Here is a 72,089-nt window from a genome sequence, read left to right as displayed (position 1 = left end):
GAACCAGAAGCCATATATACATGAACCAGAAGCCATATATACATGAACCAGAAGCAATATATACATGAACCAGAAGCAATATACACATGAACCAGAAGCCATATATACATGAACCAGAAGCCATATATACATGAACCAGAAGCAATATACACATGAACCAGAAGCCATATATACATGAACCAGAACCCATATATACATGATCCAGAAGCCATATATACATGACCCAGAAGCCATATATACATGAACCAGAAGCCATATATACATGAACCAGAAGCCATATATACATGGACCAGAAGCCATATATACATGAATCAAAAGCCATATATACATGATCCGGAAGCTATATATACATGAACCAGAAGCTATATATACATGACCCAGAAGCCATATACATGATCCAGAAGCCATATATACATGATCCAGAAGCCATATATACATGAACCAGAAGCCATATATACATGAACCAGAAGCCATATATACATGATCCAGAAGCCATATATACATGAACCAGCAGCCATATATACATGAACCAGAAGCCATATATACAGGAACCAGAAGGCATATATACATGAACCAGAAGGCATATATACATGAAGCAAAAGCCATATATACATGAACCAGAAGCCATATATACATGAACCAGAAGCCATATATACATGAACCAGAACCCATATATACATGATCCAGAAGCCATATATACATGACCCAGAAGCCATATATACATGAACCAGAAGCCATATATACATGAACCAGAAGCCATATATACATGAACCAGAAGCCATATATACATGAACCAGAAGCCATATATACATGAATCAAAAGCCATATATACATGATCCGGAAGCTATATATACATGAACCAGAAGCCATATATACATGACCCAGAAGCCATATATACATGATCCAGAAGCCATATATACATGATCCAGAAGCAATATATACATGAACCAGAAGCTATATATACATGAACCAGAAGCCATATATACATGAACCAGAAGCCATATATACATGATCCAGAAGCCATATATACATGAACCAGCAGCCATATATACATGAACCAGAAGCCATATAAACAGGAACCAGAAGCCATATATACATGAACCAGAAGGCATATATACATGAAGCAAAAGCCATATATACATGAACCAGAAGCCATATATACATGAACCAGAAGCCATATACACATGAACCAGAAGCCATATATACATGAACCAGAAGCAATATATACATGAACCAGAAGCAATATACACATGAACCAGAAGCCATATATCCATGAATCAGAAGCCATATATACATGAACCAGAAGCAATATACACATGAACCAGAAGCCATATATACATGAATCAAAAGCCATATATACATGATCCGGAAGCTATATATACATGAACCAGAAGCCATATATACATGACCCAGAAGCCATATATACATGATCCAGAAGCCATATATACATGATCCAGAAGCAATATATACATGAACCAGAAGCCATATATACATGAACCAGAAGCCATATATACATGAACCAGAAGCCATATATACATGATCCAGAAGCCATATATACATGAACCAGCAGCCATATATACATGAACCAGAAGCCATATAAACAGGAACCAGAAGCCATATATACATGAACCAGAAGGCATATATACATGAAGCAAAAGCCATATATACATGAACCAGAAGCCATATATACATGAACCAGAAGCCATATACACATGAACCAGAAGCCATATATACATGAACCAGAAGCAATATATACATGATCCAGAAGCCATATACACATGAACCAGAAGCCATATATACATGAACCAGAAGCCATATATACATGATCCAAAAGCCATATATACATGACCCAGGAAGCCATATATACATGAATCAGAAGCCATATATACATGAACCAGAAGCCATATATACATGAACCAGAAGCAATATACACATGAACCGGAAGCCATATATACATGAAACAGAAGCCATATATACATGAACCAGAACCCATATATACATGATCCAGAAGCCATATATACATGACCCAGAAGCCATATATACATGAACCAGAACCCATATATACATGAACCAGAAGCCATATATACATGAACCAGAAGCTATATATACATGAACCAGAAGCCATATATACATCAACCAGAAGCCATATATACAAGGACCAGAAGCCATATATACATGAATCAAAAGCCATATATACATGATCCGGAAGCTATATATACATGAACCAGAAGCCATATATACATGACCCAGAAGCCATATACATGATCCAGAAGCCATATATACATGATCCAGAAGCAATATATACATGAACCAGAAGCCATATATACATGATCCAGAAGCCATATATACATGAACCAGCAGCCATATATACATGAACCAGAAGCCATATATACATGAACCAGAAGCAATATATACATGAATCAGAAGCAATATACACATGAACCGGAAGCCATATATACATGAAACAGAAGCCATATATACATCAACCAGAAGCCATATATACATGAACCAGAAGCCATATATACATGAACCAGAAGCCATATATACATGGACCAGAAGCCATATATACATGAATCAAAAGCCATATACACATGAACCGGAAGCCATATATACATGAACCAGAAGCCATATATACATGAACCAGAACCCATATATACATGATCCAGAAGCAATATATACATGAACCAGAAGCCATATATACATGATCCAGAAGCAATATATACATGAACCAGAAGCCATATATACATGATCCAGAAGCCATATATACATGAACCAGCAGCCATATATACATGAACCAGCAGCCATATATACATGAACCAGCAGCCATATATACAGGAACCAGAAGGCATATATACATTAACCAGAAGGCATATATACATGAAGCAAAAGCCATATATACATGAACCAGAAGCCATATATACATGAACCTGAAGCCATATATCCATGAATCAGAAGCCATATATACATGAACCAGAAGCCATATATACATGAACCAGAAGCCATATATACATGAACCAGAAGTAATATACACATGAACCAGAAGCCATATATACATGAACCAGAACCCATATATACATGATCCAGAAGCCATATATACATGATCCAGAAGCCATATATGCATGACCCAGAAGCCATATATACATGAATCAGAAGCCATATATACATGAACCAGAAGCCATATATACATGAACCAGAAGCAATATACACATGAACCGGAAGCCATATATACATGAAACAGAAGCCATATATACATGAACCAGAACCCATATATACATGACCCAGAACCCATATATACATAACCCAGAAGCCATATATACATGATCCAGAAGCCATATATACATGATCCAGAAGCAATATATACATGAACCAGAAGCCATATATACATGAACCAGAAGCCATATATACATGAACCAGAAGCCATATATACATGATCCAGAAGGCATATATACATGAAGCAAAAGCCATATATACATGAACCAGAAGCCATATATACATGAACCAGAAGCCATATACACATGAACCAGAAGCCATATATACATGAACCAGAAGCAATATATACATGAACCAGAAGCAATATACACATGAACCAGAAGCCATATATACATGAACCAGAAGCCATATATACATGAACCAGAAGCCATATATCCATGAATCAGAAGCCATATATACATGAACCAGAAGCCATATATACATGAACCAGAAGCCATATATACATGAACCAGAAGCAATATACACATGAACCAGAACCCATATATACATGATCCAGAAGCCATATATACATGACCCAGAAGCCATATATACATGACCCAGAAGCCATATATACATGAATCAGAAGCCATATATACATGAACCAGAAGCCATATATACATGAACCAGAAGCAATATACACATGAACCGGAAGCCATATATACATGAAACAGAAGCCATATATACATGAACCAGAACCCATATATACATGATCCAGAAGCCATATATACATGACCCAGAAGCCATATATACATGAACCAGAAGCCATATATACATGAACCAGAAGCCATATATACATGAACCAGAAGCTATATATACATGAACCAGAAGCCATATATACATCAACCAGAAGCCATATATACATGAACCAGAAGCCATATATACATGAACCAGAAGCCATATATACATGGACCAAAAGCCATATATACATGAATCAAAAGCCATATATACATGATCCGGAAGCTATATATACATGAACCAGAAGCCATATATACATGACCCAGAAGCCATATACATGATCCAGAAGCCATATATACATGACCCAGAAGCCATATATACATGAACCAGAAGCCATATATACATGAACCAGAACCCATATATACATGATCCAGAAGCCGTATATACATGATCCAGAAGCCATATATACATGACCCAGAAGCCATATATACATGAATCAGAAGCCATATATACATGAACCAGAAGCCATATATACATGAACCAGAAGCAATATACACATGAACCGGAAGCCATATATACATGAAACAGAAGCCATATATACATGAACCAGAACCCATATATACATGACCCAGAAGCCATATATACATGACCCAGAAGCCAAATACATGATCCAGAAGCCATATATACATGATCCAGAAGCAATATATACATGAACCAGAAGCCATATATACATGAACCAGAAGCCATATATACATGATCCAGAAGCCATATATACATGAACCAGCAGCCATATATACATGAACCAGAAGCCATATATACAGGAACCAGAAGGCATATATACATGAACCAGAAGGCATATTTACATGAAGCAAAAGCCATATATACATGAACCAGAAGCCATATATACATGAACCAGAAGCCATATATCCATGAACCAGAAGCCATATATACATGAACCAGAAGCCATATATACATGAACCAGAAGCCATATATACATGATCCAGAAGCCATATATACATGACCCAGAAGCCATATATACATGAATCAGAAGCCATATATACATGAATAAGAAGCCATATATACATGAACCAGAAGCCATATATACATGAACCAGAAGCAATATACACATGAACCAGAAGCCATATATACATGAACCAGAAGCCATATATACATGATCCAGAAGCCATATATACATGACCCAGAAGCCATATATACATGAATCAGAAGCCATATATACATGAATAAGAAGCCATATATACATGAACCAGAAGCCATATATACATGAACCAGAACCCATATATACATGATCCAGAAGCCGTATATACATGATCCAGAAGCCATATATACATGACCCAGAAGCCATATATACATGAATCAGAAGCCATATATACATGAACCAGAAGCCATATATACATGAACCAGAAGCAATATACACATGAACCGGAAGCCATATATACATGAAACAGAAGCCATATATACATGAACCAGAACCCATATATACATGACCCAGAAGCCATATATACATGACCCAGAAGCAAATACATGATCCAGAAGCCATATATACATGATCCAGAAGCAATATATACATGAACCAGAAGCCATATATACATGAACCAGAAGCCATATATACATGATCCAGAAGCCATATATACATGAACCAGCAGCCATATATACATGAACCAGAAGCCATATATACAGGAACCAGAAGGCATATATACATGAACCAGAAGGCATATTTACATGAAGCAAAAGCCATATATACATGAACCAGAAGCCATATATACATGAACCAGAAGCCATATATCCATGAACCAGAAGCCATATATACATGAACCAGAAGCCATATATACATGAACCAGAAGCCATATATACATGATCCAGAAGCCATATATACATGACCCAGAAGCCATATATACATGAATCAGAAGCCATATATACATGAATAAGAAGCCATATATATATGAACCAGAAGCCATATATACATGAACCAGAAGCAATATACACATGAACCAGAAGCCATATATACATGAACCAGAAGCCATATATACATGATCCAGAAGCCATATATACATGACCCAGAAGCCATATATACATGAATCAGAAGCCATATATACATGAATAAGAAGCCATATATACATGAACCAGAAGCCATATATACATGAACCAGAAGCAATATACACATGAATCAGAAGCCATATATACATGAACCAGAACCCATATATACATGACCCAGAAGCCATATATACATGAACCAGAAGCCATATATACATGAACCAGAAGCCATATATACATGAACCAGAAGCAATATACAAATGAACCGGAAGCCATATATACATGAAACAGAAGCCATATATACATGAACCAGAACCCATATATACATGATCCAGAAGCAATATATACATGAACCAGAAGCCATATATACATGAACCAGAAGCCATATATACATGAACCAGAAGCCATATATACATGATCCAGAAGCCATATATACATGAACCAGCAGCCATATAGACATGAACCAGAAGCCATATATACAGGAACCAGAAGGCATATATACATGAACCAGAAGGCATATATACATGAAGCAAAAGCCATATATACATGAACCAGAAGCCATATATACATGAACCAGAAGCCATATACACATGAACCAGAAGCCATATATACATGAACCAGAAGCAATATATACATGAACCAGAAGCAATATATACATGAACCAGAAGCAATATACACATGAACCAGAAGCCATATATACATGAAACAGAAGCCATATATACATGAACCAGAACCCATATATACATGATCCAAAAGCCATATATACATTACCCAGAAGCCATATATGCATGAACCAGAAGCCATATATGCATGAACCAGAAGCTATATATACATGACCCAGAAGCCATATATACATGAACCAGAAGCCATATATACATGAACCAGAAGCCATATATACATGAACCAGAAGCAATATACACATGAACCAGAAGCCATATATACATGAACCAGAACCCATATATACATGATCCAGAAGCCATATATACATGAACCAGAAGCCATATATACATGAACCAGAAGCCATATATACATGAACCAGAAGCCATATATACATGAACCAGAAGCCATATATACATGGACCAGAAGCCATATATACATGAATCAAAAGCCATATATACATGATCCGGAAGCTATATATACATGAACCAGAAGCCATATATACATGACCCAGAAGCCATATACATGATCCAGAAGCCATATATACATGATCCAGAAGCAATATATACATGAACCAGAAGCCATATATACATGAACCAGAAGCCATATATACATGAACCAGAAGCCATATATACATGATCCAGAAGCCATATATACATGAACCAGCAGCCATATATACATGATCCAGAAGCCATATATACAGGAACCAGAAGGCATATATACATGAACCAGAAGGCATATATACATGAAGCAAAAGCCATATATACATGAACCAGAAGCCATATATACATGAACCAGAAGCCATATACACATGAACCAGAAGCCATATATACATGAACCAGAAGCCATATATACATGAACCAGAAGCAATATATACATGAACCAGAAGCAATATATACATGAACCAGAAGCAATATACACATGAATCAGAAGCCATATATACATGAAACAGAAGCCATATATACATGAACCAGAACCCATATATACATGATCCAGAAGCCATATATATATTACCCAGAAGCCATATATGCATGAACCAGAAGCCATATATGCATGAACCAGAAGCCATATATACATGAACCAGAAGCTATATATACATGACCCAGAAGCCATATATACATGACCCAGAAGCCATATATACATGAACCAGAAGCCATATATACATGAAACAGAAGCCATATATACATGAACCAGAACCCATATATACATGATCCAGAAGCCATATATACATGACCCAGAAGCCATATATACATGAACCAGAAGCCATATATACATGAACCAGAAGCCATATATACATGAACCAGAAGCCATATATACATGGACCAGAAGCCATATATACATGAATCAAAAGCCATATATACATGATCCGGAAGCTATATATACATGAACCAGAAGCTATATATACATGAACCAGAAGCCATATATACATGACCCAGAAGCCATATACATGATCCAGAAGCCATATATACATGAACCAGAAGCCATATAAAAATGAACAAGAAGCCATATATACATGAACCAGAAGCCATATATACATGATCCAGAAGCCATATATACATGAACCAGCAGCCATATATACATGAACCAGAAGCCATATATACATGAACCAGAAGCCATATATACATCAACCAGAAGCCATATATACATGAACCAGAAGCCATATATACATGAACCAGAAGCCATATATACATGGACCAGAAGCCATATATACATGAATCAAAAGCCATATATACATGATCCGGAAGCTATATATACATGAACCAGAAGCCATATATACATGAACCAGAAGCCATATATACATGAACCAGAAGCCATATATACATGATCCAGAAGCCATATATACATGAACCAGAAGCCATATATACATGAACCAGAAGCCATATATACATGAACCAGAAGCCATATATACATGATCCAGAAGCCATATATACATGATCCAGAAGCCATATATACATGAACCAGCAGCCATATATACATGAACCAGAAGCCATATATACATGAACCAGAAGCCATATATACATGAACCAGAAGCCATATATACATGATCCAGAAGCCATATATACATGATCCAGAAGCCATATATACATGAACCAGCAGCCATATATACATGAACCAGAAGCCATATATACAGGAACCAGAAGCCATATATACATGAACCAGAAGCCATATATACATGAACCAGAAGCCATATATACATGAACCAGAAGCCATATATACATCAACCAGAAGCCATATATACATGAATCAGAAGCCATATATACATGAACCAGAAGCCATATATACATGAACCAGAAGCAATATACACATGAACCAGAAGCCATATATACATGAAACAGAAGCCATATATACATGAACCAGAAGCCATATATACATGATCCAGAAGCCATATATACATGACCCAAAAGCCATATATACATGAACCAGAAGCCATATATACATGAACCAGAAGCCATATATACATGAACCAGAAGCCATATATACATGGACCAGAAGCCATATATACGTGAATCAAAAGCCATATATACATGATCCGGAAGCTATATATACATGAACCAGAACCCATATATACATGATCCAGAAGCCATATATACATGACCCAGAAGCCATATATACATGAACCAGAAGCCATATATACATGAACCAGAAGCCATATATACATGAACTAGAAGCCATATATACATGGACCAGAAGCCATATATACATGAATCAAAAGCCATATATACATGATCCGGAAGCTATATATACATGAACCAGAAGCCATATATACATGACCCAGAAGCCATATACATGATCCAGAAGCCATATATACATGATCCAGAAGCAATATATACATGAACCAGAAGCCATATATACATGAACCAGAAGCCATATATACATGAACCAGAAGCCATATATACATGATCCAGAAGCCATATATACATGAACCAGCAGCCATATATACATGAACCAGAAGCCATATATACAGGAACCAGAAGGCATATATACATGAACCAGAAGGCATATATACATGAAGCAAAAGCCATATATACATGATCCAGAAGCCATATATACATGACCCAGAAGCCATATATACATGACCCAGAAGCCATATATACATGAATCAGAAGCCATATATACATGATCCGGAAGCTATATATACATGAACCAGAAGCCATATATACATGAACCAGAAGCCATATATACATGAACCAGAAGCCATATATACATGATCCAGAAGCCATATATACATGAACCAGAAGCCATATATACATGAACCAGAAGCCATATATACATGAACCAGAAGCCATATATACATGATCCAGAAGCCATATATACATGATCCAGAAGCCATATATACATGAACCAGCAGCCATATATACATGAACCAGAAGCCATATATACATGAACCAGAAGCCATATATACATGAACCAGAAGCCATATATACATGATCCAGAAGCCATATATACATGATCCAGAAGCCATATATACATGAACCAGCAGCCATATATACATGAACCAGAAGCCATATATACAGGAACCAGAAGCCATATATACATGAACCAGAAGCCATATATACATGAACCAGAAGCCATATATACATGAACCAGAAGCCATATATACATCAACCAGAAGCCATATATACATGAATCAGAAGCCATATATACATGAACCAGAAGCCATATATACATGAACCAGAAGCAATATACACATGAACCAGAAGCCATATATACATGAAACAGAAGCCATATATACATGAACCAGAAGCCATATATACATGATCCAGAAGCCATATATACATGACCCAAAAGCCATATATACATGAACCAGAAGCCATATATACATGAACCAGAAGCCATATATACATGAACCAGAAGCCATATATACATGGACCAGAAGCCATATATACGTGAATCAAAAGCCATATATACATGATCCGGAAGCTATATATACATGAACCAGAACCCATATATACATGATCCAGAAGCCATATATACATGACCCAGAAGCCATATATACATGAACCAGAAGCCATATATACATGAACCAGAAGCCATATATACATGAACTAGAAGCCATATATACATGGACCAGAAGCCATATATACATGAATCAAAAGCCATATATACATGATCCGGAAGCTATATATACATGAACCAGAAGCCATATATACATGACCCAGAAGCCATATACATGATCCAGAAGCCATATATACATGATCCAGAAGCAATATATACATGAACCAGAAGCCATATATACATGAACCAGAAGCCATATATACATGAACCAGAAGCCATATATACATGATCCAGAAGCCATATATACATGAACCAGCAGCCATATATACATGAACCAGAAGCCATATATACAGGAACCAGAAGGCATATATACATGAACCAGAAGGCATATATACATGAAGCAAAAGCCATATATACATGAACCAGAAGCCATATATACATGAACCAGAAGCCATATACACATGAACCAGAAGCCATATATACATGAACCAGAAGCAATATATACATGAACCAGAAGCAATATATACATGAACCAGAAGCAATATACACATGAATCAGAAGCCATATATACATGAAACAGAAGCCATATATACATGAACCAGAACCCATATATACATGATCCAGAAGCCATATATATATTACCCAGAAGCCATATATGCATGAACCAGAAGCCATATATGCATGAACCAGAAGCCATATATACATGAACCAGAAGCTATATATACATGACCCAGAAGCCATATATACATGACCCAGAAGCCATATATACATGAACCAGAAGCCATATATACATGAAACAGAAGCCATATATACATGAACCAGAACCCATATATACATGATCCAGAAGCCATATATACATGACCCAGAATCCATATATACATGAACCAGAAGCCATATATACATGAACCAGAAGCCATATATACATGAACCAGAAGCCATATATACATGGACCAGAAGCCATATATACATGAATCAAAAGCCATATATACATGATCCGGAAGCTATATATACATGAACCAGAAGCCATATATACATGAACCAGAAGCCATATATACATGACCCAGAAGCCATATACATGATCCAGAAGCAATATATACATGAACCAGAAGCCATATATACATGAACCAGAAGCCATATATACATGAACCAGAAGCCATATATACATGATCCAGAAGCCATATATACATGAACCAGCAGCCATATATACATGAACCAGAAGCCATATATACATGAACCAGAAGCCATATATACATGAACCAGAAGCCATATATACATGAACCAGAAGCCATATATACATGGACCAGAAGCCATATATACATGAATCAAAAGCCATATATACATGATCCGGAAGCTATATATACATGAACCAGAAGCCATATATACATGAACCAGAAGCCATATATACATGAACGAGAAGCCATATATACATGATCCAGAAGCCATATATACATGCACCAGAAGCCATATATACATGAACCAGAAGCCATATATACATGAACCAGAAGCCATATATACATGAACCAGAAGCCATATATACATCAACCAGAAGCCATATATACATGAACCAGAAGCCATATATACATGAACCAGAAGCCATATATACATGGACCAGAAGCCATATATACATGAATCAAAAGCCATATATACATGATCCGGAAGCTATATATACATGAACCAGAATCCATATATACATGACCCAGAAGCCATATACATGATCCAGAAGCCATATATACATGACCCAGAAGCCATATATACATGAACCAGAAGCCATATATACATGAACCAGAAGCCATATATACATGAACAAGAAGCCATATATACATCAACCAGAAGCCATATATACATGACCCAGAAGCCATATATACATGAATCAGAAGCCATATATACATGAACCAGAAGCCATATATACATGGACCAGAAGCCATATATACATGAATCAAAAGCCATATATACATGATCCGGAAGCTATATATACATGAACCAGAAGCCATATATACATGACCCAGAAGCCATATACATGATCCAGAAGCCATATATACATGACCCAGAAGCCATATATACATGAACCAGAAGCCATATATACATGAACCAGAACCCATATATACATGATCCAGAAGCCATATATACATGATCCAGAAGCCATATATACATGACCCAGAAGCCATATATACATGAATCAGAAGCCATATATACATGAACCAGAAGCCATATATACATGAACCAGAAGCAATATACACATGAACCGGAAGCCATATATACATGAAACAGAAGCCATATATACATGAACCAGAACCCATATATACATGACCCAGAAGCCATATATACATGACCCAGAAGCCAAATACATGATCCAGAAGCCATATATACATGATCCAGAAGCAATATATACATGAACCAGAAGCCATATATACATGAACCAGAAGCCATATATACATGATCCAGAAGCCATATATACATGAACCAGCAGCCATATATACATGAACCAGAAGCCATATATACAGGAACCAGAAGACATATATACATGAACCAGAAGGCATATTTACATGAAGCAAAAGCCATATATACATGAACCAGAAGCCATATATACATGAACCAGAAGCCATATATCCATGAACCAGAAGCCATATATACATGAACCAGAAGCCATATATACATGAACCAGAAGCCATATATACATGATCCAGAAGCCATATATACATGACCCAGAAGCCATATATACATGAATCAGAAGCCATATATACATGAAAAGAAGCCATATATACATGAACCAGAAGCCATATATACATGAACCAGAAGCAATATACACATGAACCAGAAGCCATATATACATGAACCAGAAGCCATATATACATGATCCATAAGCCATATATACATGACCCAGAAGCCATATATACATGAATCAGAAGCCATATATACATGAACCAGAACCCATATATACATGACCCAGAAGCCATATATACATGAACCAGAAGCCATATATACATGAACCAGAAGCCATATATACATGAACCAGAAGCAATATACACATGAACCGGAAGCCATATATACATGAAACAGAAGCCATATATACATGAACCAGAACCCATATATACATGATCCAGAAGCAATATATACATGAACCAGAAGCCATATATACATGAACCAGAAGGCATATATACATGAAGCAAAAGCCATATATACATGAACCAGAAGCCATATATACATGAACCAGAAGCCATATACACATGAACCAGAAGCCATATATACATGAACCAGAAGCAATATATACATGAACCAGAAGCAATATATACATGAACCAGAAGCAATATACACATGAACCAGAAGCCATATATACATGAAACAGAAGCCATATATACATGAACCAGAACCCATATATACATGATCCAGAAGCCATATATACATTACCCAGAAGCCATATATGCATGAACCAGAAGCCATATATGCATGAACCAGAAGCCATATATACATGAACCAGAAGCTATATATACATGACCCAGAAGCCATATATACATGAACCAGAAGCCATATATACATGAACCAGAAGCCATATATACATGAACCAGAAGCAATATACACATGAACCAGAAGCCATATATACATGAACCAGAACCCATATATACATGATCCAGAAGCCATATATACATGACCCAGAAGCCATATATACATGAATCAGAAGCCATATATACATGAATAAGAAGCCATATATACATGAACCAGAAGCCATATATACATGAACCAGAAGCAATATACACATGAACCAGAAGCCATATATACATGAAACAGAAGCCATATATACATGACCCAGAAGCCATATATACATGAACCAGAAGCCATATATACATGAACCAGAAGCCATATATACATGAACCAGAAGCCATATATACATGGACCAGAAGCCATATATACATGAATGAAAAGCCATATATACATGATCCGGAAGCTATATATACATGAACCAGAAGCCATATATACATGACCCAGAAGCCATATACATGATCCAGAAGCCATATATACATGATCCAGAAGCAATATATACATGAACCAGAAGCCATATATACATGAACCAGAAGCCATATATACATGAACCAGAAGCCATATATACATGATCCAGAAGCCATATATACATGAACCAGCAGCCATATATACATGAACCAGAAGCCATATATACAGGAACCAGAAGGCATATATACATGAACCAGAAGCCATATATACATGAACCAGAAGCAATATATACATGAACCAGAAGCAATATATACATGAACCAGAAGCAATATACACATGAATCAGAAGCCATATATACATGAAACAGAAGCCATATATACATGAACCAGAACCCATATATACATGATCCAGAAGCCATATATATATTACCCAGAAGCCATATATGCATGAACCAGAAGCCATATATGCATGAACCAGAAGCCATATATACATGAACCAGAAGCTATATATACATGACCCAGAAGCCATATATACATGACCCAGAAGCCATATATACATGAACCAGAAGCCATATATACATGAAACAGAAGCCATATATACATGAACCAGAACCCATATATACATGATCCAGAAGCCATATATACATGACCCAGAAGCCATATATACATGAACCAGAAGCCATATATACATGAACCAGAAGCCATATATACATGAACCAGAAGCCATATATACATGAACCAGAAGCCATATATACATGGACCAGAAGCCATATATACATGAATCAAAAGCCATATATACATGATCCGGAAGCTATATATACATGAACCAGAAGCCATATATACATGACCCAGAAGCCATATACATGATCCAGAAGCCATATATACATGATCCAGAAGCAATATATACATGAACCAGAAGCCATATATACATGAACCAGAAGCCATATATACATGAACCAGAAGCCATATATACATGATCCAGAAGCCATATATACATGAACCAGCAGCCATATATACATGAACCAGAAGCCATATATACATGAACCAGAAGCCATATATACATCAACCAGAAGCCATATATACATGAACCAGAAGCCATATATACATGAACCAGAAGCCATATATACATGGACCAGAAGCCATATATACATGAATCAAAAGCCATATATACATGATCCGGAAGCTATATATACATGAACCAGAAGCCATATATACATGAACCAGAAGCCATATATACATGAACCAGAAGCCATATATACATGATCCAGAAGCCATATATACATGAACCAGAAGCCATATATACATGAACCAGAAGCCATATATACATGAACCAGAAGCCATATATACATGATCCAGAAGCCATATATACATGATCCAGAAGCCATATATACATGAACCAGCAGCCATATATACATGAACCAGAAGCCATATATACATGAACCAGAAGCCATATATACATGAACCAGAAGCCATATATACATGATCCAGAAGCCATATATACATGATCCAGAAGCCATATATACATGAACCAGCAGCCATATATACATGAACCAGAAGCCATATATACAGGAACCAGAAGCCATATATACATGAACCAGAAGCCATATATACATGAACCAGAAGCCATATATACATGATCCAGAAGCCATATATACATGACCCAGAAGCCATATATACATGAACCAGAAGCCATATATACATGAACCAGAAGCCATATATACATGGACCAGAAGCCATATATACATGAATCAAAAGCCATATATACATGATCCGGAAGCTATATATACATGAACCAGAACCCATATATACATGATCCAGAAGCCATATATACATGAACCAGAAGCCATATATACATGAACCAGAAGCCATATATACATCAACCAGAAGCCATATATACATGAATCAGAAGCCATATATACATGAACCAGAAGCCATATATACATGAACCAGAAGCAATATACACATGAACCAGAAGCCATATATACATGAAACAGAAGCCATATATACATGAACCAGAAGCCATATATACATGATCCAGAAGCCATATATACATGACCCAGAAGCCATATATACATGAACCAGAAGCCATATATACATGAACCAGAAGCCATATATACATGAACCAGAAGCCATATATACATGAACCAGAAGCCATATATACATGAAGCAAAAGCCATATATACATGAACCAGAAGGCATATATACATGAACCAGAAGGCATATATACATGAAGCAAAAGCCATATATACATGAACCAGAAGCCATATATACATGAACCAGAAGCCATATACACATGAACCAGAAGCCATATATACATGAACCAGAAGCCATATATACATGAACCAGAAGCAATATATACATGAACCAGAAGCAATATACACATGAACCAGAAGCAATATACACATGAATCAGAAGCCATATATACATGAAACAGAAGCCATATATACATGAACCAGAACCCATATATACATGATCCAGAAGCCATATATACATGTCCCAGAAGCCATATATACATGAACCAGAAGCCATATATACATGAACCAGAAGCCATATATACATGAACCAGAAGCAATATACACATGAACCAGAAGCCATATATACATGAACCAGAACCCATATATACATGATCCAGAAGCCATATATACATGACCCAGAAGCCATATATACATGAACCAAAAGCCATATATACATGAACCAGAAGCCATATACACATGAACCAGAAGCCATATATACATGAACCAGAAGCCATATATACATGAACCAGAAGCAATATATACATGAACCAGAAGCAATATATACATGAACCAGAAGCAATATACACATGAATCAGAAGCCATATATACATGAAACAGAAGCCATATATACATGAACCAGAACCCATATATACATGATCCAGAAGCCATATATATATTACCCAGAAGCCATATATGCATGAACCAGAAGCCATATATGCATGAACCAGAAGCCATATATACATGAACCAGAAGCTATATATACATGACCCAGAAGCCATATATACATGACCCAGAAGCCATATATACATGAACCAGAAGCCATATATACATGAAACAGAAGCCATATATACATGAACCAGAACCCATATATACATGATCCAGAAGCCATATATACATGACCCAGAAGCCATATATACATGAACCATAAGCCATATATACATGAACCAGAAGCCATATATACATGAACCAGAAGCCATATATACATGGACCAGAAGCCATATATACATGAATCAAAAGCCATATATACATGATCCGGAAGCTATATATACATGAACCAGAAGCCATATATACATGACCCAGAAGCCATATACATGATCCAGAAGCCATATATACATGATCCAGAAGCAATATATACATGAACCAGAAGCCATATATACATGAACCAGAAGCCATATATACATGAACCAGAAGCCATATATACATGATCCAGAAGCCATATATACATGAACCAGCAGCCATATATACATGAACCAGAAGCCATATATACATGAACCAGAAGCCATATATACATCAACCAGAAGCCATATATACATGAACCAGAAGCCATATATACATGAACCAAAAGCCATATATACATGGACCAGAAGCCATATATACATGAACCAGAAGCCATATATACATGATCCAGAAGCCATATATACATGAACCAGAAGCCATATATACATGAACCAGAAGCCATATATACATGAACCAGAAGCCATATATACTTGATCCAGAAGCCATATATACATGATCCAGAAGCCATATATACATGAACCAGCAGCCATATATACATGAACCAGAAGCCATATATACATGAACCAGAAGCCATATATACATGAACCAGAAGCCATATATACATGATCCAGAAGCCATATATACATGATCCAGAAGCCATATATACATGAACCAGCAGCCATATATACATGAACCAGAAGCCATATATACAGGAACCAGAAGCCATATATACATGAACCAGAAGCCATATATACATGAAACAGAAGCCATATATACATGAACCAGAACCCATATATACATGATCCAGAAGCCATATATACATGTCCCAGAAGCCATATATACATGAACCAGAAGCCATATATACATGAACCAGAAGCCATATATACATGGACCAGAAGCCATATATACATGAATCAAAAGCCATATATGCATGATCCGGAAGCTATATATACATGAACCAGAAGCCATATATACATGAACCAGAAGCCATATATACATGACCCAGAAGCCATATACATGATCCAGAAGCAATATATACATGAACCAGAAGCCATATATACATGAACCAGAAGCCATATATACATGAACCAGAAGCCATATATACATGATCCAGAAGCCATATATACATGAACCAGCAGCCATATATACATGAACCAGAAGCCATATATACAGGAACCAGAAGCCATATATACATGAACCAGAAGGCATATATACATGAAGCAAAAGCCATTTATACATGAACCAGAAGCCATATATACATGAACCAGAAGCAATATACACATGAACCAGAAGCCATATATACATGAACCAGAACCCATATATACATGATCCAGAAGCCATATATACATGACCCAGAAGCCATATATACATGAACCAGAAGCCATATATACATGAACCAGAAGCCATATATACATGGACCAGAAGCCATATATACATGATCCAGAAGCAATATATACATGAACCAGAAGCCATATATACATGAACCAGAAGCCATATATACATGAACCAGAAGCCATATATACATGGACCAGAAGCCATATATAGATGAACCAGAAGCCATATATACATGACCCAGAAGCCATATACATGATCCAGAAGCCATATATACATGATCCAGAAGCAATATATACATGATCCAGAAGCCATATATACATGGACCAGAAGCCATATATACATGAACCAGAAGCCATATATACATGATCCAGAAGCCATATATACATGAACCAGCAGCCATATATACATGAACCAGAAGCCATATATACAGGAACCAGAAGCCATATATACATGAACCAGAAGGCATATATACATGAAGCAAAAGCCATTTATACATGAACCAGAAGCCATATATACATGAACCAGAAGCAATATACACATGAACCAGAAGCCATATATACATGAACCAGAACCCATATATACATGATCCAGAAGCCATATATACATGACCCAGAAGCCATATATACATGAACCAGAAGCCATATATACATGAACCAGAAGCCATATATACATGGACCAGAAGCCATATATACATGATCCAGAAGCAATATATACATGATCCAGAAGCCATATATACATGGACCAGAAGCCATATATACATGAACCAGAAGCCATATATACATGATCCAGAAGCCATATATACATGAACCAGCAGCCATATATACATGAACCAGAAGCCATATATACAGGAACCAGAAGCCATATATACATGAACCAGAAGGCATATATACATGAAGCAAAAGCCATTTATACATGAACCAGAAGCCATATATACATGAACCAGAAGCAATATGCACATGAACCAGAAGCCATATATACATGAACCAGAACCCATATATACATGATCCAGAAGCCATATATACATGACCCAGAAGCCATATATACATGAACCAGAAGCCATATATACATGAACCAGAAGCCATATATACATGGACCAGAAGCCATATATACATGATCCAGAAGCAATATATACATGAACCAGAAGCCATATATACATGAACCAGAAGCCATATATACATGAACCAGAAGCCATATATACATGGACCAGAAGCCATATATAGATGAACCAGAAGCCATATATACATGACCCAGAAGCCATATACATGATCCAGAAGCCATATATACATGATCCAGAAGCAATATATACATGATCCAGAAGCCATATATACATGGACCAGAAGCCATATATACATGATCCAGAAGCAATATATACATGAACCAGAAGCCATATATACATGAACCAGAAGCCATATATACATGAACCAGAAGCCATATATACATGGACCAGAAGCCATATATACATGAACCAGAAGCCATATATACATGACCCAGAAGCCATATACATGATCCAGAAGCCATATATACATGATCCAGAAGCAATATATACATGAACCAGAAGCCATATATACATGAACCAGAAGCCATATATACATGAACCAGAAGCCATATATACATGATCCAGAAGCCATATATACATGAACCAGCAGCCATATATACATGAACCAGAAGCCATATATACAGGAACCAGAAGCCATATATACATGAACCAGAATGCATATATACATGAAGCAAAAGCCATATATACATGAACCAGAAGCCATATATACATGAACCAGAAGCCATATATACATGAACCAGAAGCCATATATACATGATCCAGAAGCCATATATACATGAACCAGCAGCCATATATACATGAACCAGAAGCCATATAAACAGGAACCAGAAGGCATATATACATGAACCAGAAGGCATATATACATGAAGCAAAAGCCATATATACATGAACCAGAAGCCATATATACATGAACCAGAAGCCATATACACATGAACCAGAAGCCATATATACATGAACCAGAAGCAATATATACATGATCCAGAAGCCATATACACATGAACCAGAAGCCATATATACATGAACCAGAAGCAATATACACATGAACCAGAAGCCATATATACATGAACCAGAAGCCATATATACATGATCCAGAAGCCATATATACATGACCCAGGAAGCCATATATACATGAATCAGAAGCCATATATACATGAACCAGAAGCCATATATACATGAACCAAAAGCAATATACACATGAACCGGAAGCCATATATACATGAAACAGAAGCCATATATACATGAACCAGAACCCATATATACATGAGCCAGAAGCCATATATACATGACCCAGAAGCCATATATACATGAACCAGAACCCATATATACATGAACCAGAAGCCATATATACATGAACCAGAAGCTATATATACATGAACCAGAAGCCATATATACATCAACCAGAAGCCATATATACATGAACCAGAAGCCATATATACATGAACCAGAAGCCATATATACAAGGACCAGAAGCCATATATACATGAATCAAAAGCCATATATACATGATCCGGAAGCTATATATACATGAACCAGAAGCCATATATACATGACCCAGAAGCCATATACATGATCCAGAAGCCATATATACATGATCCAGAAGCAATATATACATGAACCAGAAGCCATATATACATGATCCAGAAGCCATATATACATGAACCAGCAGCCATATATACATGAACCAGAAGCCATATATACATGAACCAGAAGCAATATATACATGAACCAGAAGCAATATACACATGAACCGGAAGCCATATATACATGAAACAGAAGCCATATATACATGAACCAGAACCCATATATACATGATCCAGAAGCCATATATACATGACCCAGAAGCCATATATACATGAACCAGAAGCCATATATACATGAACCAGAAGCCATATATACATGAACCAGAAGCTATATATACATGAACCAGAAGCCATATATACATCAACCAGAAGCCATATATACATGAACCAGAAGCCATATATACATGAACCAGAAGCCATATATACATGGACCAGAAGCCATATATACATGAATCAAAAGCCATATATACATGATCCGGAAGCTATATATACATGAACCAGAAGCCATATATACATGACCCAGAAGCCATATACATGATCCAGAAGCCATATATACATGATCCAGAAGCAATATATACATGAACCAGAAGCCATATATACATGATCCAGAAGCCATATATACATGAACCAGCAGCCATATATACATGAACCAGCAGCCATATATACATGAACCAGCAGCCATATATACAGGAACCAGAAGGCATATATACATTAACCAGAAGGCATATATACATGAAGCAAAAGCCATATATACATGAACCAGAAGCCATATATACATGAACCAGAAGCCATATATCCATGAATCAGAAGCCATATATACATGAACCAGAAGCCATATATACATGAACCAGAAGCCATATATACATGAACCAGAAGTAATATACACATGAACCAGAAGCCATATATACATGAACCAGAACCCATATATACATGATCCAGAAGCCATATATACATGATCCAGAAGCCATATATGCATGACCCAGAAGCCATATATACATGAATCAGAAGCCATATATACATGAACCAGAAGCCATATATACATGAACCAGAAGCAATATACACATGAACCGGAAGCCATATATACATGAAACAGAAGCCATATATACATGAACCAGAACCCATATATACATGACCCAGAACCCATATATACATGACCCAGAAGCCATATATACATGATCCAGAAGCCATATATACATGATCCAGAAGCAATATATACATGAACCAGAAGCCATATATACATGAACCAGAAGCCATATATACATGAACCAGAAGCCATATATACATGATCCAGAAGGCATATATACATGAAGCAAAAGCCATATATACATGAACCAGAAGCCATATATACATGAACCAGAAGCCATATACACATGAACCAGAAGCCATATATACATGAACCAGAAGCAATATACACATGAACCAGAAGCCATATATACATGAACCAGAAGCCATATATACATGAACCAGAAGCCATATATCCATGAATCAGAAGCCATATATACATGAACCAGAAGCCATATATACATGAACCAGAAGCCATATATACATGAACCAGAAGCAATATACACATGAACCAGAACCCATATATACATGATCCAGAAGCCATATATACATGACCCAGAAGCCATATATACATGACCCAGAAGCCATATATACATGAATCAGAAGCCATATACATGAACCAGAAGCCATATATACATGAACCAGAAGCAATATACACATGAACCGGAAGCCATATATACATGAAACAGAAGCCATATATACATGAACCAGAACCCATATATACATGATCCAGAAGCCATATATACATGACCCAGAAGCCATATATACATGAACCAGAAGCCATATATACATGAACCAGAACCCATATATACATGATCCAGAAGCCATATATACATGACCCAGAAGCCATATATACATGAACCAGAAGCCATATATACATGAACCAGAAGCCATATATACATGGACCAGAAGCCATATATACATGAATCAAAAGCCATATATACATGATCCGGAAGCTATATATACATGAACCAGAAGCCATATATACATGACCCAGAAGCCATATACATGATCCAGAAGCCATATATACATGACCCAGAAGCCATATATACATGAACCAGAAGCCATATATACATGAACCAGAACCCATATATACATGATCCAGAAGCCATATATACATGACCCAGAAGCCATATATACATGAATCAGAAGCCATATATACATGAACCAGAAGCCATATATACATGAACCAGAAGCAATATACACATGAACCGGAAGCCATATATACATGAAACAGAAGCCATATATACATGAACCAGAACCCATATATACATGACCCAGAAGCCATATATACATGACCCAGAAGCCAAATACATGATCCAGAAGCCATATATACATGATCCAGAAGCAATATATACATGAACCAGAAGCCATATATACATGAACCAGAAGCCATATATACATGATCCAGAAGCCATATATACATGAACCAGCAGCCATATATACATGAACCAGAAGCCATATATACAGGAACCAGAAGGCATATATACATGAACCAGAAGGCATATTTACATGAAGCAAAAGCCATATATACATGAACCAGAAGCCATATATACATGAACCAGAAGCCATATATCCATGAACCAGAAGCCATATATACATGAACCAGAAGCCATATATACATGAACCAGAAGCCATATATACATGATCCAGAAGCCATATATACATGACCCAGAAGCCATATATACATGAATCAGAAGCCATATATACATGAATAAGAAGCCATATATACATGAACCAGAAGCCATATATACATGAACCAGAAGCAATATACACATGAACCAGAAGCCATATATACATGAACCAGAAGCCATATATACATGATCCAGAAGCCATATATACATGACCCAGAAGCCATATATACATGAATCAGAAGCCATATATACATGAATAAGAAGCCATATATACATGAACCAGAAGCCATATATACATGAACCAGAAGCAATATACACATGAACCAGAAGCCATATATACATGAACCAGAACCCATATATACATGACCCAGAAGCCAAATATACATGAACCAGAAGCCATATATACATGAACCAGAAGCCATATATACATGAACCAGAAGCAATATACACATGAACCGGAAGCCATATATACATGAAACAGAAGCCATATATACATGAACCAGAACCCATATATACATGATCCAGAAGCAATATATACATGAACCAGAAGCCATATATACATGAACCAGAAGCCATATATACATGAACCAGAAGCCATATATACATGATCCAGAAGCCATATATACATGAACCAGCAGCCATATAGACATGAACCAGAAGCCATATATACAGGAACCAGAAGGCATATATACATGAACCAGAAGGCATATATACATGAAGCAAAAGCCATATATACATGAACCAGAAGCCATATATACATGAACCAGAAGCCATATACACATGAACCAGAAGCCATATATACATGAACCAGAAGCAATATATACATGAACCGGATCAATATATACATGAACCAGAAGCAATATATACATGAACCAGAAGCAATATACACATGAACCAGAAGCCATATATACATGAAACAGAAGCCATATATACATGAACCAGAACCCATATATACATGAACCAGAAGCTATATATACATGACCCAGAAGCCATATATACATGAACCAGAAGCCATATATACATGAACCAGAAGCCATATATACATGAACCAGAAGCAATATACACATGAACCAGAAGCCATATATACATGAACCAGAACCCATATATACATGATCCAGAAGCCATATATACATGACCCAGAAGCCATATATACATGAATCAGAAGCCATATATACATGAATAAGAAGCCATATATACATGAACCAGAAGCCATATATACATGAACCAGAAGCAATATACACATGAACCAGAAGCCATATATACATGAAACAGAAGCCATATATACATGAACCAGAACCCATATATACATGAACCGGAAGCCATATATACATGAAACAGAAGCCATATATACATGAACCAGAACCCATATATACATGATCCAGAAGCAATATATACATGAACCAGAAGCCATATATACATGAACCAGAAGCCATATATACATGAACCAGAAGCCATATATACATGATCCAGAAGCCATATATACATGAACCAGCAGCCATATAGACATGAACCAGAAGCCATATATACAGGAACCAGAAGGCATATATACATGAACCAGAAGGCATATATACATGAAGCAAAAGCCATATATACATGAACCAGAAGCCATATATACATGAACCAGAAGCCATATATACATGAACCAGAAGCAATATATACATGAACCAGAAGCAATATATACATGAACCAGAAGCAATATATACATGAACCAGAAGCAATATACACATGAACCAGAAGCCATATATACATGAAACAGAAGCCATATATACATGATCCAGAAGCAATATATATACATGAACCAGAAGCCATATATACATTACCCAGAAGCCATATATGCATGAACCAGAAGCCATATATGCATGAACCAGAAGCCATATATACATGAACCAGAAGCTATATATACATGACCCAGAAGCCATATATACATGAACCAGAAGCCATATATACATGAACCAGAAGCCATATATACATGAACCAGAAGCAATATACACATGAACCAGAAGCCATATATACATGAACCAGAACCCATATATACATGATCCAGAAGCCATATATACATGACCCAGAAGCCATATATACATGAATCAGAAGCCATATATACATGAATAAGAAGCCATATATACATGAACCAGAAGCCATATATACATGAACCAGAAGCAATATACACATGAACCAGAAGCCATATATACATGAAACAGAAGCCATATATACATGAATCAGAAGCCATATATACATGAACAAGAAGCCATATATACATGAACCAGAAGCCATATATACATGAACCAGAAGCAATATACACATGAACCAGAAGCCATATATACATGAAACAGAAGCCATATATACATGAACCAGAACCCATATATACATGATCCAGAAGCCATATATACATGACCCAAAAGCCATATATACATGAACCAGAAGCCATATATACATGAACCAGAAGCCATATATACATGAACCAGAAGCAATATACACATGAACCAGAAGCCATATATACATGAACCAGAAGCCATATATACATGATCCAGAAGCCATATATACATGACCCAGAAGCCATATATACATGAATCAGAAGCCATATATACATGAATCAGAAGCCATATATACATGAACCAGAAGCCATATATACATGAACCAGAAGCAATATACACATGAACCAGAAGCCATATATACATGAACCAGAACCCATATATACATGACCCAGAAGCCATATATACATGAACCAGAAACCATATATACATGAACCAGAAGCCATATATACATGAACCAGAAGCAATATACACATGAACCGGAAGCCATATATACATGAAACAGAAGCCATATATACATGAACCAGAACCCATATATACATGATCCAGAAGCAATATATACATGAACCAGAAGCCATATATACATGAACCAGAAGCCATATATACATGAACCAGAAGCCATATATACATGATCCAGAAGCCATATATACATGAACCAGAACCCATATATACATGATCCAGAAGCAATATATACATGAACCAGAAGCCATATATACATGAACCAGAAGCCATATATACATGAACCAGAAGCCATATATACATGATCCAGAAGCCATATATACATGAACCAGCAGCCATATAGACATGAACCAGAAGCCATATATACATGAACCAGAAGCAATATACACATGAACCAGAAGCCATATATACATGAACCAGAACCCATATATACATGATCCAGAAGCCATATATACATGAACCAGAAGCCATATATACATTACCCAGAAGCCATATATGCATGAACCAGAAGCCATATATGCATGAACCAGAAGCCATATATACATGAACCAGAAGCTATATATACATGACCCAGAAGCCATATATACATGAACCAGAAGCCATATATACATGAACCAGAAGCCATATATACATGAACCAGAAGCAATATACACATGAACCAGAAGCCATATATACATGAACCAGAACCCATATATACATGATCCAGAAGCCATATATACATGACCCAGAAGCCATATATACATGAATCAGAAGCCATATATACATGAATAAGAAGCCATATATACATGAACCAGAAGCCATATATACATGAACCAGAAGCAATATACACATGAACCAGAAGCCATATATACATGAAACAGAAGCCATATATACATGAATCAGAAGCCATATATACATGAACAAGAAGCCATATATACATGAACCAGAAGCCATATATACATGAACCAGAAGCAATATACACATGAACCAGAAGCCATATATACATGAAACAGAAGCCATATATACATGAACCAGAACCCATATATACATGATCCAGAAGCCATATATACATGACCCAAAAGCCATATATACATGAACCAGAAGCCATATATACATGAACCAGAAGCCATATATACATGAACCAGAAGCAATATACACATGAACCAGAAGCCATATATACATGAACCAGAAGCCATATATACATGATCCAGAAGCCATATATACATGACCCAGAAGCCATATATACATGAATCAGAAGCCATATATACATGAATCAGAAGCCATATATACATGAACCAGAAGCCATATATACATGAACCAGAAGCAATATACACATGAACCAGAAGCCATATATACATGAACCAGAACCCATATATACATGACCCAGAAGCCATATATACATGAACCAGAAACCATATATACATGAACCAGAAGCCATATATACATGAACCAGAAGCAATATACACATGAACCAGAAGCCATATATACATGAAACAGAAGCCATATATACATGAACCAGAACCCATATATACATGATCCAGAAGCAATATATACATGAACCAGAAGCCATATATACATGAACCAGAAGCCATATATACATGAACCAGAAGCCATATATACATGATCCAGAAGCCATATATACATGAACCAGAACCCATATATACATGATCCAGAAGCAATATATACATGAACCAGAAGCCATATATACATGAACCAGAAGCCATATATACATGAACCAGAAGCCATATATACATGATCCAGAAGCCATATATACATGAACCAGCAGCCATATAGACATGAACCAGAAGCCATATATACATGAACCAGAAGCAATATACACATGAACCAGAAGCCATATATACATGAACCAGAACCCATATATACATGATCCAGAAGCCATATATACATGACCCAGAAGCCATATATACATGAATCAGAAGCCATATATACATGAATAAGAAGCCATATATACATGAACCAGAAGCCATATATACATGAACCAGAAGCAATATACACATGAACCAGAAGCCATATATACATGAAACAGAAGCCATATATACATGAACCAGAACCCATATATACATGATCCAAAAGCCATATATACATGACCCAGAAGCCATATATACATGAACCAGAAGCCATATATACATGAACCAGAAGCCATATATACATGAACCAGAAGCCATATATACATGGACCAGAAGCCATATATACATGAATCAAAAGCCATATATACATGATCCGGAAGCTATATATACATGAACCAGAAGCCATATATACATGACCCAGAAGCCATATACATGATCCAGAAGCCATATATACATGATCCAGAAGCCATATATACATGATCCAGAAGCCATATATACATGAACCAGCAGCCATATATACATGAACCAGAAGCCATATATACAGGAACCAGAAGGCATATATACATGAACCAGAAGGCATATATACATGAAGCAAAAGCCATATATACATGAACCAGAAGCCATATATACATGAACCAGAAGCCATATACACATGAACCAGAAGCCATATATACATGAACCAGAAGCCATATATACATGAACCAGAAGCAATATATACATGAACCAGAAGCAATATATACATGAACCAGAAGCAATATACACATGAATCAGAAGCCATATATACATGAAACAGAAGCCATATATACATGAACCAGAACCCATATATACATGATCCAGAAGTCATATATATTACCCAGAAGCCATATATGCATGAACCAGAAGCCATATATGCATGAACCAGAAGCCATATATACATGAACCAGAAGCTATATATACATGACCCAGAAGCCATATATACATGAACCAGAAGCCATATATACATGAACCAGAAGCCATATATACATGAACCAGAAGCAATATACACATGAGCCAGAAGCCATATATACATGAACCAGAACCCATATATACATGATCCAGAAGCCATATATACATGACCCAGAAGCCATATATACATGAACCAGAAGCCATATATACATGAAACAGAAGCCATATATACATGAACCAAAACCCATATATACATGATCCAGAAGCCATATATACATGACCCAGAAGCCATATATACATGATCCAGAAGCCATATATACATGAACCAGAAGCCATATATACATGAACCAGAAGCCATATATACATGGACCAGAAGCCATATATACATGAATCAAAAGCCATATATACATGATCCGGAAGCCATATATACATGAACCAGAAGCCATATATACATGACCCAGAAGCCATATACATGATCCAGAAGCCATATATACATGATCCAGAAGCAATATATATACATGAACCAGAAGCCATATATACATGAACCAGAAGCCATATATACATGAACCAGAAGCCATATATACATGATCCAGAAGCCATATATACATGAACCAGCAGCCATATATACATGAACCAGAAGCCATATATACATGAACCAGAAGCCATATATACATCAACCAGAAGCCATATATACATGAACCAGAAGCCATATATACATGAACCAGAAGCCATATATACATGGACCAGAAGCCATATATACATGAATCAAAAGCCATATATACATGATCCGGAAGCTATATATACATGAACCAGAAGCCATATATACATGAACCAGAAGCCATATATACATGAACCAGAAGCCATATATACATGATCCAGAAGCCATATATACATGAACCAGAAGCCATATATACATGAACCAGAAGCCATATATACATGAACCAGAAGCCATATATGCATGATCCAGAAGCCATATATACATGATCCAGAAGCCATATATACATGAACCAGCAGCCATATATACATGAACCAGAAGCCATATATACATGAACCAGAAGCCATATATACATGAACCAGAAGCCATATATACATGATCCAGAAGCCATATATACATGATCCAGAAGCCATATATACATGAACCAGCAGCCATATATACATGAACCAGAAGCCATATATACAGGAACCAGAAGCCATATATACATGAACCAGAAGCCATATATACATGAACCAGAAGCCATATATACATGAACCAGAAGCCATATATACATCAACCAGAAGCCATATATACATGAATCAGAAGCCATATATACATGAACCAGAAGCCATATATACATGAACCAGAAGCAATATACACATGAACCAGAAGCCATATATACATGAAACAGAAGCCATATATACATGAACCAGAACCCATATATACATGATCCAGAAGCCATATATACATGACCCAGAAGCCATATATACATGAACCAGAAGCCATATATACATGAACCAGAAGCCATATATACATGGACCAGAAGCCATATATACATGAATCAAAAGCCATATATGCATGATCCGGAAGCTATATATACATGAACCAGAAGCCATATATACATGACCCAGAAGCCATATACATGATCCAGAAGCCATATATACATGATCCAGAAGCAATATATACATGAACCAGAAGCCATATATACATGAACCAGAAGCCATATATACATGAACCAGAAGCCATATATACATGATCCAGAAGCCATATATACATGAACCAGCAGCCATATATACATGAACCAGAAGCCATATATACAGGAACCAGAAGCCATATATACATGAACCAGAAGGCATATATACATGAAGCAAAAGCCATATATACATGAACCAGAAGCCATATATACATGAACCAGAAGCCATATACACATGAACCAGAAGCCATATATACATGAACCAGAAGCAATATATACATGAACCAGAAGCAATATACACATGAACCAGAAGCCATATATACATGAAACAGAAGCCATATATACATGAACCAGAACCCATATATACATGATCCAGAAGCCATATATACATTACCCAGAAGCCATATATGCATGAACCAGAAGCCATATATACATGAACCAGAAGCCATATATACATGAACCAGAAGCCATATATACATGATCCAGAAGCCATATATACATGACCCAGAAGCCATATATACATGAACCAGCAGCCATATATACATGAACCAGAAGCCATATATACAGGAACCAGAAGCCATATATACATGAGCCAGAAGGCATATATACATGAACCAAAAGCCATATATACATGAACCAGAAGCCATATATACATGAACCAGAAGCCATATACACATGAACCAGAAGCCATATATACATGAACCAGAAGCCATATATATATGAACCAGAAGCCATATATACATGAACCAGAAGCCATATATACATGAACCAGAAGCCATATATGCATGAACCAGAAGCCATATATGCATGAACCAGAAGCCATATATACATGAACCAGAAGCCATATATACATGATCCAGAAGCCACATATACATGAACCAGAAGCCACATATACATGAAGCAGAAGCCATATATACATGAATCAGAAGCCATATATACATGAACCAGAAGCAATATACACATGAACCAGAAGCCATATATACATGAAACAGAAGCCATATATACATGAAACAGAAGCCATATATACTTGAACCAGAACCCATATATACATGATCCAGAAGCCATATATACATGACCCAGAAGCCATATATACATGAACCAGAAGCCATATATATGTAGTGGGTTCCAGGACACGGAGACGGCAGAATAGAAGCAGCACTATTTATTTAAACCTTAACAAGGGTCACACTAGAAGGGGTAGCGGCCCCTCCACCCGTATAACTCAGGAACACCCCCCAGGCTCTCTAGCCTAAGCTCTAGGCTCCCAGTTCCTCCTGGTAGGGCTCTAAGGGAGGCTATCAGATCCGGCCCTGGTTAGGCACAGATCTCGGCACCCCGCCGACCAGACCGGCCCTCAGAAGGACTCTGACTCTGGGGCTCTGGGGCCGCACCACTGGCTTGCTGTGCCGGCCCTGAAAAGGGCAGCGGTCACAGGAGTTCCAGGGTCTCACCTAGCTGGCCTTCTTTCTTCACTGGTTGCTTCAGCCTCGGCCCCACACTCTGCCCCGAGCTCCCTGGCTCCCCGCACTTTATACCCACTGGAGCCTTAGCGGACGTTGTTGTAGCCACCAAGGTGTGGGTGAACCACACCTTCCCATGCCATGTGTTTATTCCCCATAGCACCCCTACATCACCCCCTCCCGTGTAACCCGCAGCCGTCCCGGCTGCAACAATACTCGAACAATAAACACAACAAACCCCCGCCCGTGCGTGCCTCATAAGAACGAACACCCCAATAAATAACCCAACCCACCTATACAAAATTACACTATATACACATATACATTGTACCCCCCCCCCCCCCCATCAACGCAGCAAGAAAACTTAACAGTGAACAACAAGAGTAACAAGAACCATTATTACAACAAACGGCGCGTTTTGGCGCGAGTCCGTTTTGCGGGTCCATCGTAGGGGGAGGGTCCGGTCGGCCCGGCAGTGGGCACCGGCTGTGCAGGTGCACCATCTTCCGTCACCCCGGAAGGGCAAACTCCGTCCCCACCGGGTGGCGCAGGCGCGCTGGAAGCCGTCATTCTTGAGGCGCCTGAAGGTGGAACAGTTAGTGAAGCATCAAGGGCAGGTGACGAAGACGCCGTCCGGGAGTCAGCGGACACATCACATGCTCGGCCCACGTAATGTGGTGGAGGGACGCGCGGCGCCACAAACGGCTTCAGACGCGAGGGGTGTACGTACCAGCGGCATTTCCCCCACTGGATACGAACGCACTGCGGCCGCATAACCTTTACAATAACCACAGGGCCCCTCCAAGGCCGCAACAATTTTGCCAAGGTCGCCAACGGCACCTGAGGGCAGTGCAGCCAGGCTTGATCGCCTGGCTTCCACGCATGTGTGCGTGATTGGCGCGATCGCAACCTCTCGTTGGCCTTCTGCCGAGAGGAAGAGTTTTGGGCCGCTGCCTCCCGCGCCTCGGTCAACCTCAGGATATTAAATTTAACGTGGTCGGCCAATTTCGATTTTCTGCTGGTTTCCGAGACGCGGAGCTGAGTCGCAATTGGTGGGTCAACGTCGCGACCGTACATCAAAAAGAACGGCGAGAAGCCGATTGCCGCGTGAGGAGCCATTCTATAGGCGGCCAAAACCCCCGGAATGTGAAGGTCCCAATCGGTCTGGGAGTCACACACCTGGTGACACAACATAGATGTGAGCGTCCTATGCAGCCGCTCCACCATGCCATCGGTTTGTGGGTGATAGGGGGAAGTGCGAATCTTTTTCGTACCAAGAAGCGCACACACCTCGTGCAGAAGGACGCCAGAGAAGTTCTTCCCTTGGTCAGTCAGCAGCCGTTCGGGAGCACCCTTGTCGAGGACATAGCCCTGGACAAAGGCCTCGACAACGGCTGCTGCTGACTGGTTAGCGAGAGGCCATGACATAGGCCATCGGGTGAAATATTCCACGCCAACCAGCAGGTACTTGTTACCCCTAGGGGTCGCAGGGAAGGGCCCCAATATATCGAGTGCGACGAGTTCGTTAACCCGAGAGACCGTGATAGATTGTAGCGGTGGGCAGGCGCCTTTCGCTGGTGGTTTTCGTTGGGCGCACTGAGTGCATGCACCCAGGAGGTCATCCACATCCCTTGCCATACCCGGCCAGAAGAAATCCAGCTGGAGCACGGCAAGGGTCTTGTGGGTTCCCAGGTGCAAAAGCCGCTCATGTGCGGCCCAAACGGCCTTACCCCGCAAAGCGGATGGCACCATAAGCCTGTGACGGCAGGCCCTCCCATCCCAATGCATTAGGAGCCCCTGGAGCAGCCCGTACAAATCAATCCCCGCGACCCCCCGTACGGAACCCCCTGCGCGACGACGCAACGCGAGGAGGGATGCGTCCTCCATCTGGAGGCGCCCCCATTCCGCAACAGACAACCCCAGCAAGGAGTCCGCACCTCCCACCCCGACAGGACCCTCAGGCAAGGGGTCCTCAGTGGCAGCAGCGAGAACCGGGATATCTAAGGGGGGGCTATCCTCTGGCGGCTTACAACGCCCTGATCCCCTGAGACAAGCGCAATCTGAGGCGGGCGGCAGGCGAGACAGCGCATCCGCATTAGTGTGCCGAGCACCCTTCCGATATGTGGTCGTGAAATCATAATCCTGAAGGATTTCGAGCCATCGGGACAATTGCCCCGAAGGCTGCGTCACCTGCAAGGCATATTGTAATGCCGCATGGTCCGTACGGACAGTGAAATGCCGACCGTACAGGTATGGGCGATACTGTTGCATAAAAAATACAATAGCCAAGAGTTCCCGACGCGTGACGCAGTATCTCTGTTCCGCCGGAGACAAAACCCTACTGCCATAAGCCACGACGCGTTCCACACCACAGATCACCTGTGAGAGCACACCCCCAATGCCGTATTGCTGGCGTCTGTATCGAGCAGGAAGGGTTCCGAAAAATCGGGGTAGCTCAATGGAGGGGCCCGCACGAGAGCGTCGCGAAGGGAACAAAAAGCGACCTCCTCCTCCTGGCCCCAGTGAAATTTCACTCCCTTCGCCGTCAGAGCGTGTAAGGGCTTAGCAATGGTCGCGAAATCCGCGACGAACCGCCGGTAATAAGACGCAAATCCAATGAAACTCCTGACCTCAGCCACCGAGGTGGGGGTTGGCCAGGAGCTGACACACTGCGTCTTTGCGGGATCGGTGGATATGCCCGAGCGGCTGACGATGTGCCCCAAATAGCGTATGGATTCCCGTAGCAGGTGGCACTTTTGCGGCTTAAATTTCAAATTCGCAGCACGCATTTTGAGGAACACGGCAGGCAAGCGCAAAAGGTGTTCGTCAAATGTCTTGCTGTACACGATGACGTCATCCAGATAGATCAAACAGACGTTCCACTGTAAGCCAGCCAAAACCAGTTCCATAAGGCGCTGAAATGTCGCTGGAGCGGAGTGTAATCCCATAGGTAACCGGTTAAATTGGAATAGGCCGTGTGGTGTGCGAAACGCAGTCTCTGGCTTGGACTCATCATCCAATGGGAGTTGCCAGAATCCGGATAACAAGTCCAACGTAGAAAAAAAACGTGCGCCAGCCAGAGCATCCAGAGATTCGTCCATCCGGGGAAGTGGATACGCGTCGGCCACGGAGATCTTATTAAGGCGGCGAAAATCCACACAGAATCGCAAGGACCCATCGTGCTTTTTGACAAGCACTATGGGTGCTCCCCATGGACTGGTGGAAGGGGCTATAATGTCTGCAGCCAGCATGTCATCCACTGCCGATTTGACATGATCTTTTTCGGCCGGACTTAACCGAAAAGGATTCTGGCATACCGGGGCATTGTCACCCGTGTCAATGTGGTGACGCAACAATTTCGTGCACCCATGTCATATTTGTGTTTACTAAAGACATCGGAAAATTCCGTCAGAAGGGTGCGTAGGCCGGCACGCTGGGAGTCAGACAGATCACTCGTGCCCGAACATAGTGTGTCCATCCAACTATCGTCCCCCTCAGAATGCGGTTGAGCCAGAGGATCGGTCCCCACATTACCCATAACCGTGTCTACCACGGGGACCGGCGTCGCGTGCGCGAGCACAGTTCCTTGAGGAACGACGGCCGTCTGTACGCCAACGTTAAGGACGAGGATACACGGGTCATCGCTCCCCTTAACGAGCGTTTGAGCGGCCACCAGATCCAGCCCGTTTTCCCCAGCCCTCGAGGGCCCTAACAGAATTCCCTGGTCCAGAACACCGGGCACGAAAGGCCGACGCAAGCGAAGGGGCACGAGCATTTGCGCCCCGGGAGGTACACGCACCGTCCGAGTGACGAACGCTTGTATCGACGCGCACGCTGCCCTTGAGGTGACAGGGGAAGGCAGGAATGTTACCCGTCGGCCCGAGGGAAGCTCGATGCAACCCTGATCAATTAGAATTTTAATCGGCATTTTGCCCAAAAAGTCCGTCCCCAACAAGCACGGAACCGCCAGCGAGGACGAGACTAATATCGGCCCGGAGAGTTTGATATCGCCAATGCAAATTTGTGCTCGAATTTGGCCTATGATACCCAGCGAACCCCCGTTCGCTGCGTAACACGGAACGGTGACTGGGAGCAAGGGGCGGTTTTGAACGGGAAGAATATTATAAATCAAGTCTGACACAATGGTCGCCGAAGCTCTCGTATTGACGAAGATACACACCTCGACCCCGTCAATGCGACCCGCGACCACGGACGAGCCTGCCGACGCAGCAACAATGCGGTGGGCCAATTCCGCCCACTGCCCCGGCCCGAGCACCTTCTCGACCCCGCCGCCACCCAACAAACCAATGGGCGTACCCCGAGGCCCGTACACCGAAACGCGCGAGGTGGGGACAGGTGTGTGCACAGGCCGAGCATGTGGGGTGCCGCGACTTGCCGGGTTGCGATGCGGAGGCCTGTAGGCTGTAGCGCCGTCCGACCGTCCCGGCTGTCGTTGACGAGGCGCCCGGCATTCCGCAGCCACGTGGCCCTTGCGGCCACAGTTGTAGCACGTGACGAGCGCCTTGGGGTGCTCCTGGCGATCCAGTGTTGTCCGAGCCGGCCTCCCTCCGGATCTCCACTCCACCGGGCGACCGGTCGCGAAGACCTCCTCGGAGGGGGGGATGGTCGGCGTCCCAGCGCACACCGCAGCTGCGCCCTTGGGGACGAGAGGCGATCGACGCTGCGCTATCAGGTGCGCGTGGATGTGTCTTGCTGCCCGCAAGGAGCACATGTCCGCGTCGTCCTCTGCGACGATGACGATCTGCAGCTCCTGGGCCAACGCCAGGAGCTTCTGCGTCACCATCGCGTCCACCCCTTCGCCGTCCATCCGCGGGAAAGCTGCTTTTGCGAGGGCCAGGAGAGCCGTGCGATACGCCAGCGGTGGCTCCTTCTGGCCCCTGCACCGCTCGTGGAAGAGTTTGCGGCAGTCCGACAATGGCCCGTAGACTATGGTGAGGACCTGGAGCGCCGACTGTAGCGTAGATCGCGTTGATCTGGGAGCTGTGATGAGCGTAGCAAGGGCGTCATCGTCCAGCATGGCCGGTAGCGCACTCAACGCCTCGTTGTCCGTCCAGCCGGCCATCTCTTGATGAGCGAGGAAGCGGCGTTGAAAGGCCCCCCAGTCGCCGCCGTCTGAAACGAACTCCTTCAACACCGGCGTTGTTGAAACGATGGCTTCGTCTCTGAGAGGTGCCGCGCGCCATCTCCGGCATCTCCGCCGGTGTTGGAGGGGCTGGGGACACCCATCAGCGGTCGCGCAGGTGATGACGATGCGCCCGCCGATTGGTCCTGACAGCGGGCGTCCGTTGGTGATGACGATTCGCCCACCGATTGGTCCTGACAGCGGGCGTCCGTTGGTGATGACGATGCGCCCGCCGATTGGTCCTGACAGCGGGCGTTCGTTGGTGATGACGATGCGCCCGCCGATTGGTCCTGACAGCGGGCGTCCGTTGGTGATGACGTCACCACCGCTGATTGGCCCAAAGCGTCCACGTGGAGATGCGACCGTCCAATCGCCGTGGCGGACACTGTCATGGCGGCAAATCCTAAATCTGGTGGCTGTGTTTCGGCGGGAATGGCCGTTGAACGGCGTTCGTCTCTCTGCCGCCTTTGCGCCCGCAGCCCCGCGCGGTTGATTTCCTCCAGCGTGGAAGCCGCGGCGTACAGCAGCTCAGCCAGTCGAGAGTGAGCCGCCTGCAACCCGTCCTCCATCGGTGGCCACTCCTCCAGCGGCGGCTGCTGTTGGGGCATCTGGGGCATCTCAGGATCGTCGGCCGCGGCCTCTGGCGCAATCCCAGGCGAGCCGTCCTCCTCCTGGGGTTCCTGTGATCGGTTTGTACTCCTTGTGTCCATTTTAAGACCACTTCTGACACCAGTTGTAGTGGGTTCCAGGACATGGAGACGGCAGAATAGAAGCAGCACTATTTATTCAAACCTTAACAAGGGTTACACTAGAAGGGGTAGCGGCCCCTCCACCCGTATAACTCAGGAACACACCCCAGGCTCTCTAGCCTAAGCTCTAGGCTCACAGTTCCTCCTGGTAGGGCTCTAAGGGAGGCTATCAGATCCGGACCTGGTTAGGCACAGATCTCGGCACCCCGCCGACCAGACCGGCCCTTAGAAGGACTCTGACTCTGGGGCTCTGGGGCCGCACCACTGGCTTGCTGTGCCGGCCCTGAAAAGGGCAGCGGTCACAGGAGTTCCAGGGTCTCACCTAGCTGGCCTTCTTTCTTCACTGGTTGCTTCAGCCTCGGGCCCCACACTCTGCTCCGAGCTCCCTGGCTCCCCGCACTTTATACCCACTGGAGCCTTAGCGGACGTTGTTGTAGCCACCAAGGTGTGGGTGAACCACACCTTCCCGTGCCATGTGTTTATTCCCCATAGCACCCCTACACATTCAAGCAAAGTAACTCAACCCCCTCGACAGCGTACAAAGTTAAAACCAGATTCTCAGCACCACCGATGTAACTTTTTCCCACTACGGGACTTTGTGGCAGCCATTAATGTAAATTATTCATTACGGATAGAAGGCAGAGCACATCACAAGATGAAGTGTGCGTCTCACAAGACGTGAATAATATGCTTAGAGTTTGAACCAATAACTTTAATCGTGATAATGCGTGCTCAATACAATAAAGTGCATTATAAAACAGAAAATAAAAAACTCCAAAAATACAAATCAAAATTTGACAGTGCCCTTACACTAAAACATGTGCAAATAACACGTGCGTAAAAAATAACACGTGCTTAAAAAAATAACACGTGCGTAAAAAATAACATGTGCTTAAAAAATAACACGTGCGTAAAAAATAAAACCACTTCAACATTATAAATTACTCTCACGGCGCGAGCAATACGGGGAAAGTCCACGGCGGGCGGCAGGGCCCTCCGCGTCGCCACCCTAGCGGCTCGCGTCGCCGGCGTCGGCGGCGACCGCGTCGGCCCACGCGACGGGGCGCCGGCGCCGTGCCAGGCGCATCGCCCCCTCCAGGTCCGCGTGCTCCTGCGGGCCCGCCAGGCCGGCCGAGGCCAACGATTCGTGCTGCTTCTTCGTCAGTCGCAGGAGCTCCGTCACCAGCCTGCCGGCGCGGGATTCACGGGAGGGGGGGGGGGGGGGGGTGGGGGTGGCCGTATCGTCGTCGTCACAATCGCGGCGCTTCGAAAATAAAAGTTCGGCGCCGCCGCCGCCGTGGACGTCGTCGATAACCGTCGACGTCAATGCAGCTCGGTCGATCGCATCGCCGTCGAAGCAAACCGCGGTTGTCGGTGGCGCCGTCACGACCGCGAGCGTCGGCGCCGTCACCGAGCGGCGGAGCCCGACGGCGAGGCCCCCCCGCGGGAAGGCCGCTACCCAATGGCGTGGTTTTAACGTCGCTCACTCAGACCGCGGTGCCACCACTCCCCACGCACCCCGCAGTAAACCAACAGACGTTCATTCTCACGCGACGGCAGCAGCAGCAGGAATATTCTATACAAATCCACAGCAGCAGGAATATCCGATACAGGATGCACAGCCTTTTGACTCCCCAGTGCTGGCGACGTTTACTACGCAGTGCCACGCCGGGCGCACGCACGCGGCTCACCGCTCCGTGTGCCAGCGGTCCTCGTCGTGCAGGCGGGCGAGCCGCCCGGCGTACCGCAGACACTCGTGCAGGCCCCCCGCCTCCCGCTCGTGCCGCACGCCGCTCACGCCCGGCGCCAGCGACTGCAACGCCGCACAGGACCGGGTCAATAATTATCGTCGTCATCATTCGCCTCCGCCGCCGCCGCCGGCCGTCGAGCGCGAACCGAAACTCGTGCCGCCGCCGGGTTTGTGCGACGCCGCCACAAAGACCCCCCCCCCCCCCCCCCCGCGGTGCGTCTCTCCCACCTGCGCGAGGGCGCCGTCCGGTACTTCCGAGGGCTGCGCGGCCACGGCCGCGGCCGCCGCCTGGCCCCGGAGCCTGTCGGCGTTGCCTTCGCGCCAGGCTTCCAGGGCGCGCCGCCGCTCCTCCTTGTGGCAGCGCAGTAACCGCGCCGCCAACAAACACCGCTCCAGCCGGTCTATGCTCAGGCACCGGCGACGAAGACGACGCTGACGGGTCGCGACCCCCTGACGTCAAGCCGGGAATCGAAGTTACGTTGCCGGGTTGTTAGCGCAGTGCCGCCGACCGCGACGCCGCTCCAAAGACGAGACCCCCCCCCCCCCCCCGCGGTGCGTCTCTCCCACCTGCGCGAGGGCGCCGTCTGGGCCTTCCGAGGGCTGCACGGCCGCGACCGCCGCCGCCGCCGCCGCTGCGTGCGCCCGGAGCCGCTCCCTGTTGTCCTGGAGCTGGGCTTCGAGGGTGCGCCGACGCTCCTCCTTGATGCGTCGGAGGCGCGGTCGCGACGCCGCCGTGCAGGGCTCGAGCACAAGGCACCGGCGACGAAGACGGCGCTGACGACGACGGGTCACGGCAGCGAGGGGGTGGCCATTTAAATGGAGCGCCGCGCGGTGGTCGGGTTGAGACCGCTTGCGTTGCGATCGAAACGTCGCGGTTTTTTGTTATTATTTTATTTTAACCAATCCGCGTGACTTTACCGAAAGACCCAAGAATATAAATTCCTGCAGTCCCGAGAGCTTCAAGTCAAGATTCATGTACTACCATGACAGCAATTCAACAAATAAGCAGTGCCTGCAGTGGTTGCCGGGGTCACATGAACCCGTTTACGTAAAAAAAACTTTAAACCAATTGCCCGCCATCAAACTTCCCCATGCCGTGTCGATAACGGGGGATATGATAATTGTTTTTTTACCCTTTTATCTGCCGACAAAACTGACACCTTTTTTACAAGGTATCATTTTTGTGCATTGCCCGCAATACCTGCTGTCAGTTTTATTGCCAGATAAAAGGGTAAAAAAAACAATTATCATATTTTGCTACTGGCAAAGGAGGTTCCGATGGTGTAAACGGGGGATATACGTTTGACCATACTTCACCACGCCAGTCAGTTGCGGGTTGGTGAAGGGCGGCAGCCCAGGACCAAGATTCAGACATCACCCGCCACCGACGTCAAGCCGGGAATCGAAGTTGGATTGCCGGGTTCTTAGCGCAGTGCCGGTCCAAAGACAAGGCCCCCACCCCCACCCCCGCCCCCGCCCCCCCCGCAGTGCGTCTCTCCCACCTGCGCGAGGGCCCCGTCTGGGCCTTCCGAGGGTTGCACGGCCGCGGCCGCCGCCGCGTGCGCCCGGAGCCGCTCCCTGTTGTCCTGGAGCCGGGCTTCGAGGGTGCGCCGACGCTCCTCCTTGATGCGTCGGAGGCGCGGTTGCGACGCCGCCGTGCGGGGCTCGAGCACCAGGCACCGGCGACGAATGCGCTGCTGACGACGGGTCACAACCCCGAGGTGGTGATTATTTAAATGGGGTGCCGGGTTGCGGGCGCCCACAACTCGACCACCGCGTGGCACCGCGGTGGTCGAGTTGTGGAGCTTTGGTACCCTGAAGCCGACAGCAGTTGGCAAGGGTCAAGAGGGGGGGGGGGGGAGGGCACCCACAATAATAACAAGAAGAGGCTTTTACTCTAAACTAGGGCTCAACGATTTGGGGGAAATATCTAAAATTGCGATTTTTCTGACAGATGTTGTGATATGATTTGTGATAAAAAAACATTGTTTTTGTTAAGTGAAACCTCAGTTCAACATTCACATTGTGATAGGTGTGTAAAACACGTGATGGAGCATTACCACGTGATACCATCAACAATATGAACTGCTCTCTACATAAATTCTAATACAATGATGATAACTTAAAAAAGGTATCAATCACTTCCGACGTGTATTTATTAAAATGTTTTAATTGAAATAGAACAAATCAAACATAGAACAATTGTTAAGTGAAATGAATAAAGTTATAATACTAACAAATAAAACAATTCCAATAACTAACAGGACTTTTCAAATCGCAAAAAAGCGCAGCCTTTGCGATTTGCTAATCGCATTGTTTCACATTGCGATTAATCGATTTGAAATCGATTAATCGTTAAGCCCTGCTCCAAACCGGTGGTTCGTAACCTCAGAAGGGGGGCATCTCGCACACCCCCCCAGGTTAAAGAACCACTCCGCTAAACGCTTTGTTCCCAAATGTGGGAGGGGAAAACCGGAAAACCCGGAGAAAAATCCACGCAAGCACAGGGAGAGAGACACACAGCCTCCAAATATACAGTAGCAGCAGCAGGCGTCAGGGACTCACGACCTCCTGTATACCAGGCGAGGTAGTTAACATCTCATAGCCACCGTGATGATGAGAGAGAGACACAGACACACGCTGTACACGCACAGGACACAGACAGAGAGACACACGCTGTACACACACAGGACACAGACAGACACACGCTGTACACACACAGGACACAGACACAGAAAAAACACACGCTGTACACACACAGGAAACAGACACAGAGAGACACACGCTGTACACACACAGGACACAGACACAGAGAGACACACGCTGTACACACACAGGACACAGACACAGAGACACACGCTGTACACGCACAGGACACAGACACAGAGAGACACACGCTGTACACACACAGGAAACAGAGAGACACGCTGCACACACACAGGATAGACACAGAGAGACACACGCTGTACACACACAGGACACAGACACAGAGAGACACACGCTGTACACACACAGGACACAGACACAGAGAGACACGTGCTGTACACACACAGGACACAGACACAGAGAGACACACGCTGTACACACACAGGACACAGACACAGAGAGACACACGCTTACACACACAGGACACAGACACAGAGAGACAGATGCTGTACACACAGACACAGACACAGAGAGACACACGCTGTACACACACAGGACACAGACACAGAGAGACACACGCTGAACACGCACAGGACAGACACAGAGAGACACACGCTGTACACACACAGGACACAGACACAGAGAGACACGTACTGTACACACACAGGACACAGACACAGAGAGACACACGCTGTACACACACAGGTCACAGACACAGAGAGACACACGCTGTACACACAGAGGACACAGACACAGAGAGACACACGCTGTACACACACAAGACACAGACACAGAGAGACACACGCTGTACACACACAGGACACAGAGAGACACACGCTGTACACGCACAGGACACAGAGAGACACACGCTGTACACGCACAGGACACAGAGAGACACACGCTGTACACACACAGGACACAGACACAGAGAGACACACGCTGTACACACAGGACACAGACACAGAGAGACACACGCTGTACACACACAGGACACAGAGAGACACACGCTGTACACACACAGGACACAGACACAGAGAGACACACACTGTACACACACAGGACACAGACACAGAGAGACACACGCTGTACACACACAGGACACAGACACAGAGAGACACACGCTGTACACACACAGGACACAGACACAGAGAGACACACGCTGTACACACACAGGACACAGACTGAGAGACACACGCTGTACACACACAGGACACAGACACAGAGAGACACACGCTGTACACACACAGGACACAAACACAGAGAGACACACGCTGTACACACACAGGACAGACACAGAGAGACACACGCTGTACACACACAGGACACAGACACAGAGAGACACACGCTGTACACACACAGACACAGAGAGACACACGCTGTACACACACAAGACACAGACACAGAGAGACACACGCTGTACACACACAGGACACAGACACAGAGAGACACACGCTGTACACTCACAGGACACAGACACAGAGAGACACACGCTGTACACACACAGGACACAGACTGAGAGACACAAGCTGTACACACACAGGACACAGACACAGAGAGACACACGCTGTACACACACAGGACACAGACACAGAGAGACACACGCTGTACACGCACAGGACACAGACACAGAGAGACACACGCTGTACACGCACAGGACAGACACAGAGAGACACACGCTGTACACACACAGGACACAGACACAGAGAGACACACGCTGTACACACACAGGACACAGACACAGAGAGACACACGCTGTACACACACAGGACACAGACTGAGAGACACACGCTGTACACACACAGGACACAGACACAGAGAGACACACGCTGTACACACACAGGACACAGACACAGAGAGACACACGCTGTACACGCACAGGACACAGACACAGAGAGACACATGCTGTACACGCACAGGACACAGACAGAGAGACACACGCTGTACACACACAGGACACAGACACAGAGAGACACACGCTGTACACGCACAGGACACAGACACAGAGAGACACGCTGTACACGCACAGGACACAGACAGAGAGACACACGCTGTACACACACAGGACACAGACAGAGAGACACACGCTGTACACGCACAGGACACAGACAGAGAGACACACGCTGTACACACACAGGACACAGACAGAGAGACACACGCTGTACACACACAGGACACAGAGAGATACACGCTGTACAAACACAGGACACAGACAGACACACGCTGTACACACACAGGACACAGACAGAGAGACACACGCTGTACACACACAGGACACAGACAGAGAGACACACGCTGTACACGCACAGGACACAGACAGAGAGACACACGCTGTACACACACAGGACACAGACACAGAGAGACACACGCTGTACACACACAGGACACAGACACAGAGAGACACACGCTGTACACACACAGGACACAGACACAGAGAGACACACGCTGTACACACACAGGACACAGACACGCTGTACACACACAGGACACAGACACAGGGAGACACACGCTGTACACACTCGGACACAGAGAGACACACGCTGTACACACACAGGACACAGACACAGAGAGACACACGCTGTACACACACAGACACAGAGAGACACACGCTGTACACACACAGGACACAGACACAGAGAGACACGCAGTACATGCACAGGACACAGACACAGAGAGACACACGCTGTACACGCACAGGACAGACACAGAGACACACACGCTGTACACGCACAGGACACAGACACAGAGAGACACGTGCTGTACACACACAGGACACAGACACAAAGAGACACGCTGTACACACACAGGACACAGACACAGAGAGACACACGCTGTACACACACAGGACACAGAGAGACACACGCTGTACACACACAGGACACAGACACAGAGAGACACACGCTGTACACGCACAGGACACAGACAGAGAGACACACGCTGTACACGCCCAGGACACAGACACAGAGAGACACACGCTGTACACGCACAGGACACAGACACAGAGAGACACACGCTGTACACGCACAGGACACAGACACAGAGAGACACACGCTGTACACACACAGGACACAGACACAGAGAGAGACATGCTGTACACACACAGGACACAGACACAGAGAGACACACGCTGTACACGCACAGGACACAGAGAGACACACGCTGTACACACACAGGACAGACACAGAGAGACACACGCTGTACACAAACAGGACACAGAGAGACACACGCTGTACACACACAGGACACAGAGAGACACACGCTGTACACACACAGGACCCAGACACAGAGAGACACACGCTGTACACACACAGGACACAGAGAGACACACGCTGTACACACACAGGACACAGAGAGACACACGCCGTACACGCACAGGACACAGAGAGACACACGCTGTACACACAGGACACAGACACAGAGAGACACACGCTGTACACACACAGGACACAGAGAGACACACGCTGTACACACACAGGACACAGAGAGACACACGCTGTACACACACAGGACACAGACACAGAGAGACACACGCTGTACACACACAGGACACAAACACAGAGAGACACACGCTGTACACGCACAGGACAGACACAGAGAGACACACGCTGTACACACACAGGACACAGACACAGAGAGACACACGCTGTACACACACAGACACAGAGAGACACACGCTGTACACACACAAGACACAGACACAGAGAGACACACGCTGTACACACACAGGACACAGACACAGAGAGACACACGCTGTACACACACAGGACACAGACACAGAGAGACACACGCTGTACACACACAGGACACAGACTGAGAGACACACGCTGTACACACACAGGACACAGACACAGAGAGACACACGCTGTACACACACAGGACACAGACACAGAGAGACACACGATGTACACGCACAGGACACAGACACAGAGAGACACACGCTGTACACGCACAGGACAGACACAGAGAGACACACGCTGTACACACACAGGACATAGACACAGAGAGACACACGCTGTACACACACAGACACAGAGAGACACACGCTGTACACACACAAGACACAGACACAGAGAGACACACGCTGTACACACACAGGACACAGACACAGAGAGACACACGCTGTACACACACAGGACACAGACACAGAGAGACACACGCTGTACACACACAGGACACAGACTGAGAGACACACGCTGTACACACACAGGACACAGACACAGAGAGACACACGCTGTACACACACAGGACACAGACACAGAGAGACACACGCTGTACACGCACAGGACACAGACACAGAGAGACACACGCTGTACACGCACAGGACACAGACAGAGAGACACACGCTGTACACACACAGGACACAGACACAGAGAGACACACGCTGTACACGCACAGGACACAGACACAGAGAGACACGCTGTACACGCACAGGGCACAGACAGAGAGACACACGCTGTACACACACAGGACACAGACAGAGAGACACACGCTGTACACGCACAGGACACAGACAGAGAGACACACGCTGTACACACACAGGACACAGAGAGATGCACACTGTACACACACAGGACACAGACAGAGAGACGCACGCTGTACACACACAGGACACAGACAGAGAGACACACGCTGTACACGCACAGGACACAGACAGAGAGACACACGCTGTACACACACAGGACACAGAGAGATACACGCTGTACACACACAGGACACAGACAGACACACGCTGTACACACACAGGACACAGACACAGAGAGACACACGCTGTACACACACAGACACAGAGAGACACACGCTGTACACACACAGGACACAGACACAGAGAGACACGCAGTACATGCACAGGACACATACACAGAGAGACACACGCTGTACACGCACAGGACAGACACAGAGACACACACGCTGTACACGCACAGGACACAGACACAGAGAGACACGTGCTGTACACACACAGGACACAGACACAAAGAGACACGCTGTACACACACAGGACACAGACACAGAGAGACACACGCTGTACACACACAGGACACAGAGAGACACACGCTGTACACACACAGGACACAGACACAGAGAGACACACGCTGTACACGCACAGGACACAGACAGAGAGACACACGCTGTACACGCCCAGGACACAGACACAGAGAGACACACGCTGTACACGCCCAGGACACAGACACAGAGAGACACACGCTGTACACGCACAGGACACAGACACAGAGAGACACACGCTGTACACGCACAGGACACAGACACAGAGAGACACACGCTGTACACACACAGGACACAGACACAGAGAGAGACATGCTGTACACACACAGGACACAGACACAGAGAGACACACGCTGTACACGCACAGGACACAGAGAGACACACCCTGTACACACACAGGACACAGAGAGACACACGCTGTACACACACAGGACACAGAGAGACACACGCTGTACACACACAGGACCCAGAAACAGAGAGACACACGCTGTACACACACAGGACACAGAGAGACACACGCCGTACACACACAGGACACAGAGAGACACACGCCGTACACGCACAGGACACAGAGAGACACACGCTGTACACACACAGGACACAGACACAGAGAGACACACGCTGTACACACACAGGACACAGAGAGACACACGCTGTACACACAGGACACAGAGAGACACACGCTGTACACACACAGGACACAGACACAGAGAGACACACGCTGTACACACACAGGACACAGACACAGAGAGACACACGCTGTACACACACAGGACACAAACACAGAGAGACACAAGCTGTACACGCACAGGACAAACACAGAGAGACACACGCTGTACACACACAGGACACAGACACAGAGAGACACACGCTGTACACACACAGACACAGAGAGACACACGCTGTACACACACAAGACACAGACACAGAGAGACACACGCTGTACACACACAGGACACAGACACAGAGAGACACACGCTGTACACACACAGGACACAGACACAGAGAGACACACGCTGTACACACACAGGACACAGACTGAGAGACACACGCTGTACACACACAGGACACAGACACAGAGAGACACACGCTGTACACACACAGGACACAGACACAGAGAGACACACGCTGTACACGCACAGGACACAGACACAGAGAGACACACGCTGTACATGCACAGGACAGACACAGAGAGACACACGCTGTACACACACAGGACACAGACACAGAGAGACACACGCTGTACACACACAGACACAGAGAGACACACGCTGTACACACACAAGACACAGACACAGAGAGACACACGCTGTACACACACAGGACACAGACACAGAGAGACACACGCTGTACACACACAGGACACAGACACAGAGAGACACACGCTGTACACACACAGACACAGAGAGACACACGCTGTACACACACAAGACACAGACACAGAGAGACACACGCTGTACACACACAGGACACAGACACAGAGAGACACACGCTGTACACACACAGGACACAGACACAGAGAGACACACGCTGTACACACACAGGACACAGACTGAGAGACACACGCTGTACACACACAGGACACAGACACAGAGAGACACACGCTGTACACACACAGGACACAGACACAGAGAGACACACGCTGTACACGCACAGGACACAGACACAGAGAGACACACGCTGTACATGCACAGGACAGACACAGAGAGACACACGCTGTGCACACACAGGACACAGACACAGAGAGACACACGCTGTACACACACAGACACAGAGAGACACACGCTGTACACACACAAGACACAGACACAGAGAGACACACGCTGTACACACACAGGACACAGACACAGAGAGACACACGCTGTACACACACAGGACACAGACACAGAGAGACACACGCTGTACACACACAGGACACAGACTGAGAGACACACGCTGTACACACACAGGACACAGACACAGAGAGACACACGCTGTACACACACAGGACACAGACACAGAGAGACACACGCTGTACACGCACAGGACACAGACACAGAGAGACACACGCTGTACACGCACAGGACACAGACAGAGAGACACACGCTGTACACACACAGGACACAGACACAGAGAGACACACGCTGTACACGCACAGGACACAGACACAGAGAGACACGCCGTACACGCACAGGACACAGACAGAGAGACACACGCTGTACACACACAGGACACAGACAGAGAGACACACGCTGTACACGCACAGGACACAGACAGAGAGACACACGCTGTACACACACAGGACACAGAGAGATGCACGCTGTACACACACAGGACACAGACAGAGAGACACACGCTGTACACACACAGGACACAGACAGAGAGACACACGCTGTACACGCACAGGACACAGACAGAGAGACACACGCTGTACACACACAGGACACAAACACAGAGAGACACAAGCTGTACACGCACAGGACAGACACAGAGAGACACACGCTGCACACACACAGGACACAGACAGAGAGACACACGCTGTACACACACAGGACACAGACAGAGAGACACACGCTGTACACGCACAGGACACAGACAGAGAGACACACGCTGTACACACACAGGACACAGAGAGATACACGCTGTACACACACAGGACACAGACACAGAGAGACACACGCTGTACACACACAGGACACAGAGAGACACACGCTGTACACACACAGGACACAGACACAGAGAGACACACGCTGTACACACACAGGACACAGACACAAGGAGACACACGCTGTACACACACAGGACACAGACACGCTGTACACACACAGGACACAGACACAGGGAGACACCCGCTGTACACACTCGGACACAGAGAGACACACGCTGTACACACACAGGACACAGACACAGAGAGACACACGCTGTACACACACAGACACAGAGAGACACACGCTGTACACACACAGGACACAGACACAGAGAGACACGCAGTACATGCACAGGACACAGACACAGAGAGACACACGCTGTACACGCACAGGACAGACACAGAGACACACACGCTGTACACGCACAGGACACAGACACAGAGAGACACGTGCTGTACACACACAGGACACAGACACAAAGAGACACGCTGTACACACACAGGACACAGACACAGAGAGACACACGCTGTACACACACAGGACACAGAGAGACACACGCTGTACACACACAGGACACAGACACAGAGAGACACACGCTGTACACGCACAGGACACAGACAGAGAGAGACACGCTGTACACGCCCAGGAACCAGACACAGAGAGACACACGCTGTACACGCACAGGACACAGACACAGAGAGACACACGCTGTACACGCACAGGACACAGACACAGAGAGACACACGCTGTACACACACAGGACACAGACACAGAGAGAGACATGCTGTACACACACAGGACACAGACACAGAGAGACACACGCTGTACACGCACAGGACACAGAGAGACACACGCTGTACACACACAGGACACAGACACAGAGAGACACACGCTGTACACACACAGGACACAGAGAGACACACGCTGTACACACACAGGACACAGAGAGACACACGCTGTACACACACAGGACCCAGACACAGAGAGACACACGCTGTACACACACAGGACACAGAGAGACACACGCTGTACACACACAGGACACAGAGAGACACACGCCGTACACGCACAGGACACAGAGAGACACACGCTGTACACACACAGGACACAGACACAGAGAGACACACGCTGTACACACACAGGACACAGAGAGACACACGCTGTACACACACAGGACACAGAGAGACACACGCTGTACACACACAGGACACAGACACAGAGAGACACACGCTGTACACACACAGGACACAGACACAGAGAGACACACGCTGTACACACACAGGACACAGACACAGAGAGACACACGCTGTACACACACAGGACACAGACACAGAGAGACACACGCTGTACACACACAGGACACAGACTGAGAGACACACGCTGTACAGACACAGGACACAGAGGACACACGCTGTACACACACAGGACACAGACACAGAGAGACACACGCTGTACACACACAGGACAAAGACACAGAGAGACACACGCTGTACACACACAGGACACAGAGAGACACACGCTGTACACGCACAGGACACAGAGAGACACACGCTGTACACGCACAGGACACAGAGAGACACACGCTGTACACACACAGGACACAGACACAGAGAGACACACGCTGTACACACACAGGACACAGACACAGAGAGACACACGCTGTACACACACAGGACACAGAGACACACGCTGTACACACACAGGACACAGAGAGACACACGCTGTACACACACAGGACACAGACACAGAGAGACATACGCTGTACACACACAGGACACAGACACAGAGAGACACACGCAGTACACACACAGGACACAGACACAGAGACACACGATGTACACACACAGGACACAGACACAGAGAGACACGTGCTGTACACACACAGGACACAGACACAGAGAGACACACGCTGTACACACACAGGACACAGACACAGAGAGACACACGCTGTACACACACAGGACACAGACACAGAGAGACACACGCTGTACACACACAGGACACAGACACAGAGAGACACACGCTGTACACACACAGGACACAGACACAGAGAGACACGTGCTGTACACACACAGGACACAGACACAGAGAGACACGTGCTGTACACACACAGGACACAGACACAGAGAGACACACGCTGTACACACAGGACACAGACTGAGAGACACACGCTGTACACACACAGGACACAGACACAGAGAGACACACGCTGTACACACACAGGACACACAGAGAGACACACGCTGTACACACATAGGACACAGACACAGAAAGACACACGCTGTACACGCACAGGACAGACACAGAGAGACACACGCTGTACACGCACAGGACACAGACTCAGAGAGACACGTGCTGTACACACACAGGACACAGACACAGAGAGACACGCTGTACACACACAGGACACAGACACAGAGAGACACGCTGTACACACACAGGACACAGACACAGAGAGACACACGCTGTACACACACATGACACAGAGAGACACACGCTGTACACACACAGGACACAGACACAGAGAGACACACGCTGTATACGCACAGGACACAGACACAGAGAGACACACGCTGTACACGCACAGGACACAGACACAGAGAGACACGCTGTACACGCACAGGACACAGACACAGAGAGACACACGCTGTACACACACAGGACACAGACACAGCGAGAGACACGCTGTACACACACAGGACACAGACAGACACGCTGTACACACACAGGACACAGACACAGAGAGACACACGCTGTACACGCACAGGACACAGGATCACGTGACCCTCGCCGATCACGTGACCCTCGCCGATCACGTGACCCTCGCCGATCACGTGACCCTCGCCGATCACGTGACCCTCGCCGATCACGTGACCCTCGCCGATCACGTGACCCTCGCCGATCACGTGACCCTCGCCGATCACGTGACCCTCGCCGATCACGTGACCCTCGCCGATCACGTGACCCTCGCCGATCACGTGACCCTCGCCGATCACGTGACCCTCGCCGATCACGTGACCCTCGCCGATCACGTGACCCTCGCCGATCACGTGACCCTCGCCGATCACGTGACCCTCGCCGATCACGTGACCCTCGCCGATCACGTGACCCTCGCCGATCACGTGACCCTCGCCGATCACGTGACCCTCGCCGATCACGTGACCCTCGCCGATCACGTGACCCTCGCCGATCACGTGACCCTCGCCGATCACGTGACCCTCGCGCGGGGGAGGGCGGGAAATAGGCGCTCCTCGGCACGTAAACATTCGCGTTGTTTTACATTAAGCCCCAGGTTCGTTGTGGTGTTGTTACCGTTGTCGACGCATGATGCGTGGCTTAATAAATTAACTTTTACGTTGAAAAAAGAAAAAGAGAGTGAGAGAACAGGCTAGCAGTGGAGAGGCTAGGAGAGTGAGAGAGAACAGGCTAGCAGTGGAGAGGCTAGGAGAGTGAGAGAGAACAGGCTAGCAGTGGAGAGGCTAGGAGAGTGAGAGAGAACAGGCTAGCAGTGGAGAGGCTAGAAGAGAGAGAACAGGCTAGCAGTGGAGAGGCTAGGAGAGCGAGAGAACAGGCTAGCAGTGGAGAGGCTAGGAGAGAGAGAACAGGCTAGCAGTGGAGAGGCTAGGAGAGTGAGATAGAACAGGCTAGCAGTGGAGAGGCTAGGAGCGTGAGAGAGAACAGGCTAGCAGTGGAGAGGCTAGGAGTGTGAGAGAGAACAGGCTAGCAGTGGAGAGGCTAGGAGCGTGAGAGAACAGGCTAGCAGTGGAGAGGCTAGGAGAGAGAGAACAGGCTAGCAGTGGAGAGGCTAGGAGAGTGAGATAGAACAGGCTAGCAGTGGAGAGGCTAGGAGCGTGAGAGAGAACAGGCTAGCAGTGGAGAGGCTAGGAGTGTGAGAGAGAACAGGCTAGCAGTGGAGAGGCTAGGAGACAGAGAACAGGCTAGCAGTGGAGAGGCTAGGAGAGTGAGAGAACAGGCTAGCAGTGGAGAGGCTAAGGAGAGTGAGAGGACAGGCTAGCAGTGGAGAGGCTAGGAGAGTGAGAGAACAGGCAGGCAGTGGAGAGCCTAGGAGAGTGAGAGAGAACAGGCTAGCAGTGGAGAGGCTAGGAGAGTGAGAGAGAACAGGCTAGCAGTGGAGAGGCTAGGAGAGTGAGAGAGAACAGTCTAGCAGTGGAGAGGCTAGGAGAGAGAGAGAGAACAGGCTAGCAGTAGAGAGGCAAGGAGGGTGAGAGAACAGGCTAGCAGTGGAGAGGCTAGGAGCGTGAGAGAGAACAGGCTAGCAGTGGAGAAACTAGGAGAGTGAGAGAGAACAGGCTAGCAGTGGAGAGGCTAGGAGCGTGAGAGAGAACAGGCTAGCAGTGGAGAGGCTAAGGAGAGTGAGAGAACAGGCTAGCAGTGGAGAGGCTAGGAGGGTGAGAGAACAGGCTAGCAGTGGAGAGGCTAGGAGAGTGAGAGAAAGGCTAGCAGTGGAGAGGCTAGGAGAGTGAGAGAGAACAGGCTAGCAGTAGAGAGGCTAGGAGAGAGAGAACAGGCTAGCAGTGGAGAGGCTAGGAGAGTGAGAGAGAACAGGCAAGCAGTGGAGAGGCTAAGGAAAGTGAGAGAACAGGCTAGCAGTGGAGAGGCTAGGAGTGTGAGAGAGAACAGGCTAGCAGTGGAGAGGCTAGGAGCGTGAGAGAACAGGCTAGCAGTGGAGAGGCTAGGAGAGAGAGAACCGGCTAGCAGTGGAGAGGCTAGGAGAGTGAGATAGAACAGGCTAGCAGTGGGGAGGCTAGGAGAGTGAGATAGAACAGGCTAGCAGTGGAGAGGCTAGGAGCGTGAGAGAGAACAGGCTAGCAGTGGAGAGGCTAGGAGTGTGAGAGAGAACAGGCTAGCAGTGGAGAGGCTAGGAGACAGAGAACAGGCTAGCAGTGGAGAGGCTAGGAGAGTGAGAGAACAGGCTAGCAGTGGAGAGGCTAGGAGAGTGAGAGAACAGGCAGGCAGTGGAGAGCCTAGGAGAGTGAGAGAGAACAGGCTAGCAGTGGAGAGGCTAGGAGAGTGAGAGAGAACAGGCTAGCAGTGGAGAGGCTAGGAGAGTGAGAGAGAACAGTCTAGCAGTGGAGAGGCTAGGAGAGAGAGAGAACAGGATAGCAGTGGAGAGGCTAAGGAGAGTGAGAGAACAGGCTAGCAGTGGAGAGGCTAGGAGCGTGAGAGAGAACAGGCTAGCAGTGGAGAAACTAGGAGAGTGAGAGAGAACAGGCTAGCAGTGGAGAGGCTAGGAGCGTGAGAGAGAACAGGCTAGCAGTGGAGAGGCTAAGGAGAGTGAGAGAACAGGCTAGCAGTGGAGAGGCTAGGAGCGTGAGAGAGAACAGGCTAGCAGTGGAGAGGCTAGGAGGGTGAGAGAACAGGCTAGCAGTAGAGAGGCTAGGAGAGAGAGAACAGGCTAGCAGTGGAGAGGCTAGGAGAGTGAGAGAGAACAGGCTAGCAGTGGAGAGGCTAGGAGTGTGAGAGAGAACAGGCTAGCAGTGGAGAGGCTAGGAGCGTGAGAGAACAGGCTAGCAGTGGAGAGGCTAGGAGAGAGAGAACCGGCTAGCAGTGGAGAGGCTAGGAGAGTGAGATAGAACAGGCTAGCAGTGGAGAGGCTAGGAGAGTGAGATAGAACAGGCTAGCAGTGGAGAGGCTAGGAGCGTGAGAGAGAACAGGCTAGCAGTGGAGAGGCTAGGAGACAGAGAACAGGCTAGCAGTGGAGAGGCTAGGAGAGTGAGAGAACAGGCTAGCAGTGGAGAGGCTAGGAGACAGAGAACAGGCTAGCAGTGGAGAGGCTAGGAGAGTGAGAGAACAGGCTAGCAGTGGAGAGGCTAGGAGAGTGAGAGAACAGGCAGGCAGTGGAGAGCCTAGGAGAGTGAGAGAGAACAGGCTAGCAGTGGAGAGGCTAGGAGAGTGAGAGAGAACAGGCTAGCAGTGGAGAGGCTAGGAGAGTGAGAGAGAACAGTCTAGCAGTGGAGAGGCTAGGAGAGAGAGAGAGAACAGGCTAGCAGTGGAGAGGCAAGGAGGGTGAGAGAACAGGCTAGCAGTGGAGAGGCTAGGAGCGTGAGAGAGAACAGGCTAGCAGTGGAGAAACTAGGAGAGTGAGAGAGAACAGGCTAGCAGTGGAGAGGCTAGGAGCGTGAGAGAGAACAGGCTAGCAGTGGAGAGGCTAAGGAGAGTGAGAGAACAGGCTAGCAGTGGAGAGGCTAGGAGCGTGAGAGAGAACAGGCTAGCAGTGGAGAGGCTAGGAGGGTGAGAGAACAGGCTAGCAGTAGAGAGGCTAGGAGAGAGAGAACAGGCTAGCAGTGGAGAGGCTAAGAGAGTGAGAGAGAACAGGCAAGCAGTGGAGAGGCTAAGGAAAGTGAGAGAACAGGCTAGCAGTAGAGAGGCTAGGAGGGTGAGAGAACAGGCTAGCAGTGGAGAGGCTGAGGGTGAGAGAGCACAGGCTAGCAGTGGAGAGGCTAGCAGAGTGAGAGTACAGGCTAGCAGTGGAGAGGCTAGTGACGTTCACCTGCACCACGATGGGGTGGCCGGCGTCCCTCACGCCGCTGCTGCTGCAGCAAACTTCCATGGCGCTGTGAGTTGCGATCCTTCTCCTCCTCCTCCTGCTGTGTGAGGATAGTTAATAAACAAGCACACTGCTACTGTGTGAGGATAGTTAATAAACAAGCACACTGCTACTGTGAGGATAGTTAATAAACAAGCACACTGCTACTGTGTGAGAATAGTTAATAAACAAGCACACTGCTGTGTGATAGTTAATAAACAAGCACACTGCTACTGAGTGATAGTTAATAAACAAGCACACTGCTACTGTGTGAGGATAGTTAATAAACAAGCACACTGCTGTGTAAGGATAGTTAATAAACAAGCACACTGCTACTGTGTGAGGAAAGTTAATATACAAGCACACTGCTACTGTGTGAGGATAGTTAATAAACAAGCACACTGCTACTGTGTGAGGAAAGTTAATAAACAAGCACACTGCTGTGTGATAGTTAATAAACAAACACGCTGCTACTGTGTGAGGATAGTTAATAAACAAGCACACTGCTACTGTGCGAGGATAGCCTGTTCTCTCACCCTCCTAGCCTCTCCACTGCTAGCCTGTTCTCTCACTCTCCTAGCCTCTCCACTGCTAGCCTGTTCTCTCACCCTCCTAGCCTCTCCACTGCTAAACCTGTTCTCTCTCACTCTCCTAGCCTCTCCACTGCCTTCCTGTTCTCTCTCACTCTCCTAGCCTCTCCACTGCTAGCCTGTTCTCTCTCACGCTCCTAGCCTCTCCACTGCTAGCCTGTTCTCTCACCTTCCTAGCCTCTCCACTGCTAGCCTGTTCTCTCTCACGCTCCTAGCCTCTCTACTGCTAGCCTGTTCTCTCACGCTCCTAGCCTCTTCACTGCTAGCCTGTTCTCTCACTCTCCTAGCCTCTCCACTGCTAGCCTGTTCTCTCACTCTCCTAGCCTCTACACTGCTAGCCTGTTCTCTCACTCTCTTAGCCTCTCCACTGCTAGCCTGTTCTCTCTCTCCTAGCCTCTCCACTGCTAGCCTGTTCTCTCTCACTCTCCTAGCCTCTCCACTGCTCGCCTGTTCTCTCTCTCTCCTAGCCTCTCCACTGCTAGCCTGTTCTCTCTCACGCTCCTAGCCTCTCCACTGCTAGCCTGTTCTCTCACCCTCCTGGCCTCTCCACTGCTAGCCTGTTCTCTCATGCTCCTAGCCTCTCCACTGCTAGCCTGTTCTCTCACCCTCCTAGCCTCTCCACTGCTAGCCTGTTCTCTCTCACTCTCCTAGCCTCTCCACTGCTAGCCTGTTCTCTCTCTCCTAGCCTCTCCACTGCTAGCCTGTTCTCTCTCACTCTCCTAGCCTCTCCACTGCTAGCCTGTTCTCTCTCATTCTCCTAGCCTCTCCACTGCTAGCCTGTTCTCTCACGCTCCTTAGCCTCTCCACTGCTAGCCTGTTCTCTCTCTCACTCTCCTAGCCTCTCCACTGCTAGCCTGTTCTCTCTCACGCTCCTAGCCTCTCCACTGCTAGCCTGTTCTCTCTCACGCTCCTAGCCCGTCCACTGCTGCCCTGTTCTCTCTCTCCAAGCCTCTCCACTGCTAGCCTGTTCTCTCACTCTCCTAGCCTCTCCACTGCTAGCCTGTTCTCTCACCCTCTCTTAGCCTCTCCACTGCTAGCCTGTTCTCTCACCCTCTCCTAGCCTCTCCACTGCTAGCCTGTTCTCTCTCACTCTCCTAGCCTCTCCACTGCTCGCCTGTTCTCTCTCTCTCTCCTAGCCTCTCCACTGCTAGCCTGTTCTCTCTCACGCTCCTAGCCTCTCCACTGCTAGCCTGTTCTCTCACCCTCCTGGCCTCTCCACTGCTAGCCTGTTCTCTCACGCTCCTAGCCTCTCCACTGCTAGCCTATTCTCTCTCTCCTAGCCTCTCTACTGCTAGCCTGTTCTCTCACGCTCCTAGCCACTCCACTGCTAGCCTGTTCTCTCACCCTCCTTAGCCTCTCCACTGCTAGCCTGTTCTCTCTCACTCTCCTAGCCTCTCCACTGCTAGCCTGTTCTCTCACACTCCTTAGCCTCTCCACTGCTAGCCTGTTCTCTCTCTCACTCTCCTAGCCTCTCCACTGCTAGCCTGTTCTCTCTCACGCTCCTAGCCTCTCTACTGCTAGCCTGTTCTCTCACTCTCCTTAGCCTCTCCACTGCTAGCCTGTTCTCTCACGCTCCTAGCCTCTCCACTGCTAGCCTGTTCTCTCTCACGCTCTTAGCCTCTCCACTGCTGCCCTGTTCTCTCTCTCCGAGACTCTCCACTGCTAGCCTGTTCTCTCACTCTCCTAGCCTCTCCACTGCTAGCCTGTTCTCTCACCCTCTCCTAGCCTCTCCACTGCTAGCCTGTTCTCTCACCCTCTCCTAGCCTCTCCACTGCTAGCCTGTTCTCTCTCCCTCTCCTAGCCTCTCCACTGCTCGCCTGTTCTCTCTCTCTCCTAGCCTCTCCACTGCTAGCCTGTTCTCTCTCACGCTCCTAGCCTCTCCACTGCTAGCCTGTTCTCTCACCCTCCTGGCCTCTCCACTGCTAGCCTGTTCTCTCACGCTCCTAGCCTCTCCACTGCTAGCCTGTTCTCTCACCCTCCTAGCCTCTCCACTGCTAGCCTGTTCTCTCACTCTCCTAGCCTCTCCACTGCTAGCCTGTTCTTTCACCCTCCTAGCCTCTCCACTGCTAGCCTGTTCTCTCTCACTCTCCTAGCCTCTCCACTGCTTGCCTGTTCTCTCTCACTCTCCTAGCCTCTCCACTGCTAGCCTGTTCTCTCTCACGCTCCTAGCCTCTCCACTGCTAGCCTGTTCTCTCACCTTCCTAGCCTCTCCACTGCTAGCCTGTTCTCTCTCACGCTCCTAGCCTCTCTACTGCTAGCCTGTTCTCTCACGCTCCTAGCCTCTTCACTGCTAGCCTGTTCTCTCACTCTCCTAGCCTCTCCACTGCTAGCCTGTTCTCTCACTCTCCTAGCCTCTACACTGCTAGCCTGTTCTCTCACTCTCCTAGCCTCTCCACTGCTAGCCTGTTCTCTCTCTCCTAGCCTCTCCACTGCTAGCCTGTTCTCTCTCACTCTCCTAGCCTCTCCACTGCTAGCCTGTTATCTCTCACGCTCCTAGCCTCTCTACTGCTAGCCTGTTCTCTCACGCTCCTAGCCTCTCCACTGCTAGCCTGTTCTCTCTCACTCTCCTAGCCTCTCCACTGCTAGCCTGTTCTCTCACCATCCTAGCCTCTCCACTGCTAGCCTGTTCTCTCTCACTCTCCTAGCCTCTCCACTGCCTGCCTGTTCTCTCTCACTCTCCTAGCCTCTCCACTGCTAGCCTGTTCTCTCACGCTCCTAGCCTCTCCACTGCTAGCCTGTTCTCTCACCCTCCTAGCCTCTCCACTGCTAGCCTGTTCTCTCTCACGCTCCTAGCCTCTCTACTGCTAGCCTGTTCTCTCACGCTCCTAGCCTCTCCACTGCTAGCCTGTTCTCTCACTCTCCTAGCCTCTCCACTGCTAGCCTGTTCTCTCACTCTCCTAGCCTCTCCACTGCTAGCCTGTTCTCTCTCTCCTAGCCTCTCCACTGCTAGCCTGTTCTCTCTCACTCTCCTAGCCTCTCCACTGCTAGCCTGTTCTCTCTCACTCTCCTAGCCTCTCCACTGCTAGCCTGTTCTCTCTCACGCTCCTAGCCTCTCTACTGCTAGCCTGTTCTCTCACTCTCATAGCCTCTCCACGGCTCGCCTGTTCTCTCTCACCCTCCTAGCCTCTCTACTGCTAGCCTGTTCTCTCACGCTCCTAGCCTCTCCACTGCTAGCCTGTTCTCTCACACTCCTTAGCCTCTCCACTGCTAGCCTGTTCTCTCTCTCACTCTCCTAGCCTCTCCACTGCTAGCCTGTTCTCTCTCACGCTCCTAGCCTCTCTACTGCTAGCCTGTTCTCTCACTCTCCTTAGCCTCTCCACTGCTAGCCTGTTCTCTCACGCTCCTAGCCTCTCCACTGCTAGCCTGTTCTCTCTCACGCTCCTAGCCTCTCCACTGCTGCCCTGTTCTCTCTCTCCAAGCCTCTCCACTGCTAGCCTGTTCTCTCACCCTCCTGGCCTCTCCACTGCTAGCCTGTTCTCTCACGCTCCTAGCCTCTCCACTGCTAGCCTGTTCTCTCTCTCCTAGCCTCTCCACTGCTAGCCTGTTCTCTCACGCTAATAGCCTCTCCACTGCTAGCCTGTTCTCTCACGCTCCTAGCCTCTCCACTGCTAGCCTGTTCTCTCACTCTCCTAGCCTCTCCACTGCCTGCCTGTTCTCTCTCACGCTCCTAGCCTCTCTACTGCTAGCCTGTTCTCTCACGCTCCTAGCCTCTCCACTGCTAGCCTGTTCTCTCACTCTCCTAGTCTCTCCACTGCTAGCCTGTTCTCTCACTCTCCTAGCCTCTCCACTGCTAGCCTGTTCTCTCTCTCCTAGCCTCTCCACTGCTAGCCTGTTCTCTCACTCTCCTAGCCTCTCCACTGCTAGCCTGTTATCTCTCACTCTCCTAGCCTCTCCACTGCTAGCCTGTTCTCTCTCACGCTCCTAGCCTCTCTACTGCTAGCCTGTTCTCTCACTCTCATAGCCTCTCCACTGCTAGCCTGTTCTCTCACCCTCCTAGCCTCTCCACTGCTAGCCTGTTCTCTCTCACGCTCCTAGCCTCTCTACTGCTAGCCTATTCTCTCACGCTCCTAGCCTCTCCACTGCTAGCCTGTTCTCTCACTCTCCTAGCCGCTCCACTGCTAGCCTGTCTCTCACTCTCCTAGCCTCTCCACTGCTAGCCTGTTCTCTCTCACGCTCCTAGCCTCTCTACTGCTACCCTGTTCTCTCACTCTCATAGCCTCTCCACGGCTCGCCTGTTCTCTCTCACCCTCCTAGCCTCTCTACTGCTAGCCTGTTCTCTCACGCTCCTAGCCTCTCCACTGCTAGCCTGTTCTCTCTCACGCTCCTAGCCTCTCTACTGCTACCCTGTTCTCTCACTCTCATAGCCTCTCCACGGCTCGCCTGTTCTCTCTCACCCTCCTAGCCTCTCTACTGCTACCCTGTTCTCTCACTCTCATAGCCTCTCCACGGCTCGCCTGTTCTCTCTCACCCTCCTAGCCTCTCTACTGCTAGCCTGTCTCTCACTCTCCTAGCCTCTCCACTGCTAGCCTGTTCTCTCTCACGCTCCTAGCCTCTCTACTGCTACCCTGTTCTCTCACTCTCATAGCCTCTCCACGGCTCGCCTGTTCTCTCTCACCCTCCTAGCCTCTCTACTGCTAGCCTAGGAGCGTGAGAGAGAACAGGCTAGCAGTGGAGAGGCTAGGAGAGTGAGAGAGAGAACAGGCTAGCAGTGGAGAGGCTAAGGAGCGTGAGAGAACCGGCTAGCAGTGGAGAGGCTAGGAGCGTGAGAGAACAGGATAGCAGTAGAGAGGCTGAGAGAGAACAGGCTAGCCGTGGAGAGGCTATGAGAGTGAGAGAACAGGCTAGCAGTAGAGAGGCTAGGAGCGTGAGAGAGAACAGGCTAGCAGTGGAGAGGCTAGGAGAGTGAGAGAGAACAGGCTAGCAGTGGAGAGGCTAGGAGAGAGAGAACAGGCTAGCAGTGGAGAGGCTAGGAGAGAGAGAACAGGCTAGCAGTGGAGAGGCTAGGAGAGTGAGAGAACAGGCTAGCAGTGGAGAGGCTAGGAGAGTGAGAGAACAGGCTAGCAGTGGAGAGGCTAGGAGCGTGAGAGAACAGGCTAGCAGTAGAGAGGCTAGGAGCGTGAGAGAGAACAGGCTAGCAGTGGAGAGGCTAGGAGGGTGAGAGAACTGGCTAGCAGTGGAGAGGCTAGGAGAGTGAGAGAGAACAGGCAGGCAGTGGAGAGGCTAGGAGAGTGAGAGAGAACAGGCTAGCAGTGGAGAGGCTAGGAGGGTGAGAGAACAGGCTAGCAGTGGAGAGGCTAGGAGAGTGAGAGAGAACAGGCTAGCAGTGGAGAGGCTAGGAGGGTGAGAGAACAGGCTAGCAGTGGAGAGGCTAGGAGCGTGAGAGAACAGGCTAGCAGTGGAGAGGCTAGGAGGGTGAGAGAACAGGCTAGCAGTGGAGAGGCTAGGAGCGTGAGAGAACAGGCTAGCAGTAGAGAGGCTAGGAGCGTGAGAGAGAACAGGCTAGCAGTGGAGAGGCTAGGAGGGTGAGAGAACTGGCTAGCAGTGGAGAGGCTAGGAGAGTGAGAGAGAACAGGCAGGCAGTGGAGAGGCTAGGAGAGTGAGAGAGAACAGGCTAGCAGTGGAGAGGATAGGAGGGTGAGAGAACAGGCTAGCAGTGGAGAGGCTAGGAGAGTGAGAGAGAACAGGCTAGCAGTGGAGAGGCTAGGAGGGTGAGAGAACAGGCTAGCAGTGGAGAGGCTAGGAGCGTGAGAGAACAGGCTAGCAGTGGAGAGGCTAGGAGGGTGAGAGAACAGGCTAGCAGTGGAGAGGCTAGGAGCGTGAGAGAACAGGCTAGCAGTGGAGAGGCTAGGAGGGTGAGAGAACAGGCTAGCAGTGGAGAGGCTAGGAGCGTGAGAGAACAGGCTAGCAGTGGAGAGGCTAGGAGAGAGAGAACAGGCTAGCAGTGGAGAGGCTAGGAGCGTGAGAGAACAGGCTAGCAGTGGAGAGGCCAGGAGGGAGAGAGAACAGGCTAGCAGTGGAGAGGCTAGGAGCGTGAGGGAGAACAGGCTAGCAGTGGAGAGGCTAGGAGAGAGAGAGAGAACAGGCGAGCAGTGGAGAGGCTAGGAGAGTGAGAGAGAACAGGCTAGCAGTGGAGAGGCTAGGAGAGGGTGAGAGATCAGGCTAGCAGTGGAGAGGCTAGGAGAGTGAGAGAACAGGCTAGCAGTGGAGAGGCTTGGAGAGAGATAACAGGGCAGCAGTGGAGAGGCTAGGAGCGTGAGAGAGAACAGGCTAGCAGTGGAGAGGCTAGGAGCGTGAGAGAACAGGCTAGCAGTGGAGAGGCTAAGGAGAGTGAGAGAACAGGCTAGCAGTAGAGAGGCTAGGAGTGTGAGAGAGAACAGGCTAGCAGTGGAGAGGCTAGGAGAGTGAGAGAGAGAACAGGCTAGCAGTGGAGAGGCTAAGGAGTGTGAGAGAACAGGCTAGCAGTGGAGAGGCTAGGAGAGTGAGACAACAGGCAAGCAGTGGAGAGGCTAGGAGGGTGAGAGAACAGGCTAGCAGTGGAGTGGCTAGGAGCGTGAGAGAACAGGCTAGCAGTAGAGAGGCTAGGAGAGAGAGAATAGGCTAGCAGTGGAGAGGCTAGGAGCATGAGAGAACAGGCTAGCAGTGGAGAGGCCAGGAGGGTGAGAGAACAGGCTAGCAGTGGAGAGGCTTTTAGCGTGAGAGAGAACAGGCTAGCAGTGGAGAGGCTAGGAGAGTGAGAGAGAACAGGCTAGCAGTGGAGAGGCTAGGAGAGCGTGAGAGAACAGGCTAGCAGTGGAGAGGCTAGGAGAGGGTGAGAGAACAGGCTAGCAGTGGAGAGGCTAGGAGAGTGAGAGAACAGGCTAGCAGTAGAGAGGCTAGGAGAGTGAGAGAGAACAGGCTAGCAGTGGAGAGGCTAAGGAGCGTGAGAGGACAGGCTAGCAGTGGAGAGGCTAGAAGAGTGAGAGAGAACAGGCTAGCAGTGGAGAGGCTAGGAGAGTGAGAGAGAACAGGCTAGCAGTGGAGAGGCTAGGAGAGGGTGAGAGAACAGGCTAGCAGTGGAGAGGCTAGGAGAGGGTGAGAGAACAGGCTAGCAGTGGAGAGGCTAGGAGAGTGAGAGAACAGGCTAGCAGTGGAGAGGCTTGGAGAGAGAGAACAGGGCAGCAGTGGAGAGGCTAGGAGCGTGAGAGAGAACAGGCTAGCAGTGGAGAGGCTAGGAGCGTGAGAGAACAGGCTAGCAGTGGAGAGGCTAGGAGCGTGAGAGAGAACTGGCTAGCAGTGGAGAGGCTAGGAGAGTGAGAGAGAACAGGCAGGCAGTGGAGAGGCTAGGAGAGTGAGAGAGAACAGGCTAGCAGTGGAGAGGCTAGGAGGGTGAGAGAACAGGCTAGCAGTGGAGAGGCTAGGAGAGTGAGAGAGAACAGGCTAGCAGTGGAGAGGCTAGGAGGGTGAGAGAACAGGCTAGCAGTGGAGAGGCTAGGAGCGTGAGAGAACAGGCTAGCAGTGGAGAGGCTAGGAGGGTGAGAGAACAGGCTAGCAGTGGAGAGGCTAGGAGCGTGAGAGAACAGGCTAGCAGTGGAGAGGCTAAGGAGCGTGAGAGAACAGGCTAGCAGTGGAGAGGCTAGAAGAGTGAGAGAGAACAGGCTAGCAGTGGAGAGGCTAGGAGAGTGAGAGAGAACAGGCTAGCAGTGGAGAGGCTAGGAGAGAGAGAACAGGCTAGCAGTGGAGAGGCTAGGAGAGTGAGAGAACAGGCTAGCAGTGGAGAGACTAGGAGAGTGAGAGAACAGGCTAGCAGTAGAGAGGCTAGGAGTGTGAGAGAGAACAGGCTAGCAGTGGAGAGGCTAGGAGAGTGAGAGAGAGAACAGGCTAGCAGTGGAGAGGCTAAGGAGTGTGAGAGAACAGGCTAGCAGTGGAGAGGCTAGGAGAGTGAGACAACAGGCAAGCAGTGGAGAGGCTAGGAGGGTGAGAGAACAGGCTAGCAGTGGAGTGGCTAGGAGAGAGAGAACAGGCTAGCAGTGGAGAGGCTAGGAGAGTGAGAGAGAACAGGCTAGCAGTGGAGAGACTAGGAGAGTGAGAGAACAGGCTAGCAGTAGAGAGGCTAGGAGTGTGAGAGAGAACAGGCTAGCAGTGGAGAGGCTAGGAGAGTGAGAGAGAGAACAGGCTAGCAGTGGAGAGGCTAAGGAGTGTGAGAGAACAGGCTAGCAGTGGAGAGGCTAGGAGAGTGAGACAACAGGCAAGCAGTGGAGAGGCTAGGAGGGTGAGAGAACAGGCTAGCAGTGGAGTGGCTAGGAGAGAGAGAACAGGCTAGCAGTGGAGAGGCTAGGAGAGTGAGAGAGAACAGGCTAGCAGTGGAGAGGCTAGGAAAGAGAGAACAGGCTAGCAGTGGAGAGGCTAGGAGAGTGAGAGAACAGGCTAGCAGTGGAGAGACTAGGAGCGTGAGAGAGAACAGGCAGGCAGTGGAGAGGCTAGGAGAGTGAGAGAACAGGCTAGCAGTGGAGAGGCTAGGAGCGTGAGAGAACAGGCTAGCAGTGGAGAGGCTAGGAGAGAGAGAACAGGCTAGCAGTGGAGAGGCTAGGAGTGTGAGAGAACAGGCTAGCAGTGGAGAGGCCAGGAGGGTGAGAGAACAGGCTAGCAGTGGAGAGGCTTGGAGAGAGAGAACTGGGCAGCAGTGGAGAGGCTAGGAGCGTGAGAGAGAACAGGCTAGCAGTGGAGAGGCTAAGGAGAGTGACAGAACAGGCTAGCAGTAGAGAGGCTAGGAGCATGAGAGAGAACAGGCTAGCAGTGGAGAGGCTAGGAGAGTGAGAGAGAGACAGGCTAGCAGTGGAGAGGCTAAGGAGCGTGAGAGAACAGGCTAGCAGTGGAGAGGCTAGGAGCGTGAGAGAACAGGCTAGCAGTGGAGAGGCTAGGAGGGTGAGAGAGAACAGGCTAGCAGTGGAGAGGCTAGGAGCGTGAGAGAACAGGCTAGCAGTGGAGAGGCTAAGGAGAGTGACAGAACAGGCTAGCAGTAGAGAGGCTAGGAGCATGAGAGAGAACAGGCTAGCAGTGGAGAGGCTAGGAGAGTGAGAGAGAGACAGGCTAGCAGTGGAGAGGCTAAGGAGCGTGAGAGAACAGGCTAGCAGTGGAGAGGCTAGGAGCGTGAGAGAACAGGCTAGCAGTGGAGAGGCTAGGAGGGTGAGAGAGAACAGGCGAGCCGTGGAGAGGCTATGAGAGTGAGAGAACAGGCTAGCAGTAGAGAGGCTAGGAGCGTGAGAGAGAACAGGCTAGCAGTGGAGAGGCTAGGAGAGTGAGAGAGAACAGGCTAGCAGTGGAGAGGCTAGGAGAGTGAGAGAGAACAGGCTAGCAGTGGAGAGGCTAGGAGAGAGAGAACAGGCTAGCAGTGGAGAGGCTAGGAGAGTGAGAGAACAGGCTAGCAGTGGAGAGGCTAGGAGAGTGAGAGAACAGGCTAACAGTGGAGAGGCTAGGAGCGTGAGAGAATAGGCTAGCAGTAGAGAGAGGCTAGGAGCGTGAGAGAGAACAGGCTAGCAGTGGAGAGGCTAGGAGGGTGAGAGAACAGGCTAGCAGTGGAGAGGCTAGGAGAGTGAGAGAACAGGCTAGCAGTGGAGAGGCTAGGAGAGTGAGAGAACAGGCTAGCAGTGGAGAGGCTAGGAGAGTGAGAGAACAGGCTAGCAGTGGAGAGGCTAGGAGGGTGAGAGAACAGGCTAGCAGTGGAGAGGCTAGGAGAGTGAGAGAGAACAGGCTAGCAGTGGAGAGGCTAGGAGCGTGAGAGAACAGGCTAGCAGTAGAGAGGCTAGGAGTGTGAGAGAGAACAGGCTAGCAGTGGAGAGGCTAGGAGGGTGAGAGAACAGGCTAGCAGTGGAGAGGCTAGGAGCGTGAGAGAGAACAGGCTAGCAGTGGAGAGGCTAGGAGAGTGAGAGAGAACAGGCAGGCAGTGGAGAGGCTAGGAGAGTGAGAGAGAACAGGCTAGCAGTGGAGTGGCTAGGAGGGTGAGAGAACAGGCTAGCAGTGGAGAGGCTAGGAGAGAGAGAACAGGCTAGCAGTGGAGAGGCTAGGAGCGTGAGAGAACAGGCTAGCAGTGGAGAGGCTAGGAGTGTGAGAGAACAGGCTAGCAGTAGAGAGGCTAGGAGGGTGAGAGAGAACAGGCTAGCCGTGGAGAGGCTATGAGAGTGAGAGAACAGGCTAGCAGTAGAGAGGCTAGGAGCGTGAGAGAACAGGCTAGCAGTGGAGAGGCTAGGAGAGTGAGAGATAACAGGCTAGCAGTGGAGAGGCTAGGAGAGTGAGAGAGAACAGGCTAGCAGTGGAGAGGCTAGGAGAGAGAGAACAGGCTAGCAGTGGAGAGGCTAGGAGAGTGAGAGAGAACAGGCTAGCAGTGGAGAGGCTAGGAGAGTGAGAGAACAGGCTAGCAGTGAAGAGGCTAGGAGAGTGAGAGAACAGGCTAGCAGTGAAGAGGCTAGGAGCGTGAGAGAACAGGCTAGCAGTAGAGAGGCTAGGAGCGTGAGAGAGAACAGGCTAGCAGTGGAGAGGCTAGGAAGGTGAGAGAACAGGCTAGCAGTGGAGAGGCTAGGAGCGTGAGAGAGAACAGGCTAGCAGTGGAGAGGCTAGGAGAGTGAGAGAGAACAGGCAGCCAGTGGAGAGGCTAGGAGAGTGAGAGAGAACAGGCTAGCAGTGGAGAGGCTAGGAGGGTGAGAGAACAGGCTAGCAGTGGAGAGGCTAGGAGAGTGAGAGAACAGGCTAGCAGTGGAGAGGCTAGGAGGGTGAGAGAACAGGCTAGCAGTGGAGAGGCTAGGAGCGTGAGAGAACAGGCTAGCAGTGGAGAGGCCAGGAGGGTGAGAGAACAGGCTAGCAGTGGAGAGGCTAGGAGCGTGAGAGAGAACAGGCTAGCAGTGGAGAGGCTAGGAGAGAGAGAGAACAGGCGAGCAGTGGAGAGGCTAAGAGAGGGAGAGAGAACAGGCTAGCAGTGGAGAGGCTAGGAGAGGGTGAGAGAACAGGCTAGCAGTGGAGAGGCTAGGAGAGGGTGAGAGAACAGGCTAGCAGTGGAGAGGCTAGGAGAGTGAGAGAACAGGCTAGCAGTGGAGAGGCTAGGAGAGTGAGAGAACAGGCTAGCAGTGGAGAGGCTTGGAGAGAGAGAACAGGGCAGCAGTGGAGAGGCTAGGAGCGTGAGAGAGAACAGGCTAGCAGTGGAGAGGCTAGGAGCGTGAGAGAACAGGCTAGCAGTGGAGAGGCTAAGGAGAGTGAGAGAACAGGCTAGCAGTAGAGAGGCTAGGAGCGTGAGAGAGAACAGGCTAGCAGTGGAGAGGCTAGGAGAGTGAGAGAGAGAACAGGCTAGCAGTGGAGAGGCTAAGGAGTGTGAGAGAGAGAACAGGCTAGCAGTGGAGAGGCTAAGGAGTGTGAGAGAACAGGCTAGCAGTGGAGAGGCTAGGAGAGTGAGAGAGAACAGGCTAGCAGTGGAGAGGCTAAGGAGGGTGAGAGAACAGGCTAGCAGTGGAGTGGCTAGGAGCGTGAGAGAACAGGCTAGCAGTAGAGAGGCTAGGAGAGAGAGAATAGGCAAGCAGTGGAGAGGCTAGGAGCGTGAGAGAACAGGCTAGCAGTGGAGAGGCCAGGAGGGTGAGAGAACAGGCTAGCAGTGGAGAGGCTAGGAGCGTGAGAGAGAACAGGCTAGCAGTGGAGAGGCTAGGAGAGAGAGAGAGAACAGGCGAGCAGTGGAGAGGCTAGGAGAGTGAGAGAGAACAGGCTAGCAGTGGAGAGGCTAGGAGAGGGTGAGAGAACAGGCTAGCAGTGGAGAGGCTAGGAGAGGGTGAGAGAACAGGCTAGCAGTGGAGAGGCTAGGAGAGTGAGAGAACAGGCTAGCAGTGGAGAGGCTTGGAGAGAGAGAACAGGGCAGCAGTGGAGAGGCTAGGAGCGTGAGAGAGAACATGCTAGCAGTGGAGAGGCTAGGAGAGTGAGAGAGAGAACAGGCTAGCAGTGGAGAGGCTAAGGAGCGTGAGAGAACAGGCTAGCAGTGGAGAGGCTAGGAGAATGAGAGAACAGGCTAGCAGTGCAGAGGCTAGGAGAGTGAGAGAACAGGCTAGCAGTGGAGAGGCTAGGAGCGTGAGAGAACAGGCTAGCAGTAGAGAGGCTAGGAGCGTGAGAGAGAACAGGCTAGCAGTGGAGAGGCTAGGAGGGTGAGAGAACAGGCTAGCAGTGGAGAGGCTAGGAGCGTGAGAGAGAACAGGCTAGCAGTGGAGAGGCTAGGAGAGTGAGAGAGAACAGGCAGGCAGTGGAGAGGCTAGGAGAGTGAGAGAGAACAGGCTAGCAGTGGAGAGGCTAGGAGGGTGAGAGACAAGGCTAGCAGTGGAGAGGCTAGGAGAGTGAGAGAGAACAGGCTAGCAGTGGAGAGGCTAGGGGGGTGAGAGAACAGGCTAGCAGTGGAGAGGCTAGGAGCGTGAGAGAACAGGCTAGCAGTGGAGAGGCTAGGAGAGAGAGAACAGGCTAGCAGTGGAGAGGCTAGGAGCGTGAGAGAACAGGCTAGCAGTGGAGAGGCTAGGAGCGTGAGAGAACAGGCTAGCAGTAGAGAGGCTAGGAGGGTGAGAGAGAACAGGCTAGCCGTGGAGAGGCTATGAGAGTGAGAGAACAGGCTAGCAGTAGAGAGGCTAGGAGCGTGAGAGAGAACAGGCTAGCAGTGGAGAGGCTAGGAGAGTGAGAGATAACAGGCTAGCAGTGGAGAGGCTAGGAGAGTGAGAGAGAACAGGCTAGCAGTGGAGAGTCTAGGAGAGAGAGAACAGGCTAACAGTGGAGAGGCTAGGAGAGTGAGAGAATAGGCTAGCAGTGGAGAGGCTAGGAGAGTGAGAGAACAGGCTAGCAGTGGAGAGGCTAGGAGCGTGAGAGAACAGGCTAGCAGTAGAGAGGCTAGGAGCGTGAGAGAGAACAGGCTAGCAGTGGAGAGGCTAGGAGGGTGAGAGAACAGGCTAGCAGTGGAGAGGCTAGGAGCATGAGAGAGAACAGGCTAACAGTGGAGAGACTATGAGAGTGAGAGAACAGGCTAGCAGTAGAGAGGCTAGGAGAGTGAGAGAGAACAGGCTAGCAGTGGAGAGGCTAGGAGGGTGAGAGAACAGGCTAGCAGTGGAGAGGCTAGGAGAGTGAGAGAAGAGGCTAGCAGTGGAGAGGCTAGGAGGGTGAGAGAACAGGCTAGCAGTGGAGAGGCGAGGAGCGTGAGAGAACAGGCTAGCAGTGGAGAGGCTAGGAGAGAGAGAACAGGCTAGTAGTGGAGAGGCTAGGAGCATGAGAGAACAGGCTAGCAGTGGAGAGGCCAGGAGGGTGAGAGAACAGGCTAGCAGTGGAGAGGCTTGGAGGGAGAGAACAGGGCAGCAGTGGAGAGGCTAGGAGCGTGAGAGAGAACAGGCTAGCAGTGGAGAGGCTAGGAGAGTGAGAGAGAGAACAGGCTAGCAGTGGAGAGGCTAAGGAGCGTGAGAGAACCGGCTAGCAGTGGAGAGGCTAGGAGCGTGAGAGAACAGGATAGCAGTAGAGAGGCTGAGAGAGAACAGGCTAGCCGTCGAGAGGCTATGAGAGTGAGAGAACAGGCTAGCAGTAGAGAGGCTAGGAGCGTGAGAGAGAACAGGCTAGCAGTGGAGAGGCTAGGAGAGTGAGAGAGAACAGGCTAGCAGTGGAGAGGCTAGGAGAGTGAGAGAGAACAGGCTAGCAGTGGAGAGGCTAGGAGAGAGAGAACAGGCTAGCAGTGGAGAGGCTAGGAGAGTGAGAGAACAGGCTAGCAGTGGAGAGGCTAGGAGAGTGAGAGAACAGGCTAGCAGTGGAGAGGCTAGGAGCGTGAGAGAATAGGCTAGCAGTAGAGAGAGGCTAGGAGCGTGAGAGAGAACAGGCTAGCAGTGGAGAGGCTAGGAGGGTGAGAGAACAGGCTAGCAGTGGAGAGGCTAGGAGAGTGAG

At 47.0% G+C, this 72,089-nt stretch overlaps 1 protein-coding gene across 2 annotated transcripts; it reads right to left on the bottom strand.

Moving 5' to 3' along the window:
- Positions 1 to 39,717: 39,717 nt before the first annotated feature.
- On the bottom strand, positions 39,718 to 57,700 carry LOC142915959 (uncharacterized). Of its 2 annotated transcripts, none has more exons than XM_076061598.1 (6): positions 57,559 to 57,700; positions 42,279 to 42,470; positions 41,344 to 41,550; positions 41,005 to 41,226; positions 40,718 to 40,839; positions 39,718 to 40,213 (listed from the first exon to the last, which is right to left on the bottom strand). In XM_076061598.1, exons 1-6 carry the CDS (start codon positions 57,616 to 57,618, stop codon positions 40,036 to 40,038), a joined length of 981 nt encoding a protein of 326 aa, XP_075917713.1. In that variant the 5' UTR covers positions 57,619 to 57,700; the 3' UTR covers positions 39,718 to 40,035. The 2 variants fall into 2 exon arrangements, with proteins under 2 accessions (XP_075917713.1, XP_075917712.1); XM_076061597.1 differs by having other exon boundaries at positions 42,279 to 42,473; positions 57,559 to 57,697.
- Between the last annotated feature and the right edge of the window lie 14,389 nt (positions 57,701 to 72,089).

Source organism: Petromyzon marinus, unplaced genomic scaffold (genome assembly GCF_048934315.1).
Source record: "Petromyzon marinus isolate PM22_M1 ecotype Great Lakes invasive population unplaced genomic scaffold, UKy_Petmar_22M1.pri1.0 PM_G_Scaffold_37, whole genome shotgun sequence".
Taxonomy (NCBI): Eukaryota; Metazoa; Chordata; class Hyperoartia; order Petromyzontiformes; family Petromyzontidae; genus Petromyzon; species Petromyzon marinus.
The sequence above is the reverse complement of the archived record's forward strand: the minus strand, read 5'-3'. Positions and strand labels throughout refer to the sequence as shown.

Excerpts from the sequence above, each read along its gene's own strand:
- LOC142915959 (XM_076061597.1), bottom strand. The coding sequence starts at position 57,618 with ATGGAAGTTTGCTGCAGCAGCAGCGGCGTGAGGGACGCCGGCCACCCC. Across the intron at positions 42,474-57,558 it reads GCCACCCCATCGTGGTGCAG|CAGCGCATTCGTCGCCGGTG; the intron begins GTGAACGTCACT and ends ACCCGTCGTCAG. Across the intron at positions 41,227-41,343 it reads CAGACGGCGCCCTCGCGCAG|GGGGTCGCGACCCGTCAGCG; the intron begins GTGGGAGAGACG and ends GCTTGACGTCAG.